Source organism: Scylla paramamosain, chromosome 23 (genome assembly GCF_035594125.1).
Source record: "Scylla paramamosain isolate STU-SP2022 chromosome 23, ASM3559412v1, whole genome shotgun sequence".
Classification (NCBI taxonomy): Eukaryota; Metazoa; Arthropoda; class Malacostraca; order Decapoda; family Portunidae; genus Scylla; species Scylla paramamosain.
The window spans coordinates 14,066,652-14,120,962 of NC_087173.1; the positions used below are offsets into that span (position 1 = coordinate 14,066,652).

The following is a 54,311-nucleotide window of genomic DNA, read 5'->3' on the forward strand; positions in this document are numbered from 1 at the left end:
CAGAAACGACATAGGTAACGTAATGACGACAAGAGAAAACTACAAGAGATAAGGAAAAAAATAATGTGGCAAACAGTGAGACAGACAAGTGACACACAGCAATAGGAAGACACAGTGCATGAGGCAAGTGTTCCCAGGGAGAGCGTCATTAGTTTGCCTACAGCTGAGAATAACAGATACTTCAAGCAACACGCAACTTCTTCCTGCTAGGCCATCCAAGTTGTAACCAGACCCAACGCTGCTTGACTTCGCTGCTCGGAGGAGAAGCAGTGCGGACGGCGGTGTGTTCAGCGTGGTGTGATCGTTGGCTTAGTGTGTTGCAAACCAAAATAAAAGTGACTCGTATTCCTAAAGGCTTTACATTTTCATAAGGACTATTTTCAAAGACTGTAGTTATGATTGCCTCATTATCACGAGGATTTGTCCTCATTGGTGATGTAAAATCCTTGTTAAATTATAACATTAGAATTTTAGAACATTATCCGAAACTGCTATTTAGATGCTACGTAGATGTGTGTGTGTGTGTGTGTGTGTGTGTGTGTGTGTGTGTGTGTGTGTGTGTGTGTGATTCATCTATGGGTGTCTGCTGGTCACCCAGCCAACCGTTAACTCAGAGCTCATAGTGACCAATGTCTGGGCAGGACTCAGACCCGTGACACACCACACAAGGGGACAGCGAGGCCACAATCCCTCGGGTTACATCTCGGAATATATATATATATATATATATATATATATATATATATATATATATATATATATATATATATATATATATATATATATATATATATATATATATATATATATATATATGATGCTAGGTGAACAGGTACTACGTATTAAAAGGCTTGCTCATTTGCCTCGCCTCGCCTCGCCGTGTGTGTGTGATATTAATGGTATTTGACTTCTTTACTCAGTTGTTACTTAATATTCTCTCTCTCTCTCTCTCTCTCTCTCTCTCTCTCTCTCTCTCTCTCTCTCTCTCTCTCTCTCTCTCTCTCTCTTAAACAAAATCCCTATGTTAGCATAGTCATCATTACTACACTACACTACACTACACTGGAAGTGTGTAGAAGTGTGTGTGGGAGGGAGGGTGTCAGTAAAGGCCCCTATTGGCTGAGTGCCCCGTGAGGAGGACCAGCTTAGAGTTAGTAGTGATTTCGTCCACCAATCAGAGAGCTCTCTTTTTGCAGTCTTTTTGCGATAATAATTTTTTATTATGTGCTGCCCTCAAGGTGCCATTCCACCAAAGCCGTGTTCTGCACAAATTGTTACGCACTTTTTGTGCAGAACTTTTCCTGTGCACATACAAAAGAACACCCCTTGTTGACCACGTGTCCACCGACTAAATGTACACAACTTTTGTACGCGAACATTGCAACACTTGTGCTGAACTGTGCGAATACAAAAGTTAAGCACAGTTTGTCCTCAGTGATTTAGTTAGTTAGCAATATGGACGGACAGGAAGAGGTAGCGCTTTGTGGTGCAGCCTGTGTTGTGGTATGCAGTTTGCTGAAAAAGAAAAGAAGAGCAAAGCCTAAATGTTGGGTGAGACCCTTCTTAAAACGACGAGAGGAAGAAACGGAAAGATTTTTAGAAGAATTAAAAGTAGATCCTCTGAGTGGATTTAAAAATTTTGGACAGTCTCTTCCATGAATGAAAGCGAGATGTTCAAATGCAAACCACTTTGGTTTATAGATATCTTCTCTGCCAGAACCTGAAGTTTTAGATTCTACAATTTTCTTGCGCTCTCTGCGGAACTGAGCAAGAATGATCTTCCATTTCCGCATTACTTCAGTTGAATCACAATTAAATTCTTCACCCAATTCCTTAGTTGCATCATGTTTTTTGTTCTTGTTTTTATAATCTATGTCTGAAGGGTCCCAGAGCGTTGGGCGCGTTTCAATGGCCTGAATAAACTTAATGATTTTATCATTTGTCCACTCCATTGTGCGCGAACACACCAATGTTTTCTCTCCTGTAGCGGTAGCAAGACTGACTGCGCGCACAAAGTAATCCTGTATGTTAGAGCGTGTACACTGAAAAGTTGAGTACGCGCACACAATGTTCGCAGCTGTGCGCGCACTTTTCTCAAATGTTCGCGTACAATTTGTTGCTGTTCGCTTGTCCGTTTCCACCGAAACATACATTTGTTCTGTACAGTGTGCAGCACAGTGCCGCACTGTGCTGCACACTGGTGGAAAGCCACCTTCAGACCACCCTGTCACTGGAAGCAACGAATACAAACCATGTGCGCCGCTGTGATCGCACCAGCCACCGCGTCCCACCGGCCCAGCCCGCGTCGCCTGGGCGAGGCAGACAGCCGCAGCCTGGGAGCGACGCCAGGTGCAGCTGAGGAACGAAAAGGATGTCGAGAAGCGAGACAGGGATGTGCTGGGGGAGGCGTTCCCGTCCAGTCCCTTCCCTTCCCCTCTCCTCTTCTTTTTTCCTCTCCTCTCCCATTCCCTCCCCTCCCCTCCCCTCTCCTCTTCTCTCCTCTTCTTTTCTCTTCTTCTCTCCCATCCCCTCCCCTCCCCTCTCTTTCCCTTCCCCTTTCCTCTCCTCTCCTCTCCTGTCCTCTCCTCCCATCTCCTCTCCTCTCCTCTCCTTTTTTCCCATACTGCTTTGTCTTGTCCCGTCCTACCCTGTCCCGTCCCGTCCCGTCCTGTCCCGTCCTGTTCTGTTCTGTTCTGTCCGTCCCGTCCTGTTCTGTCTCTTCGTCTTGTAAAGTCCCGTCCTGCCCTGTCCTGTCCTGTTCTGTCCGTCCCGTCCTGTTCTGTCTCTTCGTCTTGTAAACTCCCGTCCTGTCCTGTCCTGTCCTTTCTCTCCTCTCCCCTCCCCTCCCCCTCCCCACCCCATCTTTTCCTGTCCTGTCTCTTCCTCTTCTTTGATCCCCTCTCCTCCCCTCCCCTATCCTGTGCTGTCTCCCCCTCACATTCCGTCTCGTCCTGTTCGTCTAGTCTCGCTCGTCATGTCCCTTTCACTCGTCTCGTCTCGTCTCGTTCGTCTCGTCTCGTCTCGTTCGTCTCGTCTCGTTCGTCTCGTCTCGTCTCGTCTCGTCTCGTTCGTCTCGTCTCGTTCGTCTCGTCTCGTCTCGTCTCGTCTCGTTCGCCTCATCTCGTCTCGTCTCGTTCGTTTCGTTCGTCTCGTCTCGTTCGTCTCGTCTCGTTCGTTTCGTTCGTCTCGTTCGTCTCGTTCGTCTCGTCTCGTTCGTTTCGTTCGTCTCGTCTCGTTCGTCTCGTTCGTCTCGTTCGTTTCGTTCGTCTCGTCTCGTTCGTCTCGTTCGTCTCGTTCGTTTCGTTCGTCTCGTCTCGTTCGTCTCGTTCGTCTCGTTCGTTTCGTTCGTCTCGTCTCGTTCGTCTCGTTCGTCTCGTCTCGTTCGTCTCGTTCGTTTCGTTCGTCTCGTTCGTCTCGTCTCGTTCGTCTCGTTCGTCTCGTTCGTCTCGTCTCGTTCATCTCGTTCGTCTCGTCTCGTTCGTCTCGTTCGTCTCGTTCGTCTCGTTCGTCTCGTCTCGTTCGTCTCGTTCGTCTCGTCTCGTTCGTCTCGTTCGTTTCGTTCGTCTCGTTCGTCTCGTCTCGTTCGTCTCGTTCGTCTCGTTCGTCTCGTCTCGTTCGTCTCGTTCGTCTCGTCTCGTTCGTCTCGTCTCGTTTGTCTCGTTCGTTTCGTTCGTCTCGTCTCGTTCGTCTCGTCTCGTTCGTCTCGTTCGTCTCGTCTCGTTCGTTTTGTCTCGTCTCGTCTCGCTTTACACTTGTTTCTCTCTCGTTCGTCTCGCCTGTCCTTTCCTCTCTTTTCTTTCCTCTCCTCTCCTCTCCTCTCCTCTCCTCTTCTCTTCTCTTCTCTTCTCTTCTCTTCTTTTTCCTCTCCTCTCCTCTTCTCTTCACTTTCCTCTCCTCTCCTGTCCTCTCTTTTCTCTTCTCTTCTCTCCTCTCTTCTCTTCTCTTCTCTTTTCTTTTCTCTCCTCTCCTCTCCTCTCCTCTCCTCTCTTCTCTTCTCTTTTCTTTTCTCTTCTCTCTTCTCTTCCCTTCTCTTCTCTTCTCCTCTTCTCTTCTCTTCTCTTCTCTTTCCTCTCCTCTCCTCTCCTCTCCTCTCCTCTCCTCTCCTCTCTTCTTCTCTTCTCTATCCTCTCCTCTCCTCTCCCTTCCTCTTCTCTTCTCTTCTCTTCTCTTCTCTTTCCTCTCCTCTCCTCCTCTCTTCTCTTCTGTGTTCTCTCCTCTCCTCTTCTCTCCTCTCCTCTTTTCTTTCCTCTCCTCTGCTCTCCTCTCCTCTTCTCTTCTCTTCTCTTCTCTCCTCTCCTCTCCTCTCCTCTTCTCTTCTCTTCTCTTTCCTCTCCTCTCCTCTCCTCTCCTCTCCTCTCCTCTCCTCTCCTCTGCTCTCCTCTTCTCTTGTCTTTCCTCTTCTGTTCTCTCTTCTCTTCTCTTCCCTTCTCTTCTCTTCTCTTACGTTTAGATTTAGGTTTATCAGGGGATCGATAGTAAGGGAAAATAAGAAGAAAATCGGGTGAATATAATAGGATAAAAACAATATATGCTGTATTTTAATGTAATGATTTAATGTATGTATGATTTGTTGTTTTGTTCAATATTGTGTCAGTATTACATTCCCCTCGCGTCCCCTGTCTGTGCCGCATGGTGCTGCCTTGCAAGGCTGACACCTGTCTAGTTCCAGGCAACACCACGACTCAGGGCGCAGTAGTGGATGCCCAGACTTGTGAAGGTGTGTGTTGTCAGCCTTGCATGTGATGACGAGTGTAGGTGGTAGTGAAGTGTTGTATTTGGTGTATACTGGATTAGGTGTTGCTTCTTCTCATTTTTTTGTTAGCCTGGCGTGTGATGACCAGTGTATGTGATAGTGTAGCTTCTAGTGATTGATGTAGTGTTGGTGATGCAGCAGTGACTTGATAGATGTATTGTTGATAGATGTATTGTTGATAGATGTATTGATAGATGTATTCATCCTCCAATTATACTTTTTACCCACAATTATTATTATATATCTAAGGAGCATTTACCCTCCAATTACTCTTTTTATGCACTATTATTATTATTAATCTTCAATATTCCTTTTATTATTGTAATTACCTTTACCCTCTGTCAGTGCTATTACTATTATTATTATTATTATTATTATCATTATTATTATTATTATTATTATCATTATTATTATTATTATTATCATTATTATTATTATTATTATTATTATTATTATTATTACTATTATTATTATTATTATGTTAATGTTATTATTATTATTATTATTATTATTATTATTATTATTATTATTATTATTATTATTATTATTACTATTATTATTATTATTATTATTATTATTATTATTATTATTATTATTATTCTTACTATTATTACTATTATTATTATTATTATTATTATTATTATTATTATCATTATTATTATCATTATTATCATTATTACTATTACGGTTACTATGTATATATAATATTTATACTTGGAAGTTTATATTTCTATTATTTGTGTGTGTGTGTATATATATATATATATATATATATATATATATATATATATATATATATATATATATATATATATATATATATATATATATATATATATATATATATATATATATATATATATATATATATATATATATATATACATATATGTATATTCTTCATTGCATTTAAACTGTATATGTTTTATATATGTGTATTTAGAATATTATAGATTTAAGTTCATGACCAAAAAAGCTATATTTACATATGTGATGTCTGCCAGTCTTTCTCTATGGAATCATAATTAAGTGTGAATTTATAGGTAAACGTAATGAAGTGTTTTAAGTGTTTCCCAGCGAGATATATTCAGTTGCTGGCCACTGCAAGGCCATTGGCCAGCCAGGTGCCAGCCCAACAGTCTCCGCTGCTGGCCCTGGGCGTCAACACCTTTGACCTGCTGACCCAGCTGGCGACGGGGGGCGTACACCCCTCACTACAGCCTGCAGTCACCCGCCTCACTTGTGCCTTCCTGAAGGAGGCAGGACAGCCACCAAGCCTGTGGTTGGCTCACAGGAAGCCCCCAGAGCATAAAAATGATGATGCAGGGGCATCATTGCAGCCCTAGAGAGGAAGAGGAACATAGCTGAAGACTTGGTTAAAAGATTAGTCAAATATAGGGTTGAAACAGATCTTTAAAGTGTTCACAGCAATTCGGCTTTCATTTGTAAACAAAGAGCAGACAGCTTAGTCACAGCTAGGAAGATGACACCAGCAGCGGCAGGCGGCGACAGGCGGTGTGACATCGGAGGTGTGACTTGTGCTGCGTGTCACGCAACCAAACTCAAGTGGAACATGCACTGTTACATGTACCAGATTATCGGACACGCCTAACAAGTGTGGCGCCATTCGTAAAGCAACAAAACTGCTTGTCTTGAAAGAAAGTCCAGTGACAGAGACAACCTTGGCCAGTGTTGTGTTCGCTTCCTGACAGGGCGGGGATTGTGACCAGGAATTTGTCCAGCTTCCTCTGTAAGTGTTTGGTATTCACGCCCTTCATGTCACGGTGTGTGCCGGGAGGGAGGTGAACAGGCGGGTGTCCCTTGTTGCAACACTGCTGTGCTGGAGGCTTCTGATACTGGTGTGGCAGTTTGAAGGGAGGTGGGGTGGCCACGCTTATTCCTTCCTGATCGTGCTTTGCAGTGAGTGCATGTCATGGGTTCAGATTTGGGCGGGACAGTTTGGTTAGCAATAATTATTTTCCACGTTTATATAATTTGGTGTTTTTCATTCTTCTTTCTACTGAGTATAATTTGTATTGTGTCTTGTTTGGTAATTAACTTTTCTTTGTTGTTTCTCTCTCTCTCTCTCTCTCTCTCTCTCTCTCTCTCTCTCTCTCTCTCTCTCTCTCTCTCTCTCTCTCTCTCTCTCTCTCTCTCTCTCTGCTACTTCTGAGATCCCTCCTTGTGCTAGGTGTGAGTTAGATGGTGGCTGGGATGGTATTGGCTAGTAAACGTCATCTGTGGTTTCTCTCAAGCCTGTCATGCTTATTCTGCAGCCTGGAATTCTGGTTGTGTCTCTCACCTCAGACTATTGGAGTCAGTTAAGAGACAGTGGGCGAAAAGAATTCAAGGATTTGAGAACATGTCATGATCAGCATTTTAAAACCTTGAACTTGTATTCACTCTAAGGGAGAAACTATTACGGGTTGATCTTATTATTAAATTTGGAAGATATTTTCATGCACTCTCCCCAATCACTGTTCACCTCAGCCCCCTTGTGTCAACACTAGAGGCCATCCATACAGTTAATGCAACAGACTTGTACATCTCAGCCACTTCTATCAGCACTAGAGGCCATCCATACAGTTAATGCAACAGACTTGTTCATCTCAGCCACTACTATCAGCACTAGAGGCCATCCATACAGTTAATGCAACAGACTTGTTCATCTCAGCCACTTCTATCAGCACTAGAGGCCATCCATACAGTTAATGCAACAGACTTGTACATCTCAGCCACTTCTATCAGCACTAGAGGCCATCCATACAGTTAATGCAACAGACTTGTTCATCTCAGCCACTACTGTCAGCACTAGAGGCCATCCATACAAATTAATGCAACAGACTTGTACATCTCAGCCACTACTGTCAGCACTAGAGGCCATCCATACAATTAATGCAACAGACTTGTACACCTCGGCCACTGCTGTCAGCACTAGAGGCCGTCCATACAGTTAATGCAGCAGACCTGTTCATCTGAGCCACTTCTGTCAGCATTCCTTATAGTTGTTGTGATGCCAGGCACACATTTTTCTCAGAGTGATGAAAATCTGGAATTTTCTTGCTAACAGTGTGCCTGAATCTAATTCTGTTGATGATTTTAGGTACAGTTTGTCCAACTTCTCAGGTGTACATCTGTTTGATTCTTGCTGGTGACATATACGCTGTGCTGCTAGTCAGATTTATTATTTATCTTGGGCTGATGGCACACTTGCCAGGCAGTTAGATAAGCATGTACAGACTTTGGTGTCTTTTTGATAGTGCTGGTGAGCTGACCCTGAACTGGCCCTGAAGGGGTTCTCTCTTGTGAGACCAGCCAGGTAAAAAATATGTTGAAATGTAGCCACATTTACTGTTCTGAAGTATTTACTATTCTATTCATTTCTTCTCTGTTCACAGGTGCTCTGGAAAATCAATTCAAGGCTAATTATTATTTTTTCTTTATTCATTATCCACAGTTGCTTTGGAAAATGCATTCCTGGCTGAGTGTGGTGCGTGTGCCTGCTACTCGTGTGGTGGTGCTGCTGCTGCGTGAAGCCTCTGCCGTGTGAACCCACCACAAATAGCTAATGATTCTGTATGACGGGATCAGCAGCAGACAGAATTCCAGTGATGTATTAACATGCTAGGTTTGGTCCTAAAGGATTGATTTGATGTTGTATTTACTACTCATTTGTCTGTAGTCTATATAGTTTTACTACTACTGGAGTAGTAGTAAAACTGGGGCTTTTTTTTTTTCTTTTTTTATTCAAAATTTTTGTTGCCCCTGGCCAGTGGCCCTCTTACAGGAGAAAAGTAGTAGTAGTAATATTTATTTTTGTATGTGTTTGTGTCTATTATAGTATACTGCACTGTAGGAAAAGTTTTATGAGGAAGATGTGTTAATCTTGACAGTCACTGGATTGAACCTGAAGCACAACTTTCCAGAAACAAGACCTTGCATTTAGTATACAACAAACTAACTTACCAGCTTCCTGTGTTAGCTTAATTCTATCTTGTTTGTATTCTTAATGCTTTGCTTTCTCATAAAAAAAAAACATTTTCAAAGGCCATACAGATGATCACCAAAATTCTCATGGGGCATTTTCTTTCTCTCTTGCAAAATCCTTGCATTGTCAGTCATGAAAATGCCCCTGGAAACCATAACAACACCAACTGAGTAAAGATAAAGGTGAAAATAATGATAGTGGTTGTGGCAGTAGTGGTGGTGGTGGTGGTGGCTCTGAGGAGAATTAAGTACTAATATCAGAAGGATGTGGTTTTCATGTTGCAGAAGAAACCAGATGGAAAAAAAGGTGTGTGTGTGTGTGAGAGAGAGAGAGAGAGAGAGAGAGAGAGAGAGAGAGAGAGAGAGAGAGAGAGAGAGAGAGAGAGAGAGAGAGAGAGAGAGAGAGAGAGAGTGAATGGCTGGGTTAGGGAGAGAGAAGAGAAAGAGAAAGAGGTAAGTGGAGATATAGAGACAAGGGAGAAGGAAGGAAAAGCAGAGGAGTTATGGGAGAGATGGCAGAAATGGAGGAGGGAGGGAGGGTAGAAGAGCAGTATGTAAGTGAGTGTGAGTGGAGTCAACATATAAAAGGGAGAGAAATGAATACTCCAAAGAGGGAAGAAATAAAGAATTCATGAAAAGACATTATAGACATATGTAAGGATGAACCAAGGATGTTCTATAGAACAGTAAAATGAAGAATAAGAATGGGTTTAACAAACTGAAAATAAATGGTAAACATGTTGAAGAAGAAGCACAAATTGCAGAGGTTTTGAATGACTTCTTTCAAAGTGTCTTCACTGGAGAGGGAACATTTGGTAGACCGGTGACGGCAGATGTGAGAGTAGAAGAGTGAGTGAGATTGAGGTAACAGTGGATGAGGTAAGAATAATGATGGAAGACTTGGATGTGAGGAAGGCACAGGGACCTGATGGAGTGTCTGATTGGGTGGTGAAGGAATGCAGAGATCAAGCTGCACACATGATTTACAAACTCATCATAACTTCATTAAGGGAAGGAGTGGTGCCCAACATTGGAGAAAAGCAGGTATAGTCCCCATATATAAGAGTGGAAGCAAAGAAGAACCATTTAATTATAGACCACCATCATTAACAAGTGTAGTGGCAAAATTGTGCCAAAGAATAGTGAAGCAAAGATGGAGTGAATATCTGGAAAAGAGAGAAATATTAACAGACAGACAATTCAGATTTAGGAAAGGAAGGTCATGTATAACAAATTTAAGGTGTTTCTACTCCAGTCATAGATATGGTACAAGAAAGAGAGGGATGGGCAGATTGTGTTTATTTTGATAAGGTGCCCCACAGTAGACTGTTGTGGAAATGAGAAATGTCTGGTGGGCTGAGAGGAGCACTCCTACATTGGATCAGTGACTTTCTGAGAGGAAGGGAAATGAGAACAGTGGTCAAAGATAAAAAGTCATCATGGAGAGAGGTAATTAGTGGTGTTCTGCAGGGTTCAGTACTACCACCAGTCATGTTTGCTACCTGTGTGAATGATGTGATGGAAGGGGTGAATAGTTACATGAGTCTATTTGCTGATGATGCAAAATTGATGGGAAAAGTGGAGAGGACAGAGGATTGTGAAGCTCTACAGGGAGATCTGAATATGATTTGGGATTGGAGTGACACTTGGAAAATGGAGTTTAACATAAAAAGATGAGGAGTGTTAAAGTTTGGGCATAGTTGTGTGATGCCAGTCTTCAGTTATAAATTGGGTAATGAGGAAATAAAAGTGAAGAGTGAAGAGAAAGACCCTGGAATTACTGTCACTGATAAGTTGTCCTCAGAGGTACATGTAAGAAGAAAGACAGGGGAAACATATAATCTGGTGAGAAACATAAGAACAACATTCAACTACCTGGATGAAGAGATGATTAGGGATGTAACTGACAATGATAAGACCTAGTTTGAAATATGCAGCAGCGATGTGGTCTCCCAGCACTAAAAGGGACATAAAGAAATTAGAAAGAATACAATGAGCAGCGACAAAGTTGTCTCTGAACCTATCAGACTTATCATGTGAAGAGAGACAAACTAAACCTACCCACCCTTGGAAGAGAAGAGAGAGAGGTGATCTGATGGCCTTGTATTGGATTTTGTCAGACTGTGGAAAAATTGGACCAGAGTAATTTGGTGGTGAGAGACTAGAAGCACGAGAGGGCATGAGAAGATGAAGAAGAAGGGTGTGTGTAGGAGGATATTAAGAAGAACAGTTTCCTGCAAAGTACTGCAGAAATCTGGAAACACACACACACACACACACACACACACACACACACACACACACACACACACACACACACACACACACACACACACACACATGAATTAATCTGCATCCATCCCTTCTTTGAACTTTAAGTGGTATGTGTCCTTTGAAAATACCATTAACTTGTATCTTTTTATTCAGCTTGGGCAGCTACAACAGCCAGATTTGTACACCAACTCTCTCCTTCTCTCATCTCTTTCTCTCTCAGCATTTGTCTCCCCACTTTTCTCTTCCTCTCTCTCTCTCTCTCTCTCTCTCTCTCTCTCTCTCTCTCTCACTCTCTCTCTCTCTCTCTCTCTCTCTCTCTCTCTCTCTCTCTCTCTCTCTCTCTCTCATCATTCTGAGCTTCATTTATTTTTGTTTATGCATGTTTTCTCATTTTTGTATGCACTAACTCATTCTCTCATCTCTTTCACTATTCTTCTCTCCATTTATTTATGTTCTTGCATGCTCTCATTCTCTCTCTCTCTCTCTCTCTCTCTCTCTCTCTCTCTCTCTCTCTCTCTCTCTCTCTCTCTCTCTCTCTCTCTCTCTCTCTCTCTCTCTCTCTCTAGCACTCTATTCCCTTCTTCCATTCATTAGAGGTCATCCCCTTACACCCACAGCATGTATTGCACTCGTACACATCTCCTCCTCCCTTTCTCTCCCAGTTCTACATTTTCTCTCATGTCTCCTCTCATCTCCTCATCTCCTCATCCTCCTGTGTCACTCTCTCCTTAGTATGGCTGGGCAAGGTCACCTACTATTGAGACAGTAGCTCTTCTTTGGTCATTGCCAGGCTCTCTTTTGGATCTTCATGGCAGTTTCCACAACAGCAAACACTGCAAGCTTGACCACACTGATCTTGTCTCCAGTGAAGCTAAGAGTGGGAATGTTTTTACCAAGTATGTGTTGTGTTGTGGAGTTTTTAGTTTAGTTTTAATCACTGTCCTTCCTTAATCTGTTACTGGAATCATGAAAACACCCTTGCAAACCATAACAACACTGATCTTGTCTCCAGTAAAGCTAAGAGTGGGAATGTTTTTACCAAGTATGTGTTGTGTTGTGGAGTTTTTAGTTTAGTTTTAATCACTGTCCTTCCTTAATCTGTTACTGGAATCATGAAAACACCCTTGCAAACCATAACAACACTGATCTTGTCTCCAGTAAAGCTAAGAGTGGGAATGTTTTTACCAAGTATGTGTTGTGTTGTGGAGTTTTTAGTTTAGTTTTAATCACTGTCCTTCCTTAATCTGTTACTGGAATCATGAAAACACCCTTGCAAACCATAACAACATCTGCTAAAACCTGTTACAGTATCATTAACCCTTTTAAACCATTACTTGAATCACAGAGACATCCTTGCAAACCCTGACAACATCCACTGAAACTTGTTAAACTGTCACTAGCATTATTAAACCATTACTTGATCATAAAAACACCCTTGAAAACCCTGGTAACATCAATTAAAGTCTGTTAAACTATTACTAACCTTATTAAACCATTACTTGAATCATGAAAATGCCCTTGAAAACCCTGATAACATCCACTAAAACCTTTTAAATTACCACTCCAATCAGGGGAGCTCCAAACACTATTAGAGCCTGTTAATAAAGAAAAGGCACTGGGATATTGGGGAATGCACATTTCAAGCTGTAGCCTTACCTCACATCCTTAACTCTCATAACAGGGCCTTTGTTGGAGGCGTCCCCTGTGATATAGTGGACGACAACCTGGAGCTCTGTGACACACTGACAAGGGAGAAGGTTACTTGTCGCTCCAAGGCTAAGCTGGTCGGCCCCATGAATGTCACTGTCTGCGTTACCGGAAGAGGCGCGTCTGAAGTGACCAAGATAGGAAGGTACGTGGACTCCCAGGACAGGCTGTACCAGTTCCTCACATATGCTGGTGTGTACATATAGTGTGCCTGCATGTGTATGCATGTGAATCTAGTCTTATCTTATGTTACCTAAACCAGTGTAACCTGACTTTATCCTGACTACTGGAAATAACTGTATAGGAATTAAGCTTGTAATGCCCTGTGTTTTAGCAGTAGATTGTTGTGTTTTTCTTAGTTTTTACAGGGTGTCCTGCAAGTTTAGGTACACACTTTAGGTATGATAGTTCAAGTAATTCTAAGTTGAAAATACTCTATATACATATGCTGTGTTTTGTTTTATTTTGTGAGAAATTAATGTGTAGCTAAGTTGTGAGTTGCGGGAGCTGCTTGCCTGGGTGTGCCTCCGCCTCCTTCCTCCCCTCCTTGGCTCGCTACGTACTCGCGTGATGCTGCATAGCATTAAGTGATAAATTTTTGTGTACATTGTATGCAGTCAAATCCTTACAGGAAATAGCAAATAACAGATTAAATTTTTGTATGTGCCAGTGAAGAAAATGTGCAGGTAACACAGCAATACAGTGGTTATTCAGTGCTACTTTTTAAAACACACATGGCAGTTCACTGCAAATGTCATCCCCTTTGACAGTTATCATCTTGACATTTAAATGGCAAGCCTTGTCAATCAAGTGATAGCCAAAGTGCATCTTTTTGCTCCTGTCATTCCTTATCTGCTCTGCAGCTTCCTTAATGCTGTGAATCAACTCCTCTCTGTAACGTGATTTGTTCTTGTATACCAAGGATTTCATGAGTCCCCAAAGGAAAGAAATCTGTTGGTGTTAGGTGAAGGGATCTTGCTGGCTATTCCTGTGGGCCTCCACCACCTATCCATCATCAGGAGACTGATCCCAGGGAAGCCGCTCCCACAATACACAACTTACAGGTTAATTTCTCACAAAATAAAGCAAACAGCATGTGTGTGTATAGAGTATTTTTGACTTAGGATTAGTTGAATTATCATATCCTAAGGTATGTACCTTAATTCATGGTACACCCTGTATTGTTAGTACACACACACACACACACACACACACACACACACACACACACACACACACACACACACACACACACACACACACACACACACACACACACACACACACACACACACACACACACACACACACTGTGCTGCCCAGCTAATTGGACACATCCACAGCAGCTCTAAGGGGTTACCTAAGTTTTGGTTGTACAGGGGGCCGAGCTTGAGTCCTGTCTCTATAAGAGGGAATTGTGTGATGTGTGAGTGCAGGGGAAGTGAAGTGTAAATTGGGAAGTGAGCAAAAAAGGTGAATGGGAGAGTAGTGTATGGGTAAACATTGTCTTGTCAGTGATACCAAGAAGGAAGATGTTGGCGGACACAGCAAACATTTTTGAGGGTTTCAAGGAAGAAGACCTCAGTGTAGCTTATACAAATAAACAAATATGGAAAATTGAAGAAAATGTGAAAATATGATAAATTCATAACTTAGTAGCAATAATAAAGACATGGAAGGAAGAGAGAGAGGTGGGTGGTGGCATTGTAAAAAGATATCCAGTGATATAATAGAGATGAAGAAGAGGAAGATGGAAAAAGAAAAAGAAAACAAAGAACTGAGAGAAGAGGTGACAATAATAGTGAACTTAAACAAGAAGTACTATAAAGAAATCAAGAAACTCAAGGAAGAGAATGAGGAGTTAAAGAAAGCTTTACAAGAGAGAGAGAGAGAGAGAGAGAGAGAGAGAGAGAGAGAGAGAGAGAGAGAGAGAGAGAGAGAGAGAGAGAGAGGAGAGAGAGAGAGAGAGAGAGAGAGAGATTAAGGTTGGGAAAGTGAAAGAGTCAGTGACAGCAGAAGTCAAAAGTTGGAAAGAAGAGAGAGAACAACAACAAAAGGTGAATATAGATAAGATCATAAGGCAACAGCAACAGGAACACAATAAGGACATTGAAAAGCAATTGATTAAAATAATAAAGGAAAAAAGTAATCTTGTGAGAGACATTGTACAGAGAAAGATGTTTGTGGTGGTATTTGGGGTCAAGAAGAAGAACTTACTAATGAAAATAGCTAGAGAGAAAGAAGAGGCAAAAAAGACTAAGGAAATTATAGCAGAAGTGGCGGAGGAAGGAGAGGAGATAGTTGAACAAATTGAAGAGGTTTACAAGATTGGAAAATACAATGAAAATGGAACAAGACCAATGAAAATAAGATTCATGGCACAAACAGCAGTGAAATATGTCTTGCAAAGAACAAGAAAATTGGCAAAAGTAGAAGGAATGAATAAATATGAATAAAGGAGAGAGAAGTAAACTGAAAGAGTAAAGTAGAGGAAAGTAGTAGAGTAGAGGCCCAGTCAAAAAATGAGAAGAGAACACAAGAACAAGCGAGGAGATTTGCTTGGAAAGTTGTGGACATGAAAGTGAGGAAATGGTGCCACAAAGATGCCACACCAAGCAGAAGTTTAAAGATTATGTATACTAATGTAGATGGTTTGGTGTTGAGCCAAATGGAACTTAAAGACTACCTAAAGAACAATAAACCAGATGTGGTTTGTTTAATTTAAATCATACTAAGAGGAAATAAAGTTGGAATTTGCAAAGGAAGGTTGTAGTGCATGGAGGAGAGACAGAAAAGGAAAGGGAGGAAGAGCAACAATGATATTGGTAAAAGAGGATATTGTTGTTGAGGAAGTTGAATATGGCGATGGAATGGCAGAAACTTTGAGTGTTGTGATTAAGATCAAATGAAATGAAAAAAAGGAAAGTTACTGTGATGTACATACCACCAAAAACTAATGCATGGGAAACTGATAGATATAAAATTATACAACTAAAAACAAGAAATAGCACAGGAAATGATAAGGAAAAGTAACAAAGTGCTTTTAGTAGGCAGCTTCAACACTAAAGGAATGAACTGGCAGAAGATGGAAGTGAAAGAAAATGTTGGGTCATGGAGTGAACTTATTTTTCATATATATTTACTTATTTATTTTTTTTATGTAGGAGGGACACTGGCAAAGGGAAACAAAAATCCAATAAAAAAAAAAGCTCACTGTGATACCAGACCCGGATTAGGTCAGAAGTAGTAGTCAAGAATTGAAGGATATGTGTCTTGAAACCTCCCTCTTGAAAGAGTTCAAATCATAGGAAGGTGGAAATACAGAAGCAGGCAGGGAGTTCCAGAGTTTACCAGAGAAAGGGATGAGTGACTGACTGAGAATACTGGTTAACTCTTTCATTAGAGAGGTGGACAGAACAGGGGTGAGAGAAACAAGTCTTATGCAGTGAGGCCATGGGAGGAGGGGAGATATGCAGTTAGCAAGATCAGAAGAGCAGTTAGCATGAAAATAGTGGTAGAAGACAGCTAGAGATGCAACATTGCTGCAATGAGAAAGAGGCTGAAGACAGAAGAGAGTTGATGAGATGAAAAGCTTTTGATTCCATCCTGTCTAGAAGACTGGTATGAGTGGAATCCCCCAGACATGTGAATCATACTCCATACATAGACAGATAAGGCTCCTGTACAGAGTTAGTAGCTGGAAGGGTGAGAAAAAATAACAGAGATGTCTCAGAACACCTAACTTCATAGAAGATGTTTTAGCTAGAGATGAGATGTGAAGTTTCCAGTTCAGAATACAAGTAAAGATGTTCAGTGTAGAAAAGGGGGACAGTTGAGTGTCATTGAAGAAGAGGGGATAGTTGTCTGGAAGGTTGTGTTGAGTTGATAGATGGAGGAATTGAGTTTTTGAGGCATTGAACAATACCAAGTTTGCTTTACTCCAATCAGAAATTTTTGAGAGATCAGAAGTCAGGCGTTGTGTGGCTTCCCTGCATGAACTGTTTACTTCCTGAAGGGTTGGACGTCTACGAAAAGATGTGAAAAAGTGCAGGGTGATATCACCAGCATACCATGCTTACCATGATGGTGAATACAATGAGACAGTGGGTGAACGAACTTACAAGATACAAAGAAGAAGAACCATCACAGTTTTACTTAGTGTTTACAAAAAATCCCAGAAAGTAGATCAAGTATACATTGTCTGAGTCCACTGGGAAGAAGTGATCATGTGACAATAGAAATAATGCCACAGGAGGAAAAAGTGTTGCACAGGAATGAACAATTTTGAAATGGGAGACAGAACTATTCTAAGGCAAACTTTGCAGAACTTAATAAATTTTATGGAAAAAATAACTGGGAAGAACTATTTAAAGGTAAAAATTTACCTTTAAATTTGTGCCAAGTTATAAAGTGTAAATTGGGAAGCATGAATGGTATAATGGCAGGTGAGTAGAAGCAAAAAGGAAAAAGGACAGGGCTTGGAGGAAATGATGAGACAACTGAACACAAATACTAGGGAAGAATACAGAAAGGCAAGGAATGAATATGGTATAATAAGAAAAGAAGAAGAAAGAAATTTTGAAAGTGAGATAATAAGAAAATGCAAGGAAGAGCCCAAACTCTTCTACAGATACATAAACAGGAAAATGAAACATAGGGATGACATAAACAAGTTAAGAAGAGAAGGAAGAATTTATGAAACTACTGAGGAGATGAGTGAACTAATGAATGAGAGTTTTCAGTCCACATTTACAAAGGAAACTGATTTTGTGGCACTGAAAGTGGTATCACAGAATGAGGGAATATAGGAAATACAAGTAAAGAGACAACAAATCAAGAAACTGCTGAAGAGCTGGATGTTAGAAAAGCTGTGGGACCAGATCAAGTAAATGGATGGATATTAAAAGAATGCAGAGAACAAATGGAAAAACCCATATGGGATATAATTAACAGCTTGTTGAGAGAAGGAAAAGTACCAAGGGAATGGAAAAGAGCTAACAAAGTCCCAATATACAAACAGGGAAGTTAAATGGAACCATTGAATTACAGACTAGTGTCACTAACAAGTATTGTAAGCAAGCTTTGTGAAATAGTAATTAAAGACAGATGGGTGCAGTATTTAGAAGATGAAAAGATAATTACAGAAAAGCAATTTGGATTCAGGAAAGGGATATCCTGTGTCACAAATCTACTGAGCTTCCATACAAGAGTAATAGATGGAGTGCAAGAGAGGGATGGATGGGTTTGTGCAGTACACCTGGATCTCTAAAAAAGCATTTGATAAAGTTCCACACAAAAGTCGTATGTGGAAGTCAGAGAATGAAGGAGGGCTAAAGGGAACAATGTTGAGATAGACAGAAGATTATTGACAAGGGAAGGAATTGAGAACAGTAATCAGAGACACTAATTCAAGTTGGCACAAAGTGACAAGTGAGGTACCACAAGGATCTGTGTTGGCACCTATTATGTTTCAAATATATGTAAATGATATGACAGAGGATCTAAATAGTTATATAAACCTTTTTGCTGATGATGCAAAAATAATGAAAATAGTAAAGGATGAAAATGACTGCAAGGAGTTACAAAAGGATATTGACAAGATACATACATAGAGCCAAAGATGGAAACTAGAATTCAATGCCAGAAAATGCCATGTGTTGGAAATAGGAAAAAGTAAAAAGATATCTTCATTGAATTACAAAATGGGAAGAGAAATAATAACAAAAAATTCATGAAGAAAAAGAAGGCACATAAACATAATATTTGGCTCTACATACAGCTTTTTAACAGACATTAGGGTGGCATTTAACTATTTAGATAGAGAAATAATGAAGAAAATTATAACAAGAATGATATAACCTAAATTGGAGCACGCAGTGTTAGTTTGGGCTCCAAATAGGAAAAAAAAATTACAGAAACTGGAAAGAATACAGAGGATAGCAACAAAGATGGTACCAGAACTGAAAGACTTAAGCTATGAAGAAAGACTTGAAGAGATGTGATTACCAACGCTACAAGAGAGAAGAGTAAGAGGAGACCTGATAACAATGTACAAATTAGTAAACAATATAGGAAGAATAGACAGAATTGACTTGCTATCACAGGTGGAGGAGGGAGAGAGATGGGCAAGGGGACATGGGAAGAAAATAAAGAAGAGTGGATGTTTGAGCGGCACCAAGAAATGCAGCTTCCTGTATCAAACTGTTGAAATCTGGAATGATTTGAAGGAAGAGGTGGTTGTGGCAAACAGTGTACACATGTTTAAAGAGAAACTGGATAAATATGGTTATGGAGACAGGACAAAATAAACTTTGGCTCGTGCCCTGTACAATGCACACACACACACACACACACACACACACACACACACACACACACACACACACACACACACACACACACACACACAGATACCAACATCACCCTATTCACGTCATACATTATACAACTTCATAAACAGTGTTTCTCATCTGTTTGAGAATAAAATAAAGAGTGGATGTTTGAGCTACATCAAGAAATAGTTTCCCGTATCGAACTCTTGAAATCTGGAATGATTTGAAGAAAGAATTGGTTTTGGCAAACGTTGTACACATGTTTAAAGAGAAACTGAATAAGCATGGTTATGGAGACAGGACAAAATGAACTTTGGCTCATGCCCTGTACAATGCAACTAGGTAAATACACACACACACACACACACACACAGACATCAATGTCACCCAGTTCATATTGCCATGCATTATATAACATCATAAACAATGTCAAACAATGTTTCACATCCATTTCTGATGTTTTTTCACATTCTCCTCACGTGCTGGTGAGTCATTGCCTTCTTGTTTACTGTATAAAACTTTGTGTTCTTGTTATTTATTGCATTAATATGCTCTTTTACCATGTTAATGAGGATTTCCTTATCAAAAAATGATAAAGGAGTAGCCCAACAAACCGTCACTTCTTTGCTGGTTGCCATGGTGACTGCAGCAGATGTAAACAAATTCGTGTTTCTCATACATTTTTTTCTGTCAGTGATGTGCTGAGTTGGGCAGGAATATGAGATGTAAGCATTGGTGACCACTCATGCTTGCCCACCCCGCTGATTGACAACCTTGGTGAACTTTGGATTTTTGAAAGTAAGGACTTCCCCACTATCTTGATTGTCTGGTGCAGTTTGGTCAGGTGATCACCAGCATTGGCAGAAGGTTTAAAAGTATGGCAATTAAGCATATGATACAGCAACATCAGAAAATGTCTGTTTCATATAATTCCCCACTGGAGCTTCTCTATTCCTCTTGATTGCCATTGGTTTATGTGAAATGGACTAGGTTTAAATGTGATAAATGCACCTCAAACATTTCAGATTTAGACAAACTCGATATATGCATCATTAATGCACTCCCCTTGAAAAATCTTTGGTGCCTGAAAAATATTGCATTATAATTTGAGAGATGAAGGGCTACATGTAGTACAATCAGCAAACAATTTATTTTGCATATCTACGGACATAAGTTTTTTTTATTTACTCATGAGGACTATGGTCACATCACAGGTTTCCCTCTCTGTTTAGCAGTCTTAACTCTTTATGATGTGTCACTGGGCTTGCGTAAATATATATATACGAGTATATATATATATATATATATATATATATATATATATATATATATATATATATATATATATATATATATATATATATATATATATATATATATATATATACCAATCGGAGTACAAAAAACTATTGAGCTTATGACAACACTAAATCAGTGCCTAATATTAGCCAGCATGAATGAAATATTTTCATATTGTTTATGCAGTTTCTTCAAATGCTGGATGCAGACACTTATTCGTATTTCATTATACCATAATTAATGGCTTATAAGACACATGGACTCAATAAGACGCACCTCAGTTTGGGCAGGCATAAAAAAAAAAAAAAAAAGGTAAGTAAACAGGTTTAAGCTCTGAATATGAAGTGAAGGGTTTCACCTGACATTTGAAGCCCTCTTATATGTATTCAGATCCTTATTAAATCTCAATATTTTACATTTAAAAAACCTTAATATTTGTTAGGACCTACCAACACCAGTACTTAGACTAATCCTGCTGTGAGATGTAAACAAATGTGGCATAGACAGTGACATTGTCAGAGGCCAGATTGTAATAAAGTTTGTACATCACATTTTTTTATCATCATTCTACACATGATCCTAGTTGTATATTTTAGTACATTTTCAAAGCATAAGGATGTGTGAAAACAGATTCACCTTATTCTCTACAATGTATTTTTATTTGAAATATTCAGTACAAACCATCACCATGAGTCGCCCTACTTCATGACACTCTCTTCACTTATAAAATCTTTTATTTTGTTAGGTAGTAAGCTATTTTTTAAGAATGCAATAGTTTCTCATTAGCTTCAAGTTTTGTTGAACATGTATGCAAGGTAAAAATCTTAAAAGATAGGTACAATTCCAGTTGTATGAAGGTGTGTCTTACCTCAAGGAATAATGGCATCATACTAAGAAACGCAGTGAATCCTGCAGTTGTCACCAGGTTTGGTTTGCAACCAACTGCAAGTTTGTTTTGGTACATGAAATGTAAGAGTCATCACCTAATTTCTTCCTGACTGGTGTTATTTTATGTGAATTACTAGTAAGTATGACCTGTTATGCATTGTTATCTTGTAAAAAAGAATTGTTTTTGTGGTATAGAATTGATCATCACTTTGTTTATGTGTGTGAAGATGTTTGGGATTTGATCTAAGGGCCACTGTTGCCACAGACTTACCACTGGCCACTGTCCCAAAGCTGAACCTTTGTCTTATAAGATGCAGGCTCATTTTCTGAGACATTTTTGGGGGAGAAAAAAGGTGCGTTTTATGTCATCAAAAATAATATTTTGCTCATTCGTAGATATCATTTGCAAGACTTCCAAAATAATGTTAATGATTGCATACATATTTTAAACATTTACAACATGCATTCTGGAGCCAGTTCCCACCCAGTCCTTCTCACCACCTCTCCCACCACACTGCTCTTCTCCACTCAGTGTTATTACTCCACATCCACAGGCCATCACTAGCAGACCTCTTGGGTGGTTTCCAAGACCCCAGCTTGGCCTTCAAGCCACTTAACCATACCAGGGTCTTCCTCCAGCAGCTCACCAGAATATAACTGGATAACTTGCCTGCTGCCAGCACCTCCAGGCCTCTAGAGGTTGTGGCACCACAGCCTGCACAGCCCCTCAAATCCCCAACAAGAACAAGAACACAACAGGGTAGTGGGAGTGATGGCTTCAAGACACACTGCCACTGTACAAGGCAGCTGTTACTCTTGTACATCATGTGCTGCTTACTAGACTGTGCCTAAAAATCTGAGAGGAAAAAGTAAAAGCTCACAGGACTGGTTGACAAGACAGCTAAATGACCCTTATGTGAAGTTGACCAAGCAACATCAGTGCAGGTGAGCCTCAGCCCTCTCTTTTACCCCTTCCTTTCCCACATTAGCCATCTTCCCACTCCCTCCCCAGGAAGGCCCCTATGATCATTAGCCAATGCAAGACACTGCAATAGAGTGACAGTGTATACCTGTTTTTTGGGGCCACTTCTTGGTAAATATGTTGATCATGATAATTTTTCAGACTGAGATAAATTTTTTTACTGCTCAAAATAATATGCTTTTTCAAAAGGAGATAGTGACATTGAATAATCTTAGCTATAGCAGCTCCTCATGAAGCAGCTAAATTATGTGGATATTGATGATGAATACATACTGTACAATATGGGTGTGAGGGTTGTTTTAGGGTCACTCACGGTTACATTAGTGACGTGATCCATCGTACACTGCTTCACAAATTGTAAGTCCATGCTGACAGGGTTTACTTGGAGAGATATAGTGTGATGCATGTGTTTGTATGTTTGTTTCCAGTATGTAATGATGCATGCTCTCTTGCATCTCTTTTGTTCAGCAAATGAGAACTGTACTTTTAATGACATTAGAATGTCGTTAAATGTCACTTACTTCCAGGCAATGCATCATTTATTTTCAGCCAGTCACCATGTGTATATGTTGCAGCCACAGCAGTCAGCTAGTTACCCACAAGGGTACTCAGTGTCACAATGGCAACTGAGTGTAGTGCACACAAATTTAAATATTTGGATTTTATCATGCAGTTCCATAAGCAAGGCATACAATTCTTAAGATTGCACAGTGTTTTGCCAAAATTAGTAGAGTGCTGAACAATCGATGGCACCAGTACCCTTTGAGGATGAGGAAGAGGAGGTCTGCAAACCACACCTTGGACTCTTTATTTTTTCTATTAAGGTTTAGGTCTGGTTATGTTAGGTTAATGTCCTTAACCCATAAACTGCAACATTTATCATATGATGAACAGCATGTAACTGTGACTTACATCATATGATATGAAGGCTCTTTTTAATCTTGGCAGCCTGTATTTTGCACCCATATGTCTTGAAATGATGTTTGGCAACTCAGAGTGAGCGAGCCCACACTCTCTCTCTCTCTCTCTCTCTCTCTCTCTCTCTCTCTCTCTCTCTCTCTCTCTCTCTCTCTCTCTCTCTCTCTCTCTCTCTCTCTCTCTCTCTCTCTCTCTCTCTCTCTCTCTCTCTCTCTCTCTCTCTCTCTCTTTCTTCCATGTGTGTGTGTGTGTGTGTGTGTGTGTGTGTGTGTGTGTGTGTGTGTGTGTGTGTGTGTGTGTGTGTGTGTGTGTGTGTGTGTGTGTATTTACCTAGTTGTGTTTACCTAGTTGTGGTGTACGGGAGGGGAGTAATCTCATAGTACAGCGTCTCTATATCTATCAGTTTGGTTTTAAAAGCACTGACAGTTTCGGCATTGACAACGTCTTCACCGAGTTCATTCCATTTGTTCTCATTTCAGTGAGGAAAACTATACTTCTTAATGTCTCTTCTACAGTTAACTTTCTTCAACTTCTTGCTGTGACCACTTGTACTCTGTGTGTCTAAATTTATAAAAACCTTCTTTCTTCACATTTTCCATACCATTTATCATTCTATAGATGTTTATTAAATCTCTCTCTCTCTCCTATTTTCAAGGGTAGGAATTTCCAACATTCTTAATCTCTCTTCATAGGTCAATTTACTCAACTCTGAAACCATCTTAGTGACTGCTCTTTTTGCTTTTTCTAATTTTATAATATTCCTCTTTGTATGATGAGACCACACCACTGCTGCATATTCCAATCTTAGTCTTATCATGGAAATCAACAACTTTTTATCATTTCTTCTTCCAAATATGAGTGCCATTCTTATTCTTTTTAACAATTTCACTGTCTCCAGTAATTTTATCAATGTGTCAAATTTTCAGTAACTGTTACTCCCAAATCTACTTCCTCTTTTGACTTCTTTAACTTCACACCATCCATATCATAATAATATTGTATTCTTTTCTTACTCTTACCAAACTCCATTACTTTGCATTTACTGAAATGGAATTCCATTTGCCAAGATTTACTCCATCTATTTATCTTATTTAAATCATCTTGCAGTACCATACAGTCATTTACATTATCTATCCTTCTCATCAGTTTAGCATCATCTGCAAATAAGTTCATATAACTATCTGTTTCTTCATTTATGTCGTTCACATATATTACAAACTTTATCGGTCCTAAAACTGACCCCTGTGAGACACCACTAGTTACTTTTAGCCAAGATGAATTCTGGTCTTGTATTACAGTTCTCATCTCTCTATCATCCAGATAATCCTCCATTCACTCCAGCTGTCTTCCTCCAAATTTTCCATAATTTTTTAATCTTCCTTAGCAATCTTTGGGATGTACTTTGCTTTCTTCAAGTCTAAGTAGACACCATCCACCCATCCGTCTCTCTCCTGCACAATATTAACTATCCTTGAATGAAAGGACAGTAAGTTTATGGAGCATGATCTTCCCCTTTTAAATCCAAATTGACAATTTACTAAAACTTCATCTTTTTCCAGGTGTTCCATCCATCTTTCCTTTATTGTTCTTTCACATAATTTTCCTTCAGGAGGAGGCAGTAGACACCTGCTAAAACAATAATTACTCCCAGTGAGGTCTAAAGCACTGGATCAGAGGGTACTGTGAACTTATCATTAAACCTACCTGTGATCTCACTGAACTTTTCCTTTTGTGTCTCACAACACAAGGGGGCAGTCACAGCCTGCCCTATAAAGACAACTCTCTTCCTCCACACAAAACTACAAGCACCTAATAACACACACAACCTTCACTCAAAATTTCAAAATTCATGACAACTCCTACACCAGCTTTGGAGTCCTCATCTGGGGAGGAGACCACAAATGTCCCCTGGTTGGACTGCTCTGCTGATGACGCCCCTAAGTATCTTGACACCCCCTCAATTTTTTCTTCATTTACTTCTGCAACATTTGTGATCTAAGATCTAATTTTCAGTCTGTAGAACACCACCTCTCCTCTTCTAAACATCATCTTCTTTTCCTCACTGAAACTCAGGTGCCTGAGACAACTGACAGTAGCCCTTTTTCTGTTCCCTCCTACTTTCTCTATCCTCATTTTCAATCCAAAGCTGGATGTTGCATTTATGTGCGCAACAATTTAACCTGCTCTCGTGCCCACGCTCTTGAATCTTCCGAGTTTTCCACTATCTGGCTACGACTACAGAGTCACTCTCAAACTAAATTTATCTGTGCTCTATATCTCTCACCTAACTCCTCTGACTATAAGAAATTCTTTGACTACTTAACTTCCAAAGTGGAGCACATTCTGACACTCTTCCCTTTTTGCAGAGATCTCCATTCTTGGAGACTTCAGTGTTCACCACCAGCTTTGGCTTTCCTCTCCCTTCACTGACCATCCTGGTGAACTAGCCTTCAACTTTGCTATGCTCCACGACCTAGAGCAATTGGTGCAACACCCTACTTGTATTTCTGACCGTCTTGGAGATATGCCCAACATTCTTGACTTCTTCCTGACCTCTAATCCTTCTGTTTATGCTGTCACCCTCTCTATTCCATTGAGCTCCTCCGATCACAGTCTCATATCTGTATCTTGTCCTATCACTCCAATCCCTCCTCAGCATCCCCCTAAGCAAAGGTGCCTCTGGCATTTTGCCTCTGCTAGTTGGGGGGACCTGAGGAGGTATTTTGCTGATTTTCCTTGGAATGACTACTGCTTCCGTGTCAGAGACCCGTCTTTGTGTGCTGAATGCATAACAGAGGTGATAGTGTCTGGCATGGAGGCATACATTCATTCCTCTCTCTTTTTCTCGGACTAAACCTTCCAAACCTTGGTTGAACACAGCTTGTTCTCGTGCTATACATGATAGAGAGGTGGCCCACAAAAGGTACTTAGGCCTTCCATCACCAGAATCTCATGCACTTTATATTTCTGTCTGGAACCATGCCAAGTCTGTTCTCCATCTAGTCAAAAACTCCTTCAGTAATAGAAAGTGTCAAAATCTTTCAAGATCTAACTACCCTCATGACTCTCTGACATCTAGCCAAAAATATCTCCTGGCATCTAGCCAAAAATATCTTCAATAACTTTGCTTCTTCTTCTTCTTTCCCTCCTTTATTTCAACCAGATAGCACCACTACCATCACATCTATTTCTAAAGCTGAACTCTTTGCTCAAACCTTTGCTAAAAACTCTACCTTGAACGATTCTGGGCTTGTTCCTCCCTCTCTTCCACCCTCTAACTACTTCATGCTACCTATTAAAATTCTTCACAATGATGTTTTCCATGCCCTTGCTGGCCTAAACCCTTGAAAGGCTTATGGACCTGATGGGGTCCCTCCTATTGTTCTCCGAAACTGTGCCTCCGTGCTTGCACCTTGCCTAGTCAAACTCTTTCAGCACTGTCTGTCAACATCTACTTTTCCTTCTTGCTGAAAGTTTGCCTACATTCAGCCTGTTCCTAAAAAGGGCGACTGTTCTAATCCCTCAAACTACTGTCCTATTGCTTTAATTTCCTGCCTATCTAAAGTTTTTGAATCTATCCTCAACAGGAAGATACTTAAACATCTGTCACTTCACAAACTTCTATCTGATTGCCAGTATGGGTTCCGTCAAAGCCGCTCTACTGGTGATCCTCTGGCTTTCCTTACTGAGTCTTGGTCATCCTCTTTTAGAGATTTTGGTGAAACTTTTGTTGTTGCCTTGTACATATCAAAAGCTCCTGATAGAGTCTGGCACAAAGTCTTGATTTCCAAATTACCCCCCTATGGCTTCTATCTTTCTCTCAAGTTTCCTTTCTGACCGTTCTATTGCTGCTGTGGTAGACGGTCACTGTTCTTCTCCTAAATCTATTAACAGTGGTGTTCCTCAGGGTTCTGTCCTGTCACCCACTCTCTTTTTATTATTCATCAATGACCTTGTAAATCAAATTTCCTACCCTATCCACTCCTACGCTGATGATACCACCCTGCACTTTTCCATGTCTTTTTATAGACATCCAACCCTTCAGGAGGTAAACATTTCATGCAGGGAAGCCACAGAACGCCTGACTTCTGATCTTTCTAAAATTTCTGATTGGGGCAGAGCAAACTTGGTATTGTTCAATGCCTCAAAAACTCAATTCCTCCATCTATCAACTCAACACTACCTTCCAGACAGCTATCCCCTCTTCTTCAGTGACACTCAACTGTCCCCCTCTTCTACACTGAACATCCTTGGTCTGTCCTTTACTTATAATCTGAACTGGAAACTTCACATCTCATCTCTAGCTAAAACAGCTTCTATGAAGTTAGGTGTTCTGAGATGTCTCTGCCAGTTTTTCTCATCTCCCCAGCTGCTAACTCTGTACAAGGGCCTTATCCGTCCATGTATGGAGTATGCTTCACATGTCTGGGGAGGTTCCACTCATGCCGCTCTTCTAGACAGGGTGGAATAAAAAAGTTTTTGTCTCATCAACTCCTCTCCTCTAACTGACTGTCTTCAGCCTTTCTCATTGCCGCAATGTTGCATCTCTAGCTGTCTTCTACTGCTATTTTCATGCTAACTGCTTTTCTGATCTTGCTAACTGCATGCCTCCCCTCCTCCCACAGCCTTGCTGCACAAGACTCTTCTTTCTCTCACCCCTATTCTGTCCACCTCTCTAATGCAAGAGTTAACTAGTATACTCAATTATTGATCCCTTTCTTTGGTAAACTCTGGAACTCCCTGTCTGCTTCTGTATTTCCACCTTCCTATGAATTGAATTCCTTCAAGAGGGAGGTTTCAAGACACTTATCCTTCAATTTTTTTTACTTTTCTGGGACTGGCACCTCGGTGGGCTTTTTTTTTTTTTTATTGGATTTTCGTTGTCCTTGGCCAGTGTCCCTCCTACATTAAAAAAAAAAAAACACTATTCAAGGACACTGGTCTATATTTTAGTGTATTTTCCTTATTTCCTCTTTTGTATGTTGGTGTAATATTTGTTCTTTTCCAGTCTTTTGGTTCTCTTCCCTGTGATAGTGATGTCATCACTAGACTGTGAATTTTATCAGGCAGTTGTTCTGTACATTCCTTCAATATCTTGTTTGGTACTCCATCTGGATCAGATGCTTTAATTACTTCAAGTTCTTCCATCATCTTAAGTATTTCCTCATAACTGACCTGGACTGCACTCAGTATATATCTCACCAACTTATCCCTTCCAGCATCAAACTCCCCTTCCACGGTAAATAACAATCTGAAACTATTGTTCATAACCTCCACCATGTCCTGTTTGGGTTCATTTATACACTTATCTTTTATATCTCTTTTATAGTTTCTTCTCTCCATTCTTATTATCTCAATGTACTTGTTTCTAGCATCAATATATTCCTCCCATCTGCTCTCAGTTTTCCTCTTCTTCCATCTATTCCAACCATTTGATTTACAATTTGTAGTTTCTTTGCATTATGTATTGAACCATTCTTTACCCTTTCTACATCTCACTCCTCCTTTAGGTACAAATTTCTCCACAGCAGAATTATATTTCCTTATAAATTCATCTCATTTTCTGGAACATCTACATCTTCAAAGTCTTTCCAGCCCATGGCAACAAACTACTTTCTTAATTTTTCAAAATCATCTTTACTATATTTAAATCTTCTTACCTTATAATTTTCATCAGTGATTACATTTTCATTTTTCAAATTAAATTCCATCAACATGTGATCACTTTTACCTAGAGGGCTATCATAGTGTATTGTTTCAATAATTTCCATGTCCTTGGTAAACACTAAATCAAGTCTTGATGGTTTATCTCTTCCACTAAATCTTATATCACAGTCTATCCACTGAGTCATCAAGTTTTCCACTGTTCAGGTTAACAGTCTATTACTCCATGAGGTCTTACTTCTAGTAGTTGTCAGTGTTTCCCACTTTATCTCCTTACAATTAAAATCACCAACAATAACTATATCACTACTTTCCATCACTATCTTTTCAAGACCTTTTAACACATCTACCAATGTCTCTTCGTGCTCTTCTTTTTGCCAAGCATTGGTCACAGGTGGCACATACACTCCTACATAATTCATTATCCTTTCTTTTTCACTTCTAATCATCACTTGTAGAATTTCAGACTTGTCTTCACTTTTTATTACCCTCTCCACTTCAACACACTTTTTAATCAGAATGATCACTCCCCCCTCCTCCCTTGTTACTTCTGTTTTTCATCCATAAATCATATTTACCAGTGTCAGGAGTTCCCCATTCATTTTTCCATTTTGTCTCACATAATACAGCAACATCCGGTGCGGTTCTGTTTAATAACTCATTTAATTCCATCTTTGTTGACATTAATCCATTTACATTAGTATAACATACTGTTTGATGTACCATTTCTTTATTCTCATGTCTCTTACTCTTCAGAAAAACTTCTCTTTTTGTTGTTTGTCTTTTTGTTTAGCCTCATTTATCAGCTCCTTTTGCTTCAACCTTTCAATCTCATCCATATCCCTGTTTATCCATACATTTTTATATTCTTCATCTCCAGACAACCTCCAAGACCCACTAATTACCTCTTCTGCTTGTACCTACATTGCAAACTTTGTGTGTGTGTGTGTGTGTGTGTGTGTCAGATATACACACAGCTCTGCAACACACACTTGTGCACACACACACACACACACACACACACACACACACACACACACACACACACACACACACACACACACACACACACACTGCACCCAAATCAGGCAGTTAAAAAATTAAAGACCTGTTGTTGTTTGAGATCCCTTACCACTCCCCGTACTCTCCTTTTGTCTCATCCCACAGGCATTGTCCATGATGCTTCCTGTGTTGTGGTTCCATCATGGCAGGCATGGAAGTGCCTCTCACTGCATCACCACCTCATGATCATTGAGAGCATGGACACAGACACTGAGGTGCGGCGCCTCTCCCCCATCACCCTCATTGCCAACACAAGCCACTTTTTTTTATCTTGTCCTTATAAATCTATTTACCAGATTGTCAGTTCCACATGGGATTTTTTGTGAGTGTTACTAATGCCTCCTCCTCCTCCTCCTCCTCCTCCTCCTCCTCCTCCTCCTCCTCCTCCTCCTCCTCCTCCAGGCCCTAGTGGGTACGTGGACCTCCTCAATGGACAGATGGACAGAGGCTGGTGTGCTGGCTACATGTATCAGGAGCAAATCTCAACCTTCTTCTCTGTTGTGGCAACAGGGATGACATATGAGATGACCATGACCAGCATGCCCCTTCAGGTACTGCTGTGGTGCTTGTAATGGTGTTGTAGTGGTTGTAATGGTGGTAGTAGTAATAGTAGACAGTGATTGTAGCTATGGTAATAGTAGTTGTAGTAATTTTCAGTGGTATAATAATAATAGTAATTGGAGATAAACAGCAGGCAATTTACACCAATCTTTTTGACGCATAACCTAACATCATTTAACCCAGCCTAACCTCACAACCTAGCACAATCTCACCCAACACTAAGCCAACCTAATCTAACCTAACCCAATCAATTATTATTTCAGGAGCTGCATCTCTAACCTAACCTCACCACACTGACCCTCCACTCACATCACATCTTCAGGTGCTGCGTCTGCACCTGCCACACAGTCCATCCTCTGAGGCCGTTGTCCTGCTCATCTTCCCAAAGCCTCAGCGTTATGACACCTATGTGGATGGTGTCTTTGTTCCCCCAGCCAACCTCAACACCTCTGCAGCTGGCTACAAGCTGTTGCCTGAGAACCCCACCCATCCTCAGGCTTTCCTTCCCATGTTGGACAATGTAAGGGATGGCTGTGTGCTGTGTTGTGTTGTGTCGTGTTGTGTTTGGAATGTAAGGGATGGTTGTGTGTTGTGTTGCATTGTGTTTGGAATGTAAGGAATGACTGTGTGTTGTGTTGTGTAGGGAATATAAGGAATGGCTGTGTGTTGTTTTGTGTTGTTTGAGGCACTGGAGCTCTGTACTTTGCCCTGTCAGTTTGGGGCAAAGGACCAACTGCTCTGCCTTGTCTCTTCCTGCTGGTAACAGAACAACCACTCAGCCTTGCCTCTCCCTGTCAGTTTTGTCATGCCTCCCTATCTGTTTAGTTTTGTCATGCCTCTCACTGTCAGTTTTGTTATGCCTTTCTCAATTTTGTCATGTCCCCATGTCAGTTTTGTTGTGCCTCCCTGTCAGTTTTGTCATGCCTCCCTCTCAGTCTTGTCATGTCTCTCCATGTCAGTTTTGTCAGGCCTCCCTGTCAGTCTTGTCATGTCTCTCCCTGTCAGTTTTGTCATAGCTCTCCCTGATAGTTTTAGGCAAGGGAAACACTATTATGCCATGCCTGTCTCTGTCGCCACCTCTCCAGCTCACCCAGACCCTCCCCTGCAGGCAATGGGGACCAACTTCTTCCAGCGCAGTGCTAAGCTGGTCCATGTGGTGCTGTGTGAAGGCCACATCCTTGACATCAAGACCACGCCCATGATCACCCTCACCAGTGGCCTCATGGTGAAGGAAGATGAGTTTTATGAGCAGAACGTGGTGTTGAATCTGGCCAGCCTGTTTGAGGTATCCCCAGACAACATCAGGGTCATCAGTGTTATGCAGGAGCTCTCCAAGAGACAGCAGGGAAGGCTGGAGGTGGGCACAGTGAGGATGCATGTTGGGTCTGGTCTGTGTTGAGTCTGACTGTGGTGGGTGCAGCTGTGTTCAATGTGGCTGTGTTGAGTCTGGCTTTATTGGATCTGTGTGTTGTGCGTGGCAGTGTTGGTCTGTGTGTTATGTGTGACCATATTGTTTGTGGCTATGTTGGGTGTGGCTGTGTTTGGTGTGGCTGTCTGGGCTGCCTGGTCTCCCTTACTAGTAGGAGCTCAACATGCAAGACTTATTCTCAAATGTTTGGGAGTCTCAACTAATTGGAGATCTAATGGAATTTATCTGAGTTTTCAAGGTAATTTTTATGACACTTGTGATAGGGAATGATCTCACCATGAAAGGGCAGGATCAAACCAGTTTATGCTGTGAGGCTTTGCTGTGGAAGTATGTGGACAGCTGTGGTGTGCCTAAGCTCTTGGGATGTAGCAGGGTGGTCCACAAGACTGTCCCATTACACTAGGAGCCAACGGAGCTAAGAGTGTGAGTGATGTGTGCAGGAATGTGTGGTGCTTTGTGTGGGCCATCCTATGTGAGATTGCCAGCCTGGTATATAGATAGATAGATAGTGGTAGTTTAACAAGGACTGTGCCAAATGAATGGGAAAGTTGCCTATGAGATTCTTACTATTCATTATATCTGAAAATAATTACTAAAGAGAACAAAATGTTTAAGAATACAACTTAAATTTACTTAGGCTGAAGTGGCCAGCGCTCACACTACAAGCCTGAATGGTGAGGAGGAGGAGGGAGCAATTGGTGGGGAGGTGATTCCCTACAAGAAGCTGGTGCAGAGTCTGGAGAAGGCCGTCAATAGATTCCAGGATGGATCATGCAGCAACTGTGCCTCTCTCTCTTGGTAAAGTGAACCTCTGCTCTTTGTTCCTTTGTGATCTTATGTTGTCTCTTCCTCCAATGCTTCCTCTTAAGGCAAACACTACTCTGTCTCTTTACTGCCTTAAGTCATCTCTCACTCCTATAACTCCTTTTAGTAAAATAACACTGTTCTCTGCCCCTTTACTGCCTTGAATCATGTCCTCCTGCACTTTGTCATCAGCTGAACCATTAACAGAGGTAGTGTGTTCCTCCAATACCCACCTCTCTTCCTCAGGTGAGTGACCCCATCGAGCCACCACCCAAGGAAGCCCCTCCAAAGGCCACAGAGGAGGAAGGCAGTGTTGTCATTCTGGATGCCAAGCTGTTCTACAAGCAGCAGGAGAAGGAGGTGGCAGAGAAGATCAAGGAAAGCCTGGCAGTGACTGAGTATACCAAGCCATCCAGTGCATTGGTGCTGAGTGGTGTGTCCAGCAGTGTGGTGCAGTACACAGTGTTTGAAATGCAGCTGTCCTTTACTGTGCTGGATACAGAGGTGTGTGTGTAGTTGTAGTATACAGGGACTAAGCTACACACCTCTGGTTCTGTCTCCTCCTTTATTCATCCATCAGTTTATGTACATTTCTTGCCTCTCTCACCTTTGTTTTTCTACTTGTGATAAACAGGGGCTGGGCTACATTCCTTATCCCATCTCTGTATTCATTCAGTCCTTGTGTGTGTGTGTGTGTGTGTGTGTGTGTGTGTGTGTGTGTGTGTGTGTGTGTGTGTGTGTGTGTGTGTGTGTGTTTACCTAGTTGTATTTACCTAGTTGTGAAATACAGGACAAGATCCACACTAGGCTTGTGCCGTCCCGTCTCCATATCGACTTTTATCTAGATTTTCTTTAAATTTATGAATTGTCTTTGCACATACAGTCTCATCCTTAAGTTCATTCCACACTGTTATACTTCTGTGTGGGAAGCTATGTTTCTTGATGTCTCTTCTGCAAACACTCCTATTCAGTCTCCTTCCATGTCCTCTTGTGTCTCTAGTATCTGGTATCAAGAGGTCTTCTCTGTCCGACTTTTCCATTCTTTCCAGTATTCTATACTCGTATATATAGCTATCAAATCACCTCTTTCCCTCTTTTTTTCTAGTGTAGTCAGGCCCAACCTCTTCAGCCTTTCCTCATAACTATACTCTCTTAAGCTTGCAAGGATTTTAGTTGCAGCTCTGGATTCTTTCTAACTTTCTTGTATCCTTTTTCAGACTTCGACCACACTGATGCTGTGTACTCCAATCTCGGATGTATCATCGTTGTTATCAGTTTTTTATCATATCTTCATCAATATAGGAGAATGCTATCTTGATGTTTTTCAACAGTTTATATGTTTCTCCTATAATTTTTGTTTATGTGCTTCCAAAATGATAAATTATCAGTAATAATTACTCCTAGGTCTTTTTCTTCTGATCTTATAGAGATTTCCTCATTCCCTAAGTAATAGTTGCCAACTGGTCTTTTCACACTTTTTCCAAACCTCATCACACTACATTTTTTAGCATTAAACTCCATGTTCCACCTCATTAACCCTTCATTAATCTTAATTAAGTCCTGATTTAAAGCATTGCAATCCTCTTCATTTGTTACTTTCCTCATAATCTTAGCATCAAGAGTGAAAATGTTCATGTAACTTTCTACACCTTCTGTCACATCGTTTACATAAACTGTGAACAAAATAGCCACTCGTTACTGTTCTCCAGTTTGACCTGCTGCCTTTAATTACTGTCCTCATTTCTCTGTTTGTCAAAAAGTCAGTCATCCACTTTAACAGTGATCCACTGAGTCCTCCAGTTTTTTCCAATTTCCATATTAGTCTTCTGTGTGGAACTTTATTGAATGCTTTTCTCAGATCTAAGTATATGCAGTTGGCCCATCCATCTCTCTCTCTGGCACTATATCTAATACTCTTGAGTAGAAACTTATCAAATTTGTAACACAAGATCTTCCTTTTCTGAAACCAAACTGTTTCTCTGTTATCACCTTGTTGTCTTCTAGGTATTTCACCCATCTGTTCTTGATAATCTTTTCACAAATCTTTGCCACCACACTTGTGAGTGATACAGGTCTATAATTTAATGGATCTTCTTTACTTCCAGTCTTGTGGATTGGGGTAATATCTGCCCATTTCCAATCTATGGGTACTCTACCTTTTACCAGGATGGTGCTAATTATATTGTGCAATGCTGAGACTAATTGTGAGCTATGCTCTTTTAAAATCCAACTGGAGACACCATCAGGACCCATTGCTTTCTTTACATCCAGGTCTTCCAACATATTCTTTACTTCATCTACTGATGTTTTAATCTCCTTTAGGTCGGTCTCTTTTTCTAATGCTGTCCTCTCATCTCTGAAATCATTTTCCTTAGTAGACACAGAGTGGAAGTATCTGTTAAACACTTCAGCTACCTCTTCTGGGTTATCCACTGTCTCTTCTCCAGCCTCTACTGTGCTTATTTCATCTTTACTCTTTAATTTTCCATTAATGAATTTATAAAATAATTTTGGTTGGTCTTTACATTTCTCCACAACATTCTTTTCAAAATTTTTCTGCTCATCTCTGCGAGTTTTAAGAAATTCGTTCCTCTTCCTTATATAATTGTTCCACAGGTCCAGTCTCCTGTTTTTCTTCCACTTGTTCCATGCTTTTTCTCTCTCCAATCTAGCTGTTGCACATCTGTTGTACCCATTTCTCTACTCCCTCATTATAAATGTCCAGGAAAGCTGTCCACTTTTCCTTTATGTCCTCCTTTTGAATAACCATGTTCCAATTCACTTCACTGAAATACTTCCTAAGTTGTCCAAAGTTAGTCTTGCTGTAGTTTAGCCATTCTCTTCTGTGGTCCTCTTTTCTTATACTGAGGTTATTATCCATAGCTGTGAACTGAATCAGCACATGATCACTTTTTCCTATTGGGTTTATGTATTTAAGGTCTTCTACTATTTCTTGTTTCTTGGTGGAAATTAGATCGAGCCTTGAAGGTGCTTCATTTTATCTAAATCTTGTGTCATCTGTAACCCATTGTGTCTGGAAATTTTCAGTAGCCAGGTCTAGTAGCTTGTTCCCGCCATGATGGCTCACTGCCTTCTGTGGTCCAATTCTCCCAAGATATCTCTTTACAGTTAAAGTCCCCCATCAGGAGTATATCGTCATTTTCCTCAAATAACTCTGCCAAACGTGTCCTTGTGTCCTCAAGCATTTTGTTATATTCGTCCTCTCTCCAAGAGTTGGAATAGGGGGGAACATAAGTCACCACAATGTTACAGTATCTTACAATATTCTGTCTTAAGTTTATTTTCAATACTTCTGCCTCCTCCACCCCATATGTGACAGATTCCACTAATAAATCCTTCCTAATTAGAAGCATCACACCTCCTCCCTGTTTATTTTTTTCTATTTCTCATCCAGAGGTTGTATTTTCCTTCACCAATATTTGATATATCCCTTCACTTGCAAATTTAATTTCAACAATTCCCATGATGTCCGGTTTCTCCTCTTTTAATTTCTTTGATCTCTCCAGTTAGCTCTTTTTCTTCTTGTAATGTCCCCACTAATTTTTCCACACATGTCTTTTCCTTCTTTTCTCTTTCAGTCCACTGAGGTGTATACTCTTCCTTCAGACTGAATACCACGACAGTTTTTTTCTTATCCTCAGTTTCTCTCACCAAGTTTTCTTTGTTTTATAACTTGAACAACTTTTTCTGTTAGCTTTTTGTTGTTTGCCTTTGTTTGTTCCTCCACAATTTTCCTAAAATCTATCTTTTCTTTCTCTTGTTCTTTCTTCCAATTTTCCTGTTTTACATTTAACTCTTCCACTTTGCCTTCATATTCCATTGCTTTCTTTTCATATAACGTTTGTTTTTTATGTAGATCGTCATATGCACCTCTCCACACCCCCTTCTCGGTGATCAAAGTTGAACCATCTTCTCCATCTTGTCAAATCTATCCTTCATTTCCTTCATTTCAGTTTCCAGTGTGATAATTCTCCTTCTCATCATTGCTTTCCCGACCCTTCAGTCCTCTTCCCCAAATCCCGAGGTCTCTCTGTCTAGCCTTCGAGACGGTCCCCATTGGCATAAACAACATAGTGGGGACCGAAGTAGACCCCTATTCACCGCTCATTATAACAATTTAACTGCTTTGGAGACGGAACAGCAACGAGTAGAACCAGTGTGAACTCTCATACTCTGTATTTCCACTAGGGCAACTCTCAGTGACGTAGATGGCTGGATTTTTAGTGTGTGTGTGTGTGTGTGTGTGTGTGTGTTTAGTAAACTTTCAGGCCTTTTTGGTTCCCATGAAAGGACTCAAAGATACACCAATAATTATTCTCTCTCTCTCTCTCTCTCTCTCTCTCTCTCTCTCTCTCTCTCTCTCTCTCTCTCTCTCTCTCTCTCTCTCTCTCTCTCTCTCTCTCTCTCTCTCTCTCTCTCTCTCTCTCTCTCTCTTGCTTCTCTTCTCTTCTCTTCTCTTGCAGGGTGCACCCACCAATGACCTGGGCCACAAGAGTGATCCCTGGCAGGTCACGGCAAGTCTCTTGGGAGGTCCGCCAGGTGCCATCCTCATGGGCACCACAACAGTTCCCAACAGGAATGGCACTGCCATCTTCACCAACCTGTCTGTCAGCAAGCCCGGGGAAGGCTACAACCTCACTTTCACCATCACCTACCCCAGCTATGCTCCAGCCCTCACCACCACCCTGGAGGAGACCTTCAGGTAGGTGCAGGTCTTTATTTATGTAAGAGGGGGACTGGTCAAGGGCAACAAAAAGTTTAAAAAAGCCCAATGAGAGTGCCAGTCCCTAAAGAGAGGTCAAAAAGAACCATCCAAAGCTGGAGCACAAGTGTCTGGTGTAAGAACAGAAGAATAAGAAAATAAGTGAAGCTGTAAGAAGCCATCAGGCCTACACATGGCAGTCCCTGTACAAAGCATGCTTACCTATTTCCACCTATCAACCTCATTCATAAATTTGTGTAATCTTCTTTTAAAGGTCACTAAATAATCAGCTTCATTACTGAGTCCATTCCATTCATCCTCCACTCTATTTAAAAACCAATTCCTTCCTATCTCCTTTAAATTCAACTTAATCAGGGTACATTAATGGTGTCTCTAGGGATTAGACCTTGACAGGATACTGAGGGAAATGCAAGTCTGACATACCAAAAAGGAGAGAAAAGGATCTCAGTATTTACCAAGATACAATTACTATTGGAGTCACATAAGTGATCTAATTGTTGGTCTTCTTTTGGTCTCCCCTCAGTGCATAAGTGATGTAATAGTTGGTCTTCTTTTGGCCTCCCCTCAGCTTGACACAGATGAGTGCAGCAATGGTCCTGCAGCAGCCCAGCATAGTGCAGGCCGGACAACCCACCACCATCACTGTTCACTTTGTTGACAAGGACTCTGGCTTGGTTTTTAATGGCCTGCCTTTCAAGGTGAGGAGACAGACAGGCATGATTGACTTAAATGTTGCATATAAAGAGTAATAAAATAATATAATCTTTGTTAACATGATGTGAGGAAGTGAGGAGACAGACAGGAATGATTTTTTTTTTCTTTTTTTTTATAGAGTAATAAAACAATATAATTTCTGTTATTGTTCAGTTTGTTGACAAAGATTCTGGATTGTAGTTTGATGGCAAGGCATTGAAGGTGAGGAGATGACAAAATCAAGTTAAATTTTTTGGGATAGCGTAATAAAACAATACTAATTCTGTTATCAAGAGGCATTCAGTTTGTTGACAAGGACTCTGGCCCAGTGCTTGGATGGCAAGACTTTAATGGTGTGGTAGACAGGAATAATCGAGTCAAGTTTATTTTTTGCATACATGCATGAAGTAATAAAGCAATATTATTTCTATTATCATGATACATTCATTCAGCTTGTTTACAAAAATTCTGGCTTAATGTTTGATGGTGAGGCTTTCAAGGTGAGGAGATGGACAGAAATTACTAAGTTAATTAAGGGACTGTAATGAACTTTTTTGAATGGAAATGTGTGCAAAAAGCAACATTGGTCTGTGCACACTGAAAAATCATCCAGCACTTTGGCAACAATCTGCCAAAGTTTGAGCCGTGTGTCTGAGACATAGCTTGTTTACACTCAGGCTTTAGATTACACCTTGTGGTACTCCTTATGTTTTGCTGTTTTTCATATACTGTATCTGTTTTTTTGTGTGTGCATGATTTTTGGAGACTTTTTCAGATGTGTGGCATGTTATCCCTAAGTGGTGGGAGGGGAGGGAGTGGGACAGTAATTACTGGATAATGAGTCAGTACTCAGTTGGCCTAAGGTGAGGCCAGGGCATGTATGTACTGCCACGCTGGTGCCAGACCATCCACATGACTCATAAAATTTATGAGAGGAATTGTGTTACTATCTTCTGTGAAGACCATAACCATAGCAGAGTCTTGTAAGTACAGTCACTAGGGTGTTGTAGGGAGGTCCACAACACTGTTCCTTCCCACCAGAGACCAGTGGGCCTAAGAGTGTGAGTGATGTGTGTGTGAGTGAGTGTTGCTTTGTCTGGGATTGGTGGCCTGGTGTATAGATAAGTAGATAGATGAAGGGAGTAAAATTATACCCTCTCTGTTATCCTTCCATAAGAAAGCACAGAAGTTGAGAGGAATTGCATCTGTACTGTATTTTCTTTCCTGAGCCTCTTCTCTCTCCTCCTCAGGCCAGACATTTGTGGGTAAACTGCTGGCAAAGACTGCTGAGGGACACTTTGAGGTTATCCAGAGGTATGCCAAGTAAGAAACAGAAGAGAATGTTACAAGGAGGAGGCAGCAGGCACCTGCCAAAATGATAATTACTCCCAGTGAGGTCTAAAGCACTGGATGATGGGGTGCTGTGAACTTATCATTAAATGCAGCTGTGACCTCAATGAATGTTTCCCTTTGTGTCTCACAAGAAAAGGGGACAGTCACAGCCTGCTCTCTAAAGACAACTCTCTTCCTTCACACAAAACTACAAGCATCTAATTACACACACCCTTCACTCAATTATCATGGAGACTCCTACACCAGCCTCATAGAGTCACCATCGGGGGAGGGGACAACAAATGTCCCCAGGTCAGACTGCTCTTCTGGTATCGACCCTAAGTGTCTTGACACCGCTCAACTTTTTCTTCATTAACTCCTGCAACATTTGCAGTCTTGGATCCAATTTTCAGTCTGTAAAAACACCATCTCTCCTCTACTAAACCTAATTTTCTTTTCCTCACTGAAACACAGGTGTCTAAGGCAACTGACATTAGCCCCATTTTTGTTCTCTCCTACTTTCTCTCTCCTCATTTTCAATCCAAAGCTGGATGTTGCATTTATGTGCACAACACTTTAACCTGCTCTCTTGCCCATGCTCTTGAATCTTCCGAGTTTTCCACCATCTGGCTACGATTACAGTCACTCTCAAACTAAATGTATCTGTGCTGTATACCTCTCACCTAACTCCTCTGACTTTAAAAAATTCTTTGACTTCTTAACTTCCAAAGTGGAGCACATTCTGACCCTCTTCCCTTTTGCAGAGATCTCCATTCTTGGAGACTTCAATGTTCACCACCAGCTTTGGCTTTCCTCTCCCTTCACTGACCATCCTGGTGAACCAGCCTTCAACTTTGCTATCCTCCACAACCTAGAGCAATCGGTGCAACACCCTACTTGTATTCCTGACCATCTTGGAGATATGCCCAACATTATTAACCTTTTCATAACCTCTAATCCTTCTCCTTATGCTGTCACCCTCTCTTCTCTGTTGGGCTCATCCAGTCACAATCTCATATCTTTATCTTGTCCTATCACTCCAATCCTTCCTCAGCATCCCCATAAGCAGAAGTGCCTCTAGGATTTTGCCTCTGCTAGCTGCAGGGACCCAAGGAGGTATTTTGCTGATTTTCCTTGGAATGACTACTGCTTCCATGACAGAGACCTGTCTGTGTGCAGAGTACATAACAGAGGTAGTAGAGTCTGACATGGAGGTGTACATTCCTCACTCTTTACCTTCCAAATCTTGGTTTAACACAGCTTGTTCTCATGCTATACATGATAGAGAGGTGGCCTACAAAAGGTACTTAAGCCTTCCATCACCAGAATATCATGGGCTTTATATTTTTGCCCGGAACCATGCCAAGTCTGTTCTCCATCTAGCCAAAAACTCCTTCATTAACGGAAAGTGTCAAAATCTTTCAAGATCTAACTCCCCTTGTAACTTCTGGCACCAAGCCAAAAACATCTCCAATAACTTTGCTTCTCCTTCTTTTCCTCCTTTATATCAACCGGATGGTACCACTGCTATCACATCTATCTCTAAACCTGAACTCTTTGCTCAAACCTTTGCTAAAAACTCTACCTTGGACAATTCAGGGCTTGTTCCTCCCTCGCCTCCACCCTCTGACTACTTCATGCTACGTATTAAAATTCTTCACAGTCATGTTTTCATGCCCTCCCTGGCCTACACCCTCGGAAGGCTTATGGACCTGATGGGGTGCCTCATATTGTTCTCCGAAACTGTGCCTCTATGCTTGCACCTTGCCTAATCAAACTCTTTCAACTCTGTCAGCATCTACCATTCCTTCTTGCTGGGAGTTTGCCTACTTTCAGCCTGTTCCTAAAAAGGGTGACTTCAAATCCCTCAAACTGCCATCCTATTGTTTTAATTTCCTGCCTATCTAAAGTTTTTTAATCAATCATCAACAAGAAGATTCTTAAACATCTTTCACTTCACAACCTTCTATCTGATCACCAGTATGGGTTCCATCAAGGCCACTCTACTGGTGATCTTTTGGCTTTCCTTACTGAGTCTTAGTCATCCTCTTATAAAGATTTTGGTGAGACTTTTGCTGTTGCTTTGGACATATCAAAAGTTTTTGATAGAGTTTGGCACAAAGCTTTGATTTCCAAACTACTCTCCTGCGCCTTCTATCCTTTTCTCTGTAACTTCATCTTAAGTTTCCATTCTGACCGTTCTATTGCTGCTGTGGTAGATGATCACTATTCTTCCTTTAAATCTATTAACTGTGGTGTTCCTCAGGGTTCTGTCCTATCACCCACTCTCTTCTTATTATTCTCCAGTGACCTAAACCAAACTTCTTGTCTTATCCACTCCTACACTGATGATACCACCCTGCACTTTTCTACGTCTTTTGTAGAAGTCCAATCCTTCAGGAAGTAAAGAGTTCATGCAGGGAAGCCACAGAAGACCTGACTTCTGATCTCTCTAAAATTTCTGATTGGGGCAGAGCAAACTTAGTATTATTCATTGCCTCAAAAACTCAATTCCTCCACCTATCAACTTGACACAACCTTCCAGATAACTATCCCATCTTCAGTGACACTTAACTGTCCCCCTTTCTACACTGAACATCCTTGGTCTGTCCTTTTCTTATAATCTAAACTGGAAATTTCACATCACATCCCTAGCTAAAACAGCTCTTATGAAATTAGATGTTCTGAGACATCTTCACCAGTTTTTCTCATCCCCCCCCAACTGCTAACTCTGTACAGGGGCCTTATCTGTCCATGTATGCTTAACATGTCTGGGGGGGTTCCACTTGTACTGCTCATCTAGACATTATGGAATCAAAAGCTTTTTGTCTCATCAGCTCCTCTCCTCTAACTGACTGTCTTCAGCCGGTTTCTCATCACTGCAATGTTGCATCTCTTGCTATCATCTACCGCTGTTTTCATGCTAACTGCTCTTCTAATCTTGCTAACTGCATGTCTCCCCTCCTCTGACGGCCTCGCTGCACAAGGCTTTCTTCTTTCTTTCACCCCCTATTATGTTCACCTCTCTAATGCAAGAGTTAACCAGTATTCTCAATCATTCATTCCTTTCTCTGGTAAACTCTGGAACTCCCTGCCTGCTTCTGTCTTTCCACCTTCCTATGACTTGAATTCCTTCAAGAAGGAGGTTTCAAGACACTTATCCTTCAATTTTTGACTGCTGCTTTGGACCCTTTTATGGGACTGGCATCTCAGTGGGTCTTTTTATTTTTTGATGGGGGGAGGGGGAGGGTTGTTGCCCTTGGCCAGTGTCCCTCCTACTTGAAAAAATAAATAAATAAAAATATCACCACCCATATCTTCCCAACACAAATACTGACAACAGACCCTGTGTCAGGCTGTATGTACCAGATGAGGCCGTGTCAATGCTCACCTTTGAGAACATCATATTTGAGGCGCCTGACGTGAGACAGCAACTCATAGCCAAGGTTGCTGTCGTCTCCGCTAGCTGGTACGTGGAGTCCTCTCGAGTATTGGTGTCAGTCTGGTAAACTCTGGAGCTCCCTGCCTGTGTCTGTACTTCCTTATACAAGACACTTCTTAAATTTAGGGTAATTCTTTTGGCTCTGTCTTCTAGAGACTGGTACCTCAGTGGACCCTTTTATTTTTATTTATTTATTTATTTATTTTATTTCATTTTATTTTATTTCATTTCATTTATTTTTTTATTTTTTCCTCTCTCTCTCTCTCTCTCTCTCTCTCTCTCTCTCTCTCTCTCTCTCTCTCTCTCTCTCTCTCTCTCTCTCTCTCTCTCTCTCTCCTTTTTGTTGGCCTTAGCCAGAGTTCCTCTTACATAAAGGAAAATCTTGTATACTGATGTACATACTTATGGAAGTTAGGATAAAATGTATTGCATGTTGATGTACTGTTTAAAACCCCAATACCTCACACTACAGACTATTAAAGATACAGAATCCTTGCTGAACCATCACTGGAACCATGAAAACACCCCTGAAAACACCATAACAACTGAAAGTATTGGAGGTAAGAGAGAGAGCAAAACATTTGGGAGTGCAGTTTATTATCTGTCTCCCATACAGGACTGGTGGTGTATCCCTCACATCTGGTCATCAAGGAGTACCCCATGGTCAAGTCCTTGCACACTGATCTGTTCTGATGGAAGCAGTTGGAGGGTGTGGAGGATGTGGTGAGAATGACTGTCCTTATCACCCATCTGTTATATCCTTCAGTATCTTCTTTTCTTCACCTGCACTGTGTTTTTTCCTCTTGCATCCTTCAGTAATATTGTTTTCTTCATGCCTCCTGTGTTCTTTTTGCTTCTGTTCTATCCTTCATTATACTTTTCTGTTATATCCTTCAGTGATATCCTTTTTCTCCTGCAGTGTATTCTTTTTCCCTCTTATCATATCATGTATCCTTCAATGATATCTTTTCTTCATCTTTGCTGTATTCTTTTTCCTCTACCTTATCCTTCATTATCCATTTCTTCACTCATCCTGTATTCCTCTTTCTTCTTTCTTTAATGCACACTTTCCTCCACACACACAATTTAAACCTTTCTATCATGCATAGTTACCCTCACCCCCTCCTTGCCCCACGCACACACACACACACACACACACACACACACACACACACACACACACACACACACACACACACACACACACACACACACACCTCTAATGATGTTATGGTGATGTGACACAGTTGGAGGATGGAGTGCTGAGTATGTTGCTGCAGTCAGTGGACATGCTGGCTGCTGGCTGACGGAGTGTACTGTGGCCCTGTTGATTTCACTCTCAGCAATGACTCCAAGAAGACCATAGCAGAGTACCAGGTGTGTATTGTGAAGAGGTGAATTGAATGGCTGTATTTTTCATTCTTTCTTCTGTGGTAAAAGAATGTCAAAAAGCAAGCTCGTTCATCGCTTTCTTGTCTTCCTGTAGTCATTTTCATTGCTTTTATATTCTTTCCACTAATTCTCTCTTCCTCTACTTCCTACAGTCACTTTCATTTAAGTTTTCTATTCATTTCACTAATTCTTTTCACTCTCTATTTCTTATAGCCATTTTCACTACTCTTTCTTATTCTCCTCTCTCCCTCCATGTCTCACAGCCATTTTCATCATCCTTTTCTAGTTCACTAATTCTTCTCACTTCCTCTGCTTCGAGATAACTGGACCACAGGAGCATGTTGCCACAGCTCTAGGGAAACTGTGCACATCCCTCAGCAGTAACATAGCTATCCCAGTAGCGACAGGATACTTAGACACTCACTACAATGCAAGGAAAGTTTACGTCAAGGACCAGATCTTGCGCTGCTCTTGGAGAAACATTGTGCATCTCTTGAACAAGAGTGAGACTGGGGACCCTCTTCTAGATAATCGGAATGGTTCTGAAGTTAGCCTTGTGTCTTCTGTCCCTAAGGATCCTCCAGTCCTTGCATCTCCCCTTTGGCACCATATCTTGTGCTGCTATCAGAAAAAAGTGCTTCTTTGGAATGAAACTGAGAGTGAGGATGGTGTTTCAGGTGCTGGGAATAGTACTGAACTTAGTCTCATTTCTGGTGTCCCTGTGCATCTCCCAGTCCTTATATTAATGTGATGTCTTGCTAACTCTCATGCTGTCTCACTCAGTTTGGTACAATTGTTTACTGCAAGTTTAGAGTTTAGTTTTCAATGTAAGGTCACTGATAGTAAAAGGAGTGGTTGAATGCTTCTCTTTCTCATCTTGTCTTCCTTTTCCTTGTCCTCTTCCTCATTTACTTGCATTTCTCTCATTCTCTACCTCCTGGTCTTTTCCTTCATCCTTCTCTCTCTCTCTCTCTCTCTCTCTCTCTCTCTCTCTCTCTCTCTCTCTCTCTCTCTCTCTCTCTCTCTCTCTCTCTCTCTCTCTCTCTCTCTCTCTCTCTCTCTCTCTCTCTCTCTGCAGGATGGCCAAGGAAATCCATCTCAAATACCCAGAGATCCTCCATGCCGCTCACCCCTTCTTCCTCTCCCTCAAGTTTGTGGGTGCTGGTGGCTCTCTCCTGGATGGAGCAGTTTTCGTGGTGAGACACACAAGAAACCTTAACTCTCATGCCTTGGGTCTTATGGGAACTGTTTTCAAAGAGAAAGAGTCTGGTTTGTGGTAAGACACACTGGGAACCTTAACTTTTATCCCCATATTGTGAAATGCCTGAGGTGTTATGAGAACTGTTTTCAAAGAGGAGTCTGGTTTGTGGTAGGAAGTGCGGGGAACCTTAACTTTTATCCCCATATTGTGAAATGCCTGAGGTGTTAATGGAACTGTTTTAAAAGAAGAGTCTGGTTTTTATGATTGGTTGATTGATGATGCAGAATATTATTAACTATTTCCTGAATCATGAAAAAAATGTCCTTGAAAATCCCATCAGCTTTCATAAGGACTGTTTTCATGATAATGAGTCAGGTTCTCATAGGTGTTTCTTTCTTCTGGTGATGCAGAATACTTGTTAAACTATCACCAGAATCATGAAGTACCCTTGAAAATTCCAGTAAGTATTTCTAAAGGTCACTGAGATGGTTAGTCCAGTGACTGTGTGTTTTGTTGTTTTCTTGTGTATATTTTGTCTCTCATTCCACGTAGTTCTCTTGTTTCTTCTCAGGATCAAAAGATATTGATTGAGATACTGGGGAGGGATGTGAGTGCATGCCCAAGGCGAGGCAAGAGAGAGAGAGAGAGAGAGAGAGAGAGAGAGAGAGAGAGAGAGAGAGAGAGAGAGAGAGAGAGAAAAAAGTGTGTGTGCGTGTTTTATGCACACACAGTGTGCATAAAACACCTGCCAGTGGCAGTAGACACCTGCCAAAATGATAATTACTCCCAGTGAGGTCTAAAGCACTGTTCAGGGGGTGCTGTGAACTTATCATTAAACCCAGCTGTGACCTCACTGAACGTTTCCCTTTGTGTCTCACAACACAAGGGGGTAGTCACAGCCTGCCCTCTAAAGACAACTCTCTTCCTCCACACAAAACTACAAGCACCTAATAACACACACACCCTTCACTCAAAAATTTTAAAATCATGGCGACTCCTACACCAGCCTCGGAGTCCCCATCTGGGGAGGGGACCATAAATGTCCCCAGGTCGGACTGCCTTTCTGTCGACGACCCTAAGTGTCTTGACACCCCCCTCAACTTTTTCTTCATTAACTTCTGCAACATTCGCGGTCTAAGATCTAATTTTCAATCTGTAGAACACCACCTCTCCTCTTCTAAACCTCATCTTCTTTTCCTCACTGAAACTCAGGTGTCTGAGGCAACTGACAGTAGCCCCTTTTCTGTTCCCTCCTACTTTCTCTATCCTCATTTTCGATCCAAAGCTGGATGCTGCGTTTATGTGCGCAATGACTTAACCTGCTCTCGTGCCCACGCTCTTGAATCTTCCGAGTTTTCCACCATCTGGCTACGACTACAGAGTCATTCTCATACTAAATTTATCTGTGCTGTATACCTCTCTCCTAACTCCTCTGACTATAAGAAATTCTTTGACTACTTAACTTCCAAAGTGGAGCACATTCTGACCCTCTTCCCTTTTGCAGAGATCTCCATTCTTGGAGACTTCAATGTTCACCACCAGCTTTGGCTTTCCTCTCCCTTCACTGACCATCCTGGTGAACTAGCCTACAACTTTGCTATCCTCCATGACCTAGAGCAATTGGTGCATCACCCTACTCGTATTCCTGACCGTCTTGGAGATACGCCCAACATTCTTGACCTTTTCCTGACCTCTAATCCTTCTGCTTATGCTGTCACCCTTTCTTCTCCGTTGGGCTCCTCCGATCACAATCTCATATCTTTATCTTGTCCTATCACTCCAATCCCTCCTCAGCATCCCCCTAAGCGAAGGTGCCTCTGGCGTTTTGCCTCTGCTAGTTGGGGGGACCTGAGGAGGTATTTTGCTGATTTTCCTTGGAATGACTACTGCTTCCGTGTCAGAGACCCGTCTTTGTGTGCTGAGCGCATAACAGAGGTGATAGTGTCTGGCATGGAGGCGTACATTCCTCACTCTTTATCTCGTCCTAAACCTTCTAAACCTTGGTTTAACACAGCTTGTTCTCGTGCTATACATGATAGAGAGGTGGCCCACAAAAGGTACTTAAAGCCTTCCTTCACCAGAATCTCACGCACTTTATATTTCTGCCCGGAACCATGCCAAGTCTGTTCTCCAACTAGCCAAAAACTCCTTCATTAACAGAAAATGTCAAAACCTTGCAAGATCTAACTCCCCTCGTGGTTTCTGGCATCTAGCCAAAAATATCTCCAATAACTTTGCTTCTTCTTCTTTCCCTCCTCTACTTCAACCAGATGGCACCACTGCTATCACGTCTATTTCTAAAGCTGAACTCTTTGCTCAAACCTTTGCTAAAAACACTACCTTGGACGATTCTGGGCTTGTTCCTCCCTCTCCTCCACCCTCTGACTACTTCATGCCACGTATTAAAATTCTTCGTAATGATATTTTCCATGCCCTCGCTGGTCTAAACCCTCGGAAGGCTTATGGACCTGATGGGGTCCCTCCTATTGTTCTCCGAAACTGTGCCTCCGTGCTTGCACCTTGCCTAGTCAAACTCTTTCAGCTCTGTCTGTCAACATCTACCTTTCCTTCTTGCTGGAAGTTTGCCTACATTCAACCTGTTCCTAAAAAGGGTGACCGCTCTAATCCCTCAAACTACCGTTCTATTGCTTTAATTTCCTGCTTATCTAAAGTTTTTGAATCTATCCTCAACAGAAAGATTCTTAAACATCTATCACTTCACAACCTTCTATCTGATCGCCAGTATGGGTTCCGTCAAGGCCGCTCTACTGGTGATCTTCTGGCTTTCCTTACTGAGTCTTGGTCATCCTCTTTTAGAGATTTTGGTGAAACTTTTGCTGTTGCCTTGGACATATCAAAAGCCTTTGATAGAGTCTGGCACAAAGCTTTGATTTCCAAACTACCCTCCTACGGTTTCTATCCTTCTCTCTGTAACTTCATCTCAAGTTTCCTTTCTGACCGTTCTATTGCAGCTGTGGTAGACGGTCACTGTTCTTCTCCTAAATCTATTAACAGTGGTGTTCCTCAGGGTTCTGTCCTGTCACCCACTCTCTTCTTATTATTCATTAATGATCTTCTAAACCAAACTTCTTGTCCTATCCACTCCTATGCTGATGATACCACCCTGCACTTTTCCACGTCTTTTCATAGACGTCCAACCCTTCAGGAGGTAAACATATCACGCAGGGAAGCCACAGAACGCCTGATTTCTGATCTTTCTAAAATTTCTGATTGGGGCAGAGCAAACTTGGTATTGTTCAATGCCTCAAAAACTCAATTCCTCCATCTATCAACTCGACACAATCCTCCATCTTTTCATTTCCTTCTCCCTCCCGCTTACCTAATTCTCTTTCCTTCCTTTCTTTTCTCCCGACACCTCTTACATTCCCTCCTCCTCCTCCTCCTCCTCCTCCTCCTCCTCCTCCTCCTCCTCCTCCTCCTTCTCTCTTATCTCTCTCATCACCATAACAGACACGTCTTGTACAGTTTTCCTTAGAAGCTTACCTCACACACACTCACACACTCACTCACTCACTCACTCACACACACACACACACACACACACACACACACACACACACACACACACACACACACACACACACACACACACACACACTCACTCACTCACTCACACACACACACACACACACACACACACACACACACACACACACACACACACACACACACACACACACACACACACACACACACACACACATACACACACTCATTTACTCGTCCATCCATGCACTCATTTACTCATTCACTCACACACTCACACACTCGCTCAATCACTCACTCATCCACACACTCATTTTTTTCTATTTATTTACTCACACACTCACCCACCAACCAACTCACTTCCATATTCATCCATTCACTCGCTAGCTTATTCATTCACCCACGCACAATTGTTGACTGACACTCACGCACTCATATTTACCCATTTCCTCATTTTTATTCCCTCAAAACTCATCCTGCACTTTGCATTCAACTCTATGGGTTCATCCCGCCGCTCATGACTTTCACGCCTCATTTTTATTCATTTAAAAGGGAGATTTTATTCATCTACTTACTCATCTATCTATCAGTTTTCTATTGGTCTGTTTTAATATTAATTTTTTGTAATGAAGTATTGTGTTAGTTAATTGTCATGAGTGAGTGAGTGAGTGAGCTAGTTACTTAATTACTTAGTTAGTTGGTTGGTTAATTAGTTAGTTAGTTCGTTAGTTTATGAGCGAGTGAGTGAATGAGTGAGTTACTGTGTTAGTATGAGTAGGTGAACAAGTAATTTGCATTTTCATTTTTCTATTATTTATTATTATTATTATTATTATTATTATTATTATTATTATCATTATTATCATTATTATTATTATTATTATTACTACTACTACTACTATTGTTATTGTTATTATTATTATTACTATTTTATCCTATTATGTCACAATGAACACAAGATTATCTGTGTATGTCTGTTTGTTTGCCCATTTTGTCTCCGCCTATTTGTCTGTATACGTCTATATTTCTGTCAATATGTCTGTCTGTTTGTATATTGTATTTGTCTGTATGCCTGTCTGTCTGTCAGAGAGAGAGAGAGAGAGAGAGAGAGAGAGAGAGAGAGAGAAAGCCTACGTGGAATCCTATATACGTATATCCTTATGGAGAAAAGGATCAGGGACGGAGAGGAAAGAGGGGGAGGAGGAGGGGGGGAGAAGGAAGAGGATTGAGCCCACCACCACTACCATCACTTCTCTCTTCCATTCACTCTTCCAAGACCTATACGAGACATAACTTTGCTTTGACCATTGTGTGTGTGTGTGTGTGTGTGTGTGTGTGTGTGTGTGTGTGTGTGTGTGTGTGTGTGTGTGTGTGTGTGTGTGCGCGCGCGCGCGCGCGCGCGCGCTCCTTTTTCCTTTTTTTATCTCTACAGTATAGTTTCATCTCATAGCTAATCACTTGACAAAATATGTATGTATAATAATAATAATAATGATAATAATAATGATAATAACCTCGCCTTGCTCCTCTATCTCACTCCCTCTCGTTTCCTTATTCTCTCGCACTCAGAATCTAACAAATAACAAATGCATTAATAAGCAAACAAATAATACAAAACACACAGTCACTAATAATTACAAAGCTGTTGCCAGGTGTGCGCTTTGCTGCCCTGAAACTGGTCGTGAGAGGAAGATTAATGGAGTCTCGGCGGCGCGACAAAGTTATAATATCACCTACACCCAAGAAAAGATCGCCACGCTACTTCTCCCACCAACTAACTACCAATAGCCAGGATCAAACTTGCTTTCTTTCGCCTCTTCCTCTCAGCTTCTCATCACTATCGTAACATTGTGTCGCTTCCTCGCCCTCTCTTTCCTGTCTCCCCTCTTCTTCCTTCTGCCGGATCGAACTTGCTTTCTTTTACCTTCTCCTTCTTCGCTTCCCATCACCATCGTAACTTTGTGTCGCTTTTCTTCTCTCTTCCTCCTGTCTTTCCTCTTCTCCCTCCTGCAAGATCGAAGTTGCAATCTTAGGGACGCGAGGACACAACAAGGCGAGAGACACAACACACTTAGACACATTCTCAGACGTTTAACTCTCTCATAAAGACTTCAAAGGTCACATTGATGGTTAATCGGGTTCTCAAGGAAGCTTTTCCCCCATTAATGATGCAGATTCCTCGCCAACTGTCACTAAAATCACGGAAATACCATGGAAATCCCTAAAACGCTAATAACTTCCACTAAGAGTCTACTCAAAATAGTCAAAATGAGGCATTAAAATGTCTGAGAATACGGTACTAAGAATCTACCAATTGTCAGGTTTGGTAAGGAGACTGTCACCACATCGGAGGAGTTATGACTTTAGGAAGGAAACGTGCTCAGGACAAAGTGAATATGAACTGTCAGGTTTTATGAGGAGACCATCAGCGCATCACAGGAGTTATGATTGAGGGAACACACCATACACTAGAAAGGAGTGCACAATATATAGGATCGTACGAGTATTCTGAAACACTTCTGTGCCGCACCTCCACTACTTTCAAAGGCTCTAGTTGAAATTACACGGGTTTTTAATGTTTTTTTTTTTTTTTTTTACCGTTTTAGTGACAGATTAAGGGAATTTCTACATTATTAAAAGGAGAAACAGCCTTGAGAACCCGGCTAATTATCTCTGTGGCCTTTAAAAATAGTCGCAGAGAGAGAGCAAAGCGTTTCTGAACACGGGCCATACTCGCCTGTACTACACTACACGATCAGAGCCATCCCGGGCGTGTGGGGAGAGCGAGGCTGGCCAGAGCATCATCACCCAGCCTGTCACCGCCACTCACCACACCCGCTGCACCAGACACGATGGGATGAACATATTGGATCCTGAGCGCACGCGCGCGTGTGTGTGTGTGATCTGACGCTCAATAAAGTTATCTGTTTGTCTATTTATCTATCCGTCTAGCTGTGTGTGTGTGTGTGTGTGTGTGTGTGTGTGTGTGTGTGTGTGTGTGTGTGTGTGTGTGTGTGTGTGTCCATCTAGCCACCATCTACTTATTCAGCGTAATTGAAGTGTTTGACGGCGGGGGCGTCCAATGGTACACTCTCTGGATTGGATAGTTTGTTGTGCGTACATAAGCCGATTAAGAAAGAAAGGAAGTAAGAGAGAAAAAAAAGTAGAAAGAAAGGGATTTAAAAAAAACAGACTGAAGTAAAGAAAAAAGTAAGAAGCAGAGAAAGAAAGTAGGAAGAAGAGACGATGGAAGGAATAATGGAAAACAAAGAACAAGTACACACTAAAGAGACGAAGAGGAAGAAAAGAAAACAAGACGAGACGGAAGATATCAAGAAAATAAGGAAAGGAGACAGACACGGAAGAGATAAGAAAGAAAGGTAACAGATACGATAAAAAAAAAAAAAAAGCGGATTTCAAAAGATAAAGCAGATGAGTTTGATCTCAAAGCCTCGGGATACGAACTCCCTGAAGCATTCCAATCCCTTCCTGTGAGTTTCGAAAGCCCTAAATTAACATCAAACAATTCCAACCTTTGCTCTGCCTCAGTGGCGGAGCGGTGAGCGCCTCTACCCACACACGTGAGATACTGGGTTCGAATCACAGCCCAAAAGCAGGATTCGAACAAGTAGTAATGGTTTAGTTATGCACCTGTCTGGCTCACCTGGCTGATTGATTAGGTGACTGAGTGTACGTGGGATAGGAAGAAAACGTAAGAGTGAGTTTACCTGTCATGCAAACTTTGGAACTCTCTGCCTTACTCTTACTCTGCCTCTTCTCTCTTTTTTCCTGTCTGAAGCTCGCATTTCAAAACGTTTTGGTGTTTTATCTTTACTTTTAATAGACTGTAAATTGATGTCATTAGCGTTTCCAAGGGTGTTATTGTGATTCTAGTTTATCTCGTACTTCAAAATTTGTTAGTGTCTTATCTTTACTTACAACAGACTGTAAAAGGATGTTATTAGGGTTTTCAAGAGTGTTTTCATGATTTTAGTGATAGATTAACGAGTAGGAAAAACACCCATGAAAACCCTACTAGTCATCGCTGTGGCCTTAGAAAACAGCCCCAGCGAGAGACAAAGCGCTTGAGGATACGGGTCTTGGACAGTTTCAAAGAGGAGCATCAAGGCGCCTCCAGACACGGCTGAGGAAAGGAGGAAACACGTAAGTATACCTCCCTTAACTCATGATTCGAGGCACCGAGACATTGATCTGAACCATTAACCTGTTTACTACGCAGTACTACTAACTATTTATGAACTTTATGCATTCACTAGTTAGTTGGAATACAGCAAATAAAGATGTACTTGTAGGGGATGAGTAAGTAAATATGCTTTTTAACCCGTCGATATAAAAAATAATAAATATAAATAAATAAATAAATAAATAAATAAATCATGGTAAAGTTAATCAAATCATCAAATGATAAACAGAATGAAATTAAACAGATGTCTTGGTACAGAAGGAATCTCTCTCTCTCTCTCTCTCTCTCTCTCTCTCTCTCTCTGGAATCAAACCACTAGCACAGCACGTCTTACCAGCTGAGCCAGGAGGACCACTGCCATCAACACAGCACGCCATAGCCATAGCTGCCGGCCACCCCACAAGGGTGCCGTGCCATGGTAGGGGGGGGGGGTGGCGGCAGTAATGGCAGCACAAAGGCCCACGCTGCCGGTCATTCAGTCAGGAGGCCACACGCTCGCCAGGTGTCTGGAAACCACTGCCTTACCTGTGCCCGGGACGAGACGCCCCTGCTCCAGACACTGTATTCCTGATTTAACGTTTTGGCGTCCTGCCTCGATTGTTTTCACCAAACCATTCCCAACCGAACGCCACAATCTGGAGCGTTCGGAATGGTTAGGAAAACTGCCAGATTCACCAGCTGACTTAATTTTACACACACACACACACACACACACACACACACACACACACACACACATAAATAAATAAACTTGGTATACTATAAAAAAATCTTTACGTCATTTTATGTGTTATCAAGCCAACTAATAAAGTGTTAGAAATATGTTTAGCAAGCATCATCAAGTAGAGAACAAGACCCATGGCAAAACGAGCTGACTACTAAGCACAATCTCGGGTGTGGGATATATCATTACCTTAGAACGAATGCTGTTTTACCTCCCTGTGTAAGTTTAGTTTATCCGTTCAAGTTACACAATTAACATACAGCTTTGCAAATCGTGGCACATGTGAAAGAAACAACCAAGCTTTGATGCCAAGTCTCAGCAGGACACTGGTGAAGATGGTCTGTGTACATCGTGTTTCCCAGCGTCTTCAGTGTGCCCTGATGGAGGTTATTGTTTTATTCATTTTTTTTTT

The 54,311-nt window shown here is 41.2% G+C and overlaps 1 protein-coding gene across 10 annotated transcripts; it reads left to right on the top strand.

Annotated features, from left to right (window-relative positions):
• Positions 1–11,557: 11,557 nt before the first annotated feature.
• On the top strand, positions 11,558–46,132 carry LOC135112260 (uncharacterized). 10 transcript variants are annotated; one of them, XM_064026527.1, is made up of 10 exons: positions 11,558–11,910; positions 12,696–12,913; positions 19,748–19,851; positions 21,795–22,185; positions 29,972–30,081; positions 30,269–30,417; positions 30,750–30,947; positions 31,536–31,784; positions 32,494–32,654; positions 32,907–33,044. In XM_064026527.1, exons 6-10 carry the CDS (start codon positions 30,304–30,306, stop codon positions 32,908–32,910), a joined length of 726 nt encoding a protein of 241 aa, XP_063882597.1. In that variant the 5' UTR covers positions 11,558–11,910; positions 12,696–12,913; positions 19,748–19,851; positions 21,795–22,185; positions 29,972–30,081; positions 30,269–30,303; the 3' UTR covers positions 32,911–33,044. The 10 variants fall into 10 exon arrangements, 8 of the variants coding, with proteins under 8 accessions (XP_063882597.1, XP_063882600.1, XP_063882599.1 ...); XM_064026530.1 differs by having other exon boundaries at positions 12,696–12,866; XM_064026529.1 differs by lacking the exon at positions 19,748–19,851.
• The last annotated feature ends 8,179 nt before the right edge of the window (positions 46,133–54,311 follow it).

What these genes read in the sequence shown, in the direction of transcription:
- LOC135112260 (XM_064026525.1), top strand. Translation starts at nt 32,628, where the DNA reads ATGCAGCAACTGTGCCTCTCTCTCTTG. An exon ending in TTACTGTGCTGGATACAGAG is followed by an intron (nt 33,165 to 37,144) that starts GTGTGTGTGTAG and finishes CTTCTCTTGCAG; the next exon opens with GGTGCACCCACCAATGACCT. An exon ending in ACCCTGGAGGAGACCTTCAG is followed by an intron (nt 37,384 to 37,972) that starts GTAGGTGCAGGT and finishes GCCTCCCCTCAG; the next exon opens with CTTGACACAGATGAGTGCAG.